This window comes from Denticeps clupeoides, chromosome 2 (genome assembly GCF_900700375.1).
Source record: "Denticeps clupeoides chromosome 2, fDenClu1.1, whole genome shotgun sequence".
In the NCBI taxonomy this organism is placed as follows: domain Eukaryota; kingdom Metazoa; phylum Chordata; class Actinopteri; order Clupeiformes; family Denticipitidae; genus Denticeps; species Denticeps clupeoides.
The window spans coordinates 32,029,418-32,101,506 of NC_041708.1; the positions used below are offsets into that span (position 1 = coordinate 32,029,418).

Below are 72,089 nucleotides of genomic sequence, written 5' to 3' on the forward strand. Positions count from 1 at the left end.
GAAGCAAACCCGCAGGCGTTTGGCAATTGCCAGGAACTGAAAAAAATACACAAGGTAAGTAACAGTGTCCACATAAAATGGCTGCTCCCCAACTGGCTGCTGCGAAGTTCCTTATAACCAGGCTCCAGCCATGTCCCTAATTCCTCACACCTGTTCCATGGCTGGAGCCCTGATGTCAATCAGATTGGTGCCAGGTGTGTCCCCAGCTGCACCCAATCGTGACATGATGGAGCATTCGCGGAAATCATCAACACCATTCACCAACCACAATGTTTGGAGCAGACAGGAAGTCACGTCAACGTTTTTCCAAAAAACAAAGCCCCTTATCATGACGTAATGGGCTAAATTACAGATACGGCTGTCTGAGCTTTCGCTCTCTGAACAGTGAAGCAGAATGACAAAAGCACTCTTTATACTTGTCGCCATTTCTAGCCACTGCAGGACCATAGGCAGGCTAGGGGAACTAGAACTAATATTAAATAATCTCACAAAGTGAAATTTTGTTAAAAGACCTTTAACCTTCAGTCAACAACTCATGCAGTCTTGAATGAGCACATTTTGCTTTCAAATACACTGAGAATGTTTTGGCTTATTTGCCTCATGCTTTTTCTCCAGGGGTATTTACCACTATAGAATCTTTACATGTATTATATGTAGTTAATTGAGACTTGATAGTATGAGGGCCTGCTTTTGTGATCCTCACACAATTTAAATTCAAATCATTTAAAGACAATATTGTCTCAGCTGAGGTAGTGAATGTTTTGACCTTGAAGTTCAACTTCTAGCCATATTCTTTCTCAAGTTTAGGTCTAGGTATGTGATAAAACATAGACTTTAGGCTTCTCCAATGGCCAAGTATAATATAAATATAAAGTGATTGTCATTGTGATACACAGCACAGCAAACGGTGCACACACAATGAAATGCTTTTAACCCATCACCCTTAGTGAGCAGTGGGCAGCCATGACAGGCGCCCAGGGAGCAGTGTGTGTGGGACGGTGCTTTGCTCAATGGTACCTTGGCAGCTCGGGATTCAAACCGGTAACCTTCTGATTACGGGGCCGCTTCCTTAACCGCTAGGCCACCACTGGCCCAAGTGACTGCCTTGTGTCACTTGGGCCAGTATCAGTTCTATTACTATACACTGGTATGGTTAAAGACTATGTTGTACATGATAATGCTGTAAAATGCTGATAAATGCTGTAAATATTGTACATAGACCAGGAAAGATATGTCTGTATGTGTGCTCTAAATTGTGTATTTACAGATTAAGAGTCAAACACAACTGCCTTAAACTTTCCTGGAGAGTTTTTCTGTGATCGCTCTGAGCGTCCTTAGCAATTCCTGGATTTTACCCCTGTCCCCCATAGTTCACTCTAGCCTCACAATGTGTCCCACAACCTGCTGTCAAATTTTTAATTGCCTACTGGTCATGAGGTAAGTGCTCGTCTATTACAAGACAAAAATGTCTACATTTACTGAATGTAGTCTTTAATAGGATTTATTTAAATCACTTGTATTTAACATCCAAGGTCAAGTCAAGTCAATTTTATTTAAAAGGCACATTTAAGACAACAATAGTTGACCAATGTACTGTACAATAACCAATTAACAGATCAGTCAGACTTAAAAGCCTATGAATAAAATATAGTTTTCAATTGTGTTTTAAATATGTCTAATATTGGAGCTGCTGATGTGCAAAGGCAGTTTATTCCACAGTCTAGGAGCAGCTCCTGCAAAAGTCTGGTACCACTATGTTTTAATCAGCACCTTGGAACAGCAAGGAGCATTTGTTCAGCAGACAAAGGGACTAAAAAAAAGTACCTATAACCACCCCTGCCACTAGCAAAGCCTAAAAAGGGCAGAAATGCTGCCAATCAATAAAGTAAGCAATTGGGCAGTGCAGTACAATCACGCCACCTTGTCCGCTCCAGTGTAAAAGAGCAGCTAAACATAACTGGCCACCATTTCTAATAATGAGCTAGTCCTGGCCCGGATTCATTCTAATCCTCTGTTAAGTAAAATGTCAAAATCAAACAAAAAAACAACAATATTTATCTCTTATGTTGCCCCAAATCATGTACAGTGTGTCTCAATGGGCTTTGACAGACCCTACAGTTGACACCTCCCACACTTGATGATTTGTCCAATAAGAGAAAAAGTCCTACAGTTGTATTGGTGGAAAAGTCCAAAGTGTAGTATAGAGCATCTGTCCATGTTTGAAGGTACTGGACAGTGCAGAGTACTTTTTTTAGTCCAGCGTCATGGTGTACATTACATGTCCATTTTGATGCTACTGGTCCATTTATCTGGTTCCTGACAACACACACACAAAAGAGCACAATAATCAAGGTGTGCACAATCAAATAATTAATGAAGTGATTTATTTTACCAGTGTGATACACAACATTTATACCATATTGCAACACTAGAATGAGAGACTGAAAACTCCAGAATGTTCAATAAAAAAAGTAACTGCACCCAAATGCAGAATACCAGAAGAAAAGAAAAAGAGGATCTCAGGGCAGTACGGGCTTGTTTATTGTTCCTCAGAGTGGGGGACATGAGGAGGATAAGGAAGGAAGACTTGGATAATTCTCATGGAAAGTCTAAATATTTTTTTTCCGCAGTATGTGTGGGCCCTCATGGACGGGTTCTATGGCACCTTAATCAGAGCGGCAGCCTCGCTGACTTCTTATTCTATTCCTTTAACCCCACACTGCCAACTGTATTCTCTTAACAGGACACACAGACACACAAAAAGAGAGACAAAAATGACCTCACAAATAAACAGATGCGGTTGTTGAATTTCGGACCTAAAGTGAAAAAGCAAAACTGGTGAAAGTTCAGTTTGTGGAACCCTGTTGATGGGCAGGTCTAAGGGTGTGACCACTGGCAGGGCTTGTGTGTGTGTGTGTTTGTGTGTGTGTGTTTTGCCGCTAGCCCTGCAGTCTGTCAAGGAGCTGAACGTGACTCTTCATCCTGCAGAAAGACAGAGGGCAGGCAGGTTCACATGGAAAGCCCCAAATACGCTGAACTTTCCTTAGACAAGCGTGAGAGCGGTCCTCCTGCTGCTCCGCATGCAACGAGGCCTTGAAGAAGTGCTAAGTACAAATCCTACAAGAGCCACGCTAGCATAAGCATGCAATTATCCCATTCAATGCTAGGGCCCATGCTATGGCCGGCAAAGACTTGGCCTGGATTCACGAAAGGCAGGAGGTGGACCTCCAGACGTTCTTCTGTGTCCCTTTTTCCTTCTCATCTTTCTCTGTTTCAAGCTGGATGGGCCTTGAGGAAACCAGCAGCCACCCCCAGGTTGCTAACTATAGGCTGTTATGGCGAGGTGGGCTAAATTTAGACTTAACTTGTGGGGCGGAGAGGGGTTAAGGGGCGGGTGGACATCGGTCATTTTTCAGGAATAGCCATCAGTCAGTCAGTCACATACAGTATGCAAACTTTAATTTCCATAAACCAAAATGATTGTGTGCATTTTTTTATTGCAACAACTGTGTCCCCACATTACAAGAGCAAAGCAGCCAACTGCAGACTTGTAAAAAAAAAAAAAAGCTTCTCCCTGGCTACTGTTTTGGGAAGGAAAAGACAGAATATGAACTCCCTGTGATCATTACCAATAAACAAAGCATGAACGCTGGAGCCACGGCTGCAGATGAAAGTCAGAACATGTAAATAAACCCGCCAGACAGTAAATAGCGTCATGAAGTGGAACATTTCCCAGTGTTACCAGTGCTGATTACAATGCTTCTCAATAGAATGACATTAAAATGCATATTTGGCTATATTAATTACATATAGCTTTTGTTGTATTTATACATTCTAATATTATATATATATATGTGTCCCTACATTTAGCTGGAGATGGACAGTGACGGAGATTTAGGAAGCATTTATTTTATTTTCATATGGAGCCATGAGGTGTGTGTGTGTGTACATATAATATATATTTATGGTAGGACAGTATCAGATGTCTTGGTTGTGACTGGTACTGACCAACCTATTTTACTTCAAATGAAAATTTGTAACATAGGGCTTTTTCTTTCTTTCTTTTTCTTTTTCTTTCTTTCTTTCCAAAGCTAATAACACCGTATACAGTGCGAGCACAAAGACCTCTTTAATGGATGCTATAGGAATATGATGTTACACTGCAAAGGCCTGTTTAACTTATTTCTCCCTCAGGCCTTTAGTTTCTCTTCAGTCATCTGGATGGTGTTGAGAAAGAGGTGAGATCACTAATGTCACTGGGTGTATTAGTCATATAAAACCTCAGGAAGCGTGTGTGTGTGTGTGTGTGTGTGTGTGTGTTCGACTATGGGTGTTCATGGTCTACTAGGACAGACTGTATGCAGTAACATCTCTGTATGCAGTGCCTGCTGGACCATGACTTCCTGCTGCTGTGCCCATCAACATAGGCGTGTCTGCAGCATGCCGTCTCTCTCAACACACACACACACACACACACACACACTCCTCATACCAACATCAACATCGTAAAGACCCTGCTTTGAGACTGGCTTCATAGCGAGCCACCCGACCAGACACAATAAACCCACTGTGGAAACAGAGACATGCCTTCTTTTGAATCAAAGACATTTTGAGGCATGGCAACAAGGCAACAAGCAATTTTTATTCTCCCAGTTGCTGTTTTTTTGTTGCCATTCAATCAATAAATGTCAGTCTGGGGCTTCTGATTGTTTTTCCAGAGTGTTGCCGTGTAATTTAGCTAAACGATTTACAGTAGGATGGTAAACAGTCTTATGGCTGGAAAATAAATGAGCCGATAGACCCTAGAAGCGTGCAATCAGCTGTAATTGCTGTTTGGAAAAATTGCATAGTAAGTACCTGAAAAAGGAGCCGTGACTTAGGGTGGGTGCCATCGTAGCTGATGCATATCTATTTTAAGAGCATGGGAGGCATTCGCTGCATTCGCCATACACTTTTACACCATGACTTTACACACTGGCGTCGGACCAGGCCAGAGAAGCACAGCAACCTTCAACTTCCCCCTTTCACAGCCAACCCCATCATTAAAATAGACGGTGTTTTATTAGGTGCTGGCTATATACTCATGGGTCCAAGGGCATCAACGGGCTACTGGTGCCAGACCCACAATCCTGATGCATTACCCAGACCTGCTTCAAGGAAATCTAACATTAGTAAGAGAAGTACAGTCGATCTGCTGGAATCCAGTCCAATAATGAACAAAGTGGGGGGACAGGGGTCGTGAAAATAAAGCTGAATCCATAAACTCTATTAGGGTTTATTAAAAAAACATATTTATTGTATTTTCATTATTTAGAATAGTGCAATATGCCTGTAATACAGTATTGGTGTGGAATGGGGCATGGGGCATGTTTGCTACTGCCAACTGTTGGGGTGGCTCACCAGTTGGCACAAACAAACATCCATGTCCTAATCCCCCACAGGTTCTTTGGGGTGTTTTGGACCCTTTATATGTTTGGACTAATGCTGCATGTGATGCTGCATGTTTTGCTTGTGCTATCTTTCCAGCCATTAAGCCATGTTCTGATAGATAGATTTACAGAAGTCAAAGGTTTCCTCAGGATATACAGTAATAAGTAGATTAAACAAGAAAAGAACAGTCTTTAAAGACATTGTGATGTATTCATGGCCTAAAATTGGCCAGAATGAGGAAGTAGCAGGAGTCAAATCTCAGTTAACCCTGTCTAGATATATTAACATTTACATGTACAGCATTTATCAGTCACCCTTATCCAGAGTGACTTACAATCAGTATTTACAGAGACGCCAGTATCAGTCCCCATGGAGCCACTCAGTGTTATGTGTGAAAATGAAAGTGAAGTGATGTGCAAAGTGTCATTGTGATACTCAGCACAGCACACAGTGCACACAACGAAATGTGTCCTCTGCTTTTAACCATCACCCTTGGTGAGCAGTGGGCAGCCATGACGGTGCTTTGCTCAGTAGTGGCACCTTGGTGGATTGGGATTCGAACGAGCCATCTTCTGATTTATGGAGACAATTTCCTTAACCGCTAGGCCACCACTGCCCCAACTCACAGACACAATGGTAGTAAGCAGGGTTTGATCCTGGGAATACTGGTTCATAGGTGAGTGTATTACCCACTAGGCTACTGCCACCCTGCATAAAGCATAAAGTAGATAAGTATTTGACAGAAATATGTGTAAATAAGTTTGCCCTCTAGGCAAATTTAACAAGCAAGTTAACATGGCAACCTGAAAGTAAAACTCCTTCACAGACATGCACATTAAGACACACTTTATCTTGCACAAAGCCACCCAGCGATGTGCACTAATTATATGTCAGCGTCTGATCCTGTGTCTGAAACGCCACAATTAAAACTCATCTTTCGAAATCCAGACTGACTGCGGCGTGAGCTCGATCACAAAGAGAACAGAAAAGAAAAAGTAAAGTGCAGTTTAACATGCTTAATTTAACATGCCGCTAACCGAGCAGAAAAAAAAATGTTTTTTAAGAAGGCTGCTTTGTTATCTGGAAAATATACAAGACACAAATCAAGACACAAAGAATTAAGATTCATACATTTTTTATGTCATTAAAACTTTGCTTTGTCATCAACGGTCTACAGTCCTTGTCCTGCTTCCTTCTCTCCAGTACTTTTCCATTAGCCAGAAAATGCTCTGACTCACCCTCTTCGGCCGCTTTTCCCAGAATGTGGAGCTGAAATCTACTTTTGGAGATTCATTCACATGCATCCAGTGCTGCAGTATTATAGCAACGTGTATAATTTGTTCCTTCCTGACTTTTCCCCCAATTGCTGTTTGCCAAATCTTTTTGGATTCAGAAGTCAATTCAGAAGTCTCATTACCAGAATATCTGCACCATTTTCTGCCGCAAGTTGACTTTGATGCATGTCTGCATTTCCAATGTAGAGAGCAATTACAGAGCATAACATTTCTGTTATGTGCGGAAAACCACCGAAATGGGGGAAAATATTACCAGGGAAAAAGGGAACATTACCATCTGGTATTAGCCGGCCAGTCAGCAGGAACAGCTTTGCCAATCGCAGCGTATTTTTGCATTGTCTGACTTCGGCAGTAGGCATATGTGCACCAGACACCCGGCGGATGGCAGGTCGGATGGCTGGCACAGCGTGATGGACTAGGCTCTTTCATCCGCCCTTTGCCGAGCAGGGGTGGCATTGCTGGCGTGCCACAGTAAACAGGCCGCATCCACCACCACTGGCCCACACCGTCTGAGTGTGTGCATATAGGATAGATGTTGTGTGGCCTGGACTACATGTAACCACTACATCTATCCCTGAATGGCCTGCATTTTAATGGGCTGTAAACACCAGATCTTGTTTCTCTCCAAACTTCTTTTTGGCAAAGAAATGCTCTGTCCCGGATGTGAAGCACACCAGACTAGGGCTGGGCGATTAATCTAACTTTCATAGTGATTATGGCTTCCAATTATTACAAAACTTATAAATAATGAGGATAAAGTCATTTAGTTGTCTGCTGTTGAGCATTGTAACATTTTCTGTAATTAATTAATTAATAATTAATATTTGTTATATATCTTTTTACAGTATCTAGGTCTTGTTCATATATGATAATATAATATGAAAACATATAAACATTATAATTATTTAAAAATACATTAAAAAAAAATCCTGTTAAATGCTAAAATGTAAAATTTGATCAATAAACACTGGATGTTTCAAAGATCAATTAAGAATGTATTTAAATTATTGGGATATCAGTTTTGCATAAAATGATCATTGTTATTGTCATCAAGCAATGATTATGCAGTGTATGATTTATTTCATTTAATTTTAAAGTTACATTAAGTTACAGGGACAGCAGGGACAGTCCCCCTGGAGACAATTATCCCCAACTCAGGGATAATTGTCTTGCTCAGGGACATAATGGTTGGAGGTGGTGTTTGAAATTGTGGTCTTCTGGTTCAAGGTTCCGGTTCAACCTATGATGATATAAAGTGCATATAATCTGCATAGACAGTGCAGAGATAATTGAATAGAATCTGAGCTGATCTGCTTTGTTAAGATAAATCAGACCTGGAAATATCGTGTATATATTTCTTTCAGCCTCTAACCCACTTTGGTCTTTTGATAAGTTGTTCCCTGACAACCTGCTAGCTTTTTAACTGGCCGTGCTTCCTGTGCTGCTGGCCGGGATCAATGTCATCTTTGAGAGCCGTGGACGGGGGGGACTTCTAGCCACAAAGAGGTCTTTCTGCGGACCGCTGACCTAGATCCCAGATCCCACTCCAGTGCACAGCCTCATGGGAAGAACTGGGACGTGTTAGCAGTCAGGGAGCTCCTCGGCAGCCCCACCAGGGAGCAAACACACCCGGCCTGATTCATTGAATCATTCAGGCATACTTCTCGAATACGAGAGGGAGCACCATCACCTTAGTAACTACAAGTCAACTACAAGTGGATATATTACAAGACAATATATTACTGTGTTATTATATTAAAAACACACACTTTGAATTTGCCTCCATTTCCTTCCTTTTAGATGTGCTACCAGACCTCCACCAAGCACAACATTCACTTTGTTTACAATATGCACATTTGCATAAGAACTACTACATGTGTGCATGCGTATTTCAAAAATGAGTGCCACTAGAAGACTGCTTTTATTATGAAATTGGCAGTGTAGGAAATAAGGAAATAATGTCACCAATTCTTGGTTAATAATGAAAACATAAGTAGATGTTGAGTTCACACGCACTGGAGGAGGATGAGGTCTGAATTAACAATGAATTTGGGACATTCGAACATTATGCTGAGGCTAGTTGGAGTGACCAGAATGAAAGCAGTTCACATGCGGCCATCACGAATCACACCCAGGCACCACATGCCTACCTAAGGAGGACAGGGCAGCCGCCCTGGGCAGCAGTCTGTTGCCAGTGAACAAAATAAATTACGCATGCACTAATCAGAGGTGATCTCATGCTCGTTTCAGACGAAAGTGCATGCATAATTTCATAGCGCAACACGCAACAAGTAAAACTCCAGATGTACAACACAGACATCGCTACAGCCCCCCGATGTCCACTCCCTCGCTCCTAAAGCCTCTACCTCATCCATCTTAGCTGTGCACACATGCTGTGTTTGCTTATAAGACTGACAGGGTAATAGTCTTGGCTCCAAATCTGGGTTCAGAACAGCCCATATACTTCAACCATGGGGCCTACATCTCACCAAAAAGAAAAGTTTTTTTTTTTTAATCGACCATCTTCCAGTGGATTCCTATAGATGTTACAAGACAGTATGGCTTGAGTGTGGCATAAATTGAATGTTAATGTGTGAGCACCAAGCTCATGGGATATGGAGGTGTAATTGGCTTATGCCACAATACCATACATTTCATTTCATAGCACAGAAAGGGAAGTATTTTGGAAATTTTTCAATACTTTCATTCCAGAGATTGTTGTTTAGTATGAATGATAATTTCAGTCAATAAATAATAATGAAAGGAGCAAGACACATATTTTTTTTTTTCAATTTTTTTATTTCAAAATAAGTTAAGAGATTCAGCTAATGTGAGGCTCAAATGTCATTCATAAACATTTTAGCTCAAGAACAAAAGTCTTCATAGGTCTTTTTTCTGGACTTTTTCTTCCTTTTGCAATGAAAAACATTTTTCAAGTAAAACACATTTGGCTTAACAGAATTTATACACTGTCATTTTGTCTTCAGCTGTGCAAACATACAAAAATATAGCATTTCTCTCTTCACAAACAACTATGCCAGTTTGACAAAAAAAGAAACACAAATGACATTAATGAGAAAAAAAAAAAAAAACACAGAGACACTAAACAGCAGTGGAGCTTTCAGTGGACTTGGACTTCCTCATGTCTGAAGGAGTAAAATAATTTAAACAGCTGCTGATTGAGGGGAAATGCGACAGGAAAATCCACTTTTTTCTCTTACCTCACGGCACTTGATGAAAAAAACGACAGTACTAAAAGATCCCTGCGTGTATGAGTGTAAGTGAGTGTTCAACAGTAAACTGCAGCAGTACAGTGGCTGTGAGGGGGACGATGTAACTCAACCACTGGGAAAAAACCTAGTCACAGAGCAGTTCAAGGGTCAATGAAAGATACAGCAATGTAGCGAATGCCGCCAGTCGTGGGCAGTCCTTCGTGGAGGTGGGTCAGTCGCCCTGGATGCATGAAGCTCCAGCCTTTTCTTGGTGACTCTATGGTGCAGTTATACCTGTGGAACCTGCAGCCTCCACCCTGGAGATGCAAAGTCAACAAAGTCAACACAGTCAGTGTGAACCGCAAAGCGAAAACCTCGCATCCCCTCTCACTCCCACATCAATTCAACTTAAATATTTACCCCCGCGTAGCTGTTCGAGTTGAGCCACATTTAACGCATGTTAAGCAGAGCAGGACTTACCTGGAAGTCCAGGCCTTTGTTGTTGAGTGCAATGTTGATAGTGAAGGTGGAGGAGTCATGGTGAGGCCTCAGGTACGACTGTCTGTGAGGGGTGTACTTCACCACAAAATTCATCACAGCGTAGCCCTGCCGTTGGACAAGATCAATGGGCTGTCATCAGACTGACATTATTTCACAATCCCAACTTTCTAACCCACAAAATCATGCATACCCCAGCACAGGAATGTGGACTGCATGTACAAGCACAGCCATATGGGAGGAAAGAAGCTATAGATGTCTTTTCAGCAGCAAATCCTTAGAGTCCTACTACTTTTTGCATGTTCAAGAGCACTTGCTGGGCTGTGTGTATTTAAAGCATGAACAGTTTTAGGATTTATAATAGAGCTTAACTCACAAACCGTAGCTGCTCCGTATGTTTATGTGACATTAAATAAAATTGAATTGCGGTGTTATTCTGACTGTACTTTTAAACTACATGTACATGTGTTTGTCTAGTTTGTACTAAATGTAACTTCTTAAAGTTGTGGTAAAAAATAAAAAATAATAATCTTGCAATTCTATATTCATTCATTTCTGTATTCAAAACTAGACTATGCATACGCCACAATTCCCTCTCGGCACTTTGAAAGCATCTCCCTTGCTGTCTACTGCAGTGGTCTGTGACATAATAGATAATCGAGGACAAAGCGCAATACTTCCAAGCAACTGTCATCAATCATAGCTTAGTCAGACACACGTGAGTAAATAAATCGATATCCCTGAATGAATGAAAGAATTATTTAATAGCCATGTTGACCTATAACCATAGAATGACTAAACTGCATGGAAATGAACTGACTCACACACATTTCGGAAGCCTGTTGCCTGTGGGTCAGCAATGGCCCAAATTCCTAAAATGAGAGGGTCTGGGGGACTAAACGTGCCCAGCAAGGCTTTTAAAGCCATCTGTGTGAGGACACAGACAGACATGATGTCATTACAACACCACTCTCTGCCTCGCCAGTGCACCGCAGCTCCAGACTGGCCCTGTCCTGTTTACCTTGGTGTAATAGCCCGAGAAGACCTTGAGAGTGACTGGCGAGATGAACTCTCGGATGAAGTGGAGCCACTCCTTTTCATAGTTGATCTGCCTCATGTGGATGTCGTCCGTGGGGACACTCTCGTACCCACCAGTGATGCGTTTGTCCTGCAGGGAGACAGAGGCGCGATGACATGGCAACTACGAAAAGGGCACATTAATGTGGCACTGGCTGCATACTCATATGCAGGACGATGAATGTGCCTGGCTGGTGATGAGTTGGCCTGAGTCTAACCCGAGTGAGTGTAATTAGCCCTGCCAAAAGTACAGGTTTCATGCCTTTAAAACTCATTCATGCAAGCAGGTTACAGTAAGCTCACTAACTGCGGCAATAAAGCTTCAACATGCAAAATAATGGCCCCTTAATGATTTCTTGGCCTTAAATGGCCCGTATCTGTGTTATTGTGGAAATTAGCAGGTCGTTTTGAACTTCGCCTGGCAGCTTTGCTCTGACCTCATGTTTGCCTCCAGACCATATGCCGAAATTTTCCATCTCCTCCACCAGCTCATCGCAGGCTTTCTCAGAGAACACCGGGAACCAAAACACATCTGGGCAAGGCTGAAAACCCACACAATCAGAACTCTGTGTCATCATGTGCATATGAGAATAGGACGTGCATTTAACAAGGGTAAAAAAACACTTTCACGAGTCACTATGCCTCTTGTTACACCCCTATCCCCTGTTGCGGGACCTTATACACACCTGCTCCAGGTAGTTCTCCTTAAAGATGCGTGTGTAGTTGGGGTGGATGTATTTTTCCTTCCAGTCCTGTGGAAAAAAACAAAAGACAATGCAATATTAAAGGCCAACAGGTTCATTCCCCGACCTGCATACCAAACAGGCTTTATACACATGCCTCATATAACTCAAGCTGGGAAATAAATAAAGCCGCTTATCGCCGTGTGCGGTTCGGCAAAACCTCCTGATTTGTTCTATGAAAAAGCACCCCAACGGGTGGCGGACTTGGATTTGTCTCTGGCAAGAATGATTAGAAAGAAAGAGGGGCCACAGTTGACTTACCACAGGATTTTCAAAAATTTGCCACAAGTCGTTATTGTAGTGCGACGTGTTGTAATTAGCTGTGGAAGTCAGTCTTCCGAACTCGTGGCGGTTTGTGACGTACATGAACAGTCCCTACAGTGGACAGAGAACAGCATTAGTCTCCACATGAATGAAATAATGAGAACAGCTGGGGGTAAAATTGGAAAACTGATGCAAATAAAGCCTTTTCCAGAGACGACTGTTGTTAACCCTGTAGTACACCTGCGTGTCAAAAAAGAATTGAAAGATAAATAATCTGTGATTATTTATGTAGTGGTGAATTTGGGTAAAGGGGAGGGGCAGGATCAAGAGGATGCTGGGAAGCAGGGTCTCAAAGCAACTCCGGGAATCACATTCCCTATGTGAGAAAGCCACGGAAGGGGGTGGTCGGCATCTGGGTGTGATTGAGTGGCCAGTAGGGATAGGTGGACTCACATTCAGCCTAGGCTTATAATGGAAGGATTCTTTTTAGGATTTTAGATTTTCATAAATGTTTTCTTTCATTCAAGTTCGATTTTGGAATTGTATTTATTTGATTATTGTATTTTATTCTCAGTCATGCAGCATGTGGCAGACTGCACCAGATGGGAGGATTTGTGAAAGCTTTCGCAGGTGGTGTTGTGAGGAGCCTAGGCTGAGATACGGTCAAAGCACTCTAGAGTGGGTGTGTGGTTGACAGATTAGATTACTTGTGCCCTGAGGTTTTGCTCTTTGGTGAAGCATTGGGGTTACTGCAAGGAGTTGTGGGATGCAAGCAGAATGTGGCCTGTATATGATTATCTATATGATCTATATGATCCTTCAATAAAATACTGGTGCTTTTGCTGTGTCTCTCAAACATTTCATCACAACCTTAAAGCAAAGAACATTTTTCCAAAAGAGTTCCTCCAGGAATGGAGACCACGGGTACTCTATAGAAAAAGCGATTTTTTTAAAGACCTTTTCCACAAAAAACCTGCTTGAAACATTCCATGGTATCAACGTAATCATGCGATCAGGAAAATTTTAACATGAAATGATATAAGAGTTATAACTATATATAACTATAATTATTTTATAATAAATAAACTGTCTGTGCCAAACATTTTGTTAACATTGGCTTCTGAAGACATCTTGGCATAATTAGCCTCTTGTATTCAATTTTATAATTTCTTGCTATATTCATCCACTAAAAAGACAATGCTGACCATCTTGTCAGACCTGAAATCATTTTTTAGCTGGTTCACATCAAAGAGTAATAACTATGATTATTTTATTTTAATATACTGCACCATAAGAATAGAAGAGGTCTGTTTGGATAACCCTTTGGAAACTTGTTCTTGCTTTTACTTGAATTTACTTAAACAGTGAAGAGAAGAACAATCAAAGTAGAACGGAACCTTTGGGGGCCTGAGCATATGGAACGATTCCGGGGAAGGAGAGTCTTTCTCTCTCTGTATTGTCTAAAATGAAGGAAAAGCACCATGTAAAATTAAGTAACATAACTTTTGTTTCTTTTCTTTTTTTATTCCGTTTGAAAAGACAGGAGAGTAATAGTTGAAGGGGTGTGTACATCAAAAAGACACCGATCCCCAGAATGAAAGCGAATGCTCCTGCAAAAAAAAAACAGAGCAAGATTCCCTCTGAAGCCAGTGATGTGTAGTCGGTAGGCCCAGTTAGGGTGCATGCTGGGGGACGAGTGCTGATATAAGGCTTGGCACCAGGCCCAGTGTTAGCATGTGCAACGTGAGAAGTCAGAAGCGGCGTGAGAAGGATTCGGAGCCAGAAACAATGAGGTGAGCGCACACACAACAGCCATCCAGGCATTCCCCGTGGTTACCAAGGCTTGAAGAACAGACAGTGAGAGGAAACAGGGTGATGGGATATAAGTGTAGCCTTGAATGCAGCACAGCTGCTACCATAAACATATATAGAGTCATGCCTTCAAGAGGACAAAACAGCCATTCATTTTCAAAATACTTGCCCATTAACGCTTGGGAAGAAAGGCTGTGGAACTTTAAAAATTAGGTGACAGTAAACTGACAAGCTACGATTCTCATATAACATTCTACAGTGATGCTGAGATTCAGAGCACTATTTCCTATTTCCTATTTTTTGCTAACATGTGGGTCCAACACTACCACAGTGATCTTACCAGCTCCCTGGCATTACGGCAAAGAGCCATGTCAGGATCCAGCTTCTCCAGGACAAAGAAGTTCCTCTCTTTCATCTCCGTCCTCAGAACTTCACCTTTTATGAGGTAAATGTGTGCCATAAACGGAACGTTCCACACACCACTGAAAGCAAGAGGGAGAGAAACTTTACATTATTGCAGGATGTTAGACCATGACATCATAAAGATGTGGACATTTTATCCAGTGCAGAGGCAGCTGATCTAGTGACTGCTGTCTGAGGTGCTGTCATGGGCTGTCACAGCGAGGCCTTGTGGAACACGTGTACTCCATTCAGTGGTGGCTTACACCGTTACAATCATATGCAATGCTGAGAATTTTCGCACACTGGTCTTTATCCCATCCAATGCTGACTACATAACGCTTCATAAAGTTCAAGATTGTGGGTAATATGCACTAAAGCATATAGACAGAAAAAAATATGAGCCTGCACATTTTGGTCGGCGTCTGGACAGTATCCAGGCAACTTACATTCGCTTTCCCTGCACGATGTCGATGTAGTCCTCCGAGCGAGCGTAATAACCATCCAAGCTCAGGGCTCCCCAGAAGTTGGACCACAACTTGCCATGACGAGTGACAAGGGGGCCAATTATTTTTCTGAGAACGAAGGAAAGGAGGCATATGTCAGCCTGGGTGAAGGAACAGTGACATTTTGCAGGGCCATTTGGTGACCATACAAAGTGAGAATCTTTCCTAGTGGTGTTCCCAACAGCTGTGCTCTACAAACATTCACACCACACCAACACCCTAGGAAGAGCAGAAAGACAGTAAATTATTGTTCCGATGTAACCAAGATGTTGGACTGGTCAAAGTAACGCAGGGTTCTGTTGCATGAATGAATCTTCCTGTGCATGAATGGAAAACTGATTTCTACCAGTAATATTTATTAAATTAATTAAAAGGCTGGATTATCTGGCATAATTTTCTACCAGCAAAATCAAAATGGACCAAAAATGAGAAATATTTAAGGACTGGACCTCTGAAGGCGTTGTAGTGGCCTAGTGGGTTAGACACTCACTTATGAACTAGAAGACCACACAACCCCTTGAAACCCCGAGTGTCTCCAATAGAACAATAACGGTAACTACTGATTGTAAGTCGCTCTGGATAAGGCTGTCTGATAAATGCAGCAAGATTAGTGATAGTAAGATGCAGTACGATGTATGATAAGTGTAAGTCAGCAGTCAGGACATGGCTTGACAAAGAAAGCAACCATGTCAATGATTACTGCAAACACAGTGAAAGAAGCCCACTTAGCTGACTTATTTTACTGTGCCTTTTCCCTCCCAAAGCAGAACACATTAAGTTTATTTAGGGGCCCTTTTAGATTTATACAATGGCAGGCCTGTCTAAGGACAGGAGAACACCCTAGTGAGCGGGGTCTGCGGGTGAAGGAGGTGATGAGAAACCACTTCTTTAACTTCCCAAGACTAAACATTTGAAAAAAAAGAAAGAAGTGGTGGGTCATGTTAAGACCAGCATAGGAATCTCCAGCCAGCATGTCAGATTTAGGATGTGGAATACAGGATGATGGAATGGTGGAAAACATTGCAAGAGAGATGAAGAGGGAGGATCTACAGTTGCTGTGTCACATCATAATCAGAAATGTAAGGAATGTGCATGTGGGAGTTGATAAAAATGAAAAGGATTTTTCTAGTGGGGATGCTGTGTGGGGAGTGTGGGGAATAAAAACACACATCTAAAATATTGCTAAGCATCTGGAGAAATATTCTGGAAAGCAAGATCAAGGCAACATTAATTTGGATTTACTAAGAAGAACAGAAGATGCATCAGGAGATTTAAGAGTACCAGCACATCACATTTACATTTTACAGCATTTATCAGACGCCCTTATCCAGAGCGACTTACAATCAGTAGTTACAGGGACAGTCCCCCCCTGGAGCAACTCAGGGTTAAGTGTCTTGCTCAGGGACACAACTGTAGTAAGTGGGATTTGAACCTGGTTCTTCTGGTTCATAGGCGAGTGTGTTACCCACTAGGCTACTACCACCTCACACGTGTATAGAAGTAGACAGAGTTCAACATTCTTTTAAAATATCGTTGAGAAGGGAGGTGGGAGTAAGATCAATCTAAGATACCTATATGGATGGATTTGAGAGAAAATCAGGAGTCAGGAGATGGGTTCAGAAAAAATGATAGAGGTGCTGGACGAGGTTGCATACCATCCCTAGCCATGTTTAATCTGTACAGTGAGATAAGGAAGGCACTGAAAGATGGAGTAAGAGTAGGAGGTAGCCTGACCTAAAAGCCTCCAGTATGCCAGTGATTCTTGTGAATCCAGTGAAACTCATGCAATAAATTTGGTGAAAAGCAAGGCAATGGAGAGTACACAGAAGATAAGAAACCGCCCGATGAAGGGTAGAAGGGTCTGTAAAAGACGTTACATTTAGTATAGAGGCACAGAGGGCAGAAATACTAGACTAGATGTGATTACTAGAACAGGCACAACAAAGGCATCATTCCTAAAAACATGGCACTTATCTCAAATAGGATAAACACAGTCTTGAAGGCTAGCAATAGTGCTATATCTGGAGTGCGGCAACAAAAGCGTGAATACAAAACATGAAAGGAATTGCAAAACTGTAATGCTCTGCTATGTAGAACACTACATGTGTTGCAAAAATGCATGCGACATACAACTTGAATGCCCAGCTGTTTTATTGGATAATCTCTTTTCGAAAAAAAAAAAAAAAAACCAAGACAAAAGATAGGGTGGAAAAATATGTTATTGGTATCATGCACATTAGCATTCCAGGCTGAAATGCTATAGCCTTACACTGTTTCCACACATTCAAGGAAAACAGGAAGCCACCCAAGCGTATTTTTAAACCTTGAGGGATTTTCAGTTGCCCCGGCTGTAATGTTCCTGTGGTCTCAGCGCTTGAGGGATTCCATTTGGTCTCGTGGGACAAAGACACTACTGTGGGAGATTCCAGAATAACAGCATGGGGCACGGAATCAGCGTACCTGTTCTGCTCAATGAGGAGTTTCAGTGTCTGTCTGTTGGTCAGCTGCACATCAGAGTCAATGCTGAAGTAGTAATCGCACGAAGAATCCTTACGACACAAATCCCTGGTTAGGAGGAGAAATAAAAAAAAATCACCTTTTATATATGATACAAACATGTGTCAAATAAACGGGAAATTGATGCTTGCAAAGAAGCAGACAGAACATGAACTAATTTGCATAATCCTGTCACGCTGGTTTCACATGGCGAGGCAGTAGATCTGTCTGGACATGGCAAGGAACGAGGACGCATACGCACATCGTCACGAAACAGGGGTTTGTTAGATGATGAAAAATAACACAGGACGAACATGAAACTCTGGTTCGGATCCTGGACCCAGAGTTGCCCCTTCTGGACCGGATCATGACAAATCCCTGAAAACAGCCATCCACTCTGCGCAATTAGCAAGTCTTAGACGCCACTGATGACAAAGCATGCATCTTAAAATTAGAGATCTGTGTAGACTTGGCTCCTGATACCTGGTCAATGGTCACATACCCAGCAGACACTGGGTAGACGTGAGATGAGGAGTCACACATAAACAAAACATGACCCTATGCTCATTTACTAACAGGTTGAGACTTTTTGGAGCATCCTTTGGTTTACTGACTGGTTAATGGAACAAGACCGGGCCTTAAATTACCTTAAAGACTAGAGAATCTTAAAAAGTTTTCACCCATACATAATGAGAGGCTGTGGTGTATCCAAGATACTTCTGGGTCTGGGAGATACCGAGATGCAATTGGACAAACAGGAAGTGGCTACTTTTTTATCATCAATCATAGCTCTTCATACCAGTGCTCATGCATACATCATAATTCACATTCATTGTACCATTCAGAAATGAAACATGAATTAACTGCATACATGCCCATGTTCCTCGCCTCCCCTTGGCTCAGGTTCTCCTCTGGTCCAACCACCTTGAAGCTCTTAAATACACTCTTGTTTTCATCCCAAAACATCTGGATATGTCTCTCATGATTAACTTCCTGCAGACACCAAGTCAGGACGACACCATGCAGTTCATAAGATGCATTACAAGCCACAGTCGGAGTCATGAACTCCAAATATCTTTACAGTGACTTACGTTGTTATGAACAAAGACATTCAGTTTATCTTTGGGATAATCCAGTTCAAAAAGCCTCTGGAAGAACTCGGGTACAAATGGTGTGGGCTGCTCAATAAATATTCCAACTGTTACCACAGGGAATTCCTGTTTGGATAACAAAAAGCAATGTTACTCAAGTGCTGTTTAACATGTTCCACAAATTTGTGACTGCTCTCATGCCCTTTTACATATTTGAAATCCAGACACTTTATTCCTTTACTTATACAGTAATAATTTCATTCATCATAAATATTGTGCCCTTTATGTGATATTTCACATTTGTGCACACACAAGTGGTATATCAATTATAATCTAATCAGTTTCATAACTACTTTTACTGGGATCACTTTAAAAGCTATACAACTTATTGTAACTGATGCTATCAAAAATGAATGGTACGGAAATAACTAATCAGTCAATCCTATTCTCTAACATAATAATTGTGGAGTACTTTTAATCAAATAAAAGTCTTGTGGGAATGAATCAACGGAATAAATGGAGCACTTTATAAGTCACCCCTTATAAAGGTGGCAAATGTTGTGGGTCCTCGGGATACGAGAAGAAACCACTGTTGTGTTCATATAGTACACTGCACTTTCCCATGATCACTGCCTCATATGCAGATCTTGACCAGTTTACATAGCGCACTGGTCGCGGATGACACAGAGCCCAAGGGAAAGCTTTAATTTGCAAGTTCCGCGACGACTCTGCGCTTCGAGATGAAGGGAGTGCCTTAGCAGAGTGAGCCAGCAGACTTTTTAAATTGGTGGAGAGGGAGCAACGGGATGCCAAGAGTCTAAAGGAAGAGAGGCCGATGCTCTGATGGCCACTGTCAACTCTTCACAACAACAACCGGGTATCCATCATGCATCCATTCATCCAGTGCCAGAAACCTCAAGGACATGGGTCTCAGTCCGGTTCTCAGGGTCCTCAGACCAGACAGCTCTGAAGGCATTTGCTGAGAAAATGCACTGTCTGATGCAACATATGAGCAATGAACGCAGCGCATGCATACAGCATAAATACAGAACATTGCAAAAATGTTGATTTCAGAGTTGAACTCAAACCATTTAAACCTTCATTATTCATCAAAAGTGAAGTTAAATATTTTTAAGTTCAATGAAAAGGGAATAATTCACAATACAGATGTGAAACTTTATACAGTCAATAATTGATTGAACATCTTTATGATATGCCATCTTTTAATGCACTGGGACACCTTACCAATTTTTGGTAAAAAGGTACTTCCAAGACTACAACAGCAGAGTGATAATTTCATAGACTTGTTACTGGCTGTAACCTATAATCTTTTTGCCTTATTGATGTTGCTTTTACAGAAAAAATTGTCACAGTTAATAGTACATTTCCATTGCTGCTGCTATAAATTGAATTTAATGATAATTAAGACAGTCATTGTGAGGAATATGTCCTTGGACACATTTATTGCAGCGTTTAGCACAAGCCATAAAGTTTTTTAATGTGACTGACCCATCTTTACTTCAATAGACTCGCTTTACCTTCGTCTATTAACCATGTGGTTGCAATTATTCCCACAGGAGTGAAGGATGGATGGCCGAGAGGAAAAGAGACGGCTGAGAAGACAGTACTAGGACGCACGTGCCAGAATGGGGCGCAGGTCGCTGCCTTGCCAGGCCTGGCTGAACCCTGTGACAAATTTTCAGGGCAACCACGCTAACTTAGCCCATGGCTAAAACACATACTGAGTAGCCCACTAAAAAGCAGTCTGGTTGACAGTGACACCCCTTTAAGTAAAACTTTCAAAAAACCATAGAAGCCATATCCTGTGCCATACTTTTGCAATGCTTCCTCCCTCCTTGTGCGGTTTGAGAAGCACTTATGTATTTTTAATGAGGGTATGCCAGGGCTTGAGGTCCCACCGGCTGTTATTGTTGGACTGGGCCACAGAGCGACCAGGGACAACTCTACCTCCTGAGTCCTCCTATTATGTCTGTCTGCATCATATATATATATATATATATATATTTATTTCATAACGTACAAACTCAAAAAAAAGTTTAGGCTTATGCTGTAACCGAAACATTCACTATAAAGTGTATTAGAGTACTGCAAAAAGTGGTTTATATATGGCAAAAATGGATGCCTCTGACAGCGTTAGTCTTTTGTTTGATTTTTTGTGTTTAGGGTTTGACTAAACTGAGACAAAATAGTCGGTTTGAGGAGGGAAAAGAAAAATAAACTCGGCTTGACTCACATTGACCTGAGACAAGTCCACCATGTTCTGGTCACAGTTGCCACAGCCATGCTCATAGTTCCATGCATTGGGGATGTAGTTTGCCAAGTGGTTTAGGTAAATCTGGGAAAAGGGGGAAAAAAGAAAGAGGACAGAAAAATGTTTGTAATACCACCTCGGCTCAGAGAACAGAGAAGCCAAAAGCAGCAAACATTAAGCTGAGCGACTGACTGTGTAAAATATGCTTCAATTATTTGGAATCTTAATCTTGGCTCTGGTAAAATATAATTTCAGGAAAGGAAGTGAAATGTCCACCCTGTTGAATTACTGAGGGCTACTTTTGGGTCAAGACTGAGAAATCTAAACCACAATTGGCTGCTTCTGTCATACATACATTGACAAAGTGAACTGTAATTATAGCATATAATGTAATATATACAATCCATTCCACTATCATCGAGCTTTAAATACTGAGAACAAAATCTTAGTTTTTATCGGCTAATTAGCAAGTGCAGGAGTTCAAGATGAGGCAAAGTGAGATAATCCCAATGGTATGATAATGACTGTATCGCATACTAGTGTCCAATTAACACACGGCAAGTGCCATAGTTAGTGTTTTACAAGTCTGGGAGACACTGTAAAGTCTACCCTTTCACACACAACACACACACACAAAAGTAAGTATATAGTTGTTATTTCTGGCTTTTGACTCAGTCCCTAAATAGAAGATGAGCATCAAGTACACAGGGTTTCTGCAGGTTCTGACTTTTTAAGGCCTTTTTTAAGGCCACTTTCATCAAATTTAAGACCCTTCACCGGCATCGTCAACTACATTTCGCCAGCTACCAGAGTTTTCCTCGGCAGACACTGTGAAAGCCAGAGACACTGCAGCACAGCACACGGTGACGTGTCCTCTGCTTTTAACCATCACCCTTGGTGAGCAGTGGCCATGACAGGCGCTCGGGGAGCAGTGTGTGGGGACGGTGCTTTGTTCAGTGGCACCTCAGTGTCACATTCGTGGATTGGGATTCGGCCTTCTGATTACTAGGCTATGTTGTATGTGCGATCAAATTATTAACAATGTGCAAAACAACAATACAAATTTAAAAGCAGCAGATCGTACAGAAAGGATAGATATAGACCAGAAGTTTGTGTTTGCTAACCGATCATTTACCGTGCAAGCTCGACCCAACTAAAATGATAGAAATTCTCCAGTCTGGAACACTGAAGTTAGACTGAGCAGACGGTCTCAAGTTTTGTTAGTTGGTTATCTTTGAGAAAATGTATATTGTCGTTTCAGTCCAAGACATTTACAGCATTTATCAGACTCCCTTATCCAGAGCGACTTACAATCCACTTACAAGACCATATGATATAAATAATTTTGTGTTCACTTAAGAACCCTGAAGTGTACAGCGCGTTGTGACCAGTGGATTTCTTTCTGGTTGAAAGCTTGTCTCATTTGATTTTGGAAAAAAAAAAAAATTCCAGTGAGTGCAGAATTCAGCCATCTGCCATCAGGCAGTTCTGCTAATTCCAATTTCTCATACAGAAAACGCTAAATTATTTAGAGGCTACCAGTAAAAAGAATTTACTGGGTCTGCAGTATTTTAAAACCTTTAACCCTGGATTTAAGGATTACTAGTAATTTTTCGAAAATCCAATTTAAGACTTCTTAAGGATCCACTGAAAACCTGAAAGGAGCAACCACGGACAGGCACACTCCTCCATGCTGAACTTGACTACTCGAGCCCAAAGCTATAAAGCTGTGGGGGGCATCTGAATGCAATGTGTACTCAGCCATGCTGCAGACTGCTTCCATCTGTGTGAGCAGGGCTCTTGTTCTGTAATAATTTCCAGTTAATGCTGATAAATGGACTACTTTTGATCTGCAGCAGCTCGACTGGTTTATAGCTAATGGAAACAGTGGGAATCTTTGTATCATGTCTTCCCTCTGGTGTGAAACGCTGAGCCGACAGCTGGCTAAAACACTTCCTAAAAGCCACGCAGTGCATATAAACGGCTTTATTCGAGTCCCTGTTTATGGGCTGATAGAAACCGGACTAGATGTATGTGCTTGCCGGCACAATCATGAGTACTGACATGAGCCGGCTGGCCATCTTTTCTGGGAGGGAAATGTTGTTGGAGTCAAGACTAGGAGTATGATAATTCATCACTGGTGATGTGGAGATGAGAGATTTTGGGAAAAACAACTCAACACTGTGGTGTTTTTTTTCCCATAAAAATAGAAGCGGGAAAAGGATGATTTGCCTATCTTCTAGACATCCTTGCCACTGAGACATCATCTGCCACTGAATCAATCATGCTGTACGTCTGAGCACCCGCCAGATCAACCTTCACTTATTTTTACCAAAGGATACGAAACCTCAGTCTCTACAGATTCTGTGGAATTTCAACTCCCACAAATGTCTGGGTAAAGATTACAAAATAGAGCTGTCACGATTGAAAGCTTTAAAAGGTTAGACAGCAAGCAGGAAATGACATAGACTTATTTCCAGCCCCTCCTTCACCCATTTCCTTGCAGATACTGGAATTTGAAAGGGAAGCCACTCACTTTGGTGTTTATGTTGCCATGGATGACCACTGGCAGCGTGTCATACATTGTGTTCCTCACACGTACTCTGTTGGTGCCGAACTTCAGCAGCACCTCATCTGAAAAGCAAGCCAATAGCAAAGCTTCACATTCATCTCAAATTTGAACAAACGATGAAACGATGTCTAAAATTATTCAGCGAGACTTCCATAGGCTTCCATAAGGAAAATACACCGCTTTTCAAAAACTTCCTATGAAATGTTGTGTTCACTAATGCAATGTGGAGAAAGAGCTGATACACTGAGATGAGAGCAACAATCACGATGTGACACTGCATTGTACTGTGGTATGATCAGTGTGAAAAAACTTACCAATTGCTCCATTTAAATTTTGGAAAATCTGACACTTGTGATCCAAAGTCATATTTAGACTTTCCTGCAAGCAAACAAGGAGACAAAACATTCAAAAGTGTCCTCACCACTGTGCGGTGTATTTTTAACCTGTTTGCTTTCTGAGGGTGTGATGTGTTTTCCATGCGTTTTATAAGTACATGTGGTCAAGCTGCAAGCTGGCGTGGCTTGGCCTAAATCCTATTTCAAACAATGGCAGTCCCCTGCTCCCTACCCTTTGCAGAGTGTCCAGGTAGACTTTAGTGTAGAAGAGCTGGTCGTCATCGTTGTCATGGAGGTCCCACTGCTTCACAATCTTGTTGATGTATGGAGCGTAGCCAATGAATCCTGTGAAAGGAGTCCAGCTGGGTGAGTGCTTATAGCTCTATAAAGGAAAGTATACGTTATAAAATGAGCGTGTAAAGAGTTGACATTACTAGGGTGCATGGGCGCAGCTGCCCTTCAACGCCAATTATGTCTGCTGTGAAAATGTCCTCACACTGCAGTCTCACAGTGGGCCTGTTCAAGAGAACCTCCACAAAGTGCAACTGTTGGCACAAAGCGACATGCACTAGGCCGCAAAATTCCCTGCTGAACAATCCTAGGAAGGAAGGAGCTGGGGAAAAGCCCTCAGGGCTGCTATCCCAGCAGTCCCAGAGATGAGTGTGTTGGCTGTGCATGTTTCTATAGCGACATGTGTCCCCTTTTTTACCATTCTCTAAAACGCAATGACCACAATTGAAAATTGCAGGGTTAGTGTATGTTGCTGGTCTTTGTGCCGTTTTAGGTACCGTCATTAAAATGCCCTCAGATTCTGTAAAGTGAAGCTGAGGGATGAGCATGAGAATCTTGGGGTACAGTACAGTTTTTTTTCTGATAACGTATCAAGCTCTTTAAAGTCTAAAATCTTATTTTGTAATTCTGCAACGTTCATTTCCTTCCATTTTCTCCTGTCATTGACTTTTCTGATTGCATTTGCCCAATGGCTTAGAATGCAACATTAGAAGTACTTATTTAGAAGTAATCATTTAATCAAATGAAAAAAGGTTCTGCAGTATTCAGCATTTTCCATCCATAGGAATTAGAAATTAATTAAGGGTTATTATATGGTTATTACAGGGTTTAGATAGTAATCCAATTATTACAAATGCATTCTGAAACAATGCTGCATCCTAAAACAACTGCCGTCATTACTCATAGTTCCCGGAACCCAGTTTCAAGTCACTGATGTCTAAAGATTATGGTTTCAATAAAATGTTCTCTAACCCTACACCATCACTGTTGTCTATAGTTCTGCTTCTCCTCAGCACTCAGCACTCCGTTTACTCCAGTGACTGAGGTCAACATTCCAAGTTCACCGCCCACTCCCTCTCGTTATTCACCTCCTCCATTTCCAAACTGTCCTCCCTGTGATGCATCACCATTTGCCCAAGAGAACCAGTCCAGGCTGCACAGCAACTTTAATGGCAACAACTAACCTTTAATTTGACTTGGACAGCACTGCATAAGAGTACGATAAACAAACATGGTGCCCTAATGACACCCAGCTTTCTCAGGACTGCAATGGTACGTTGACAGAGATGGGAGGCATAATAACTGTGGTATTAAAAAATGCCAATCGCCACACATTGACAAATGCAGCTCTCCTGATTGAAATTGGCTGCCCACCTTCTTGTTAAAATATATTTGGGAAAAAAACATAAGTGAACAGAAGGCAGGGCTAAGAACTAGTTCAAAGCAGCCCACACAAATGCACCATTCACCTAATGCCAGCACATAGGGCCAGTATTTCTAAATATCCTGCAGGAAATACCACAGAATCACCAGCCAATGGTCACTAGTTTAGACAGAAAACACATTCCTTATCTTCTGTTTTTCTTGGGACAGGCTGAGATAATGAAGTCTCACCATTTCTAGACACTGTATATAATCATGGAGCTCACATCATTCTAAATCTGCCCTGACCCAACAGTGACAGTGCAGAGAACAACAAACATGGCACGTTGACCGAGGTACAGCAGGAAAAAGGTCATGTCCTTCTGCACTGTCTGTGGTAAATTTCTTCTTTAGCTGAGAGCAGGAACTTAGTTTCCATTTGGAATGCCAAGTGCTGCAAAAATAAGTTATTTATTTACATAATGTCAAAGTACAAAAATCTTGACATTACACAAAATGTATCTGAATGTATCCCTTAATTTGCATATCTCACCCAGGTTTGTGTACTGTTGGGTAACTGCAAAGTACCAGTTAAAAGTCATCACTGACACAAAAACTGTGATGTCCTGTTGCTCCTGGACTCACCCAGCTGACACCAATTTCACATTAGTGTTGGGTCCTGATCACTCATAGGTTCTGGTCATTAGGGCATGAGTGATCATGACCTATTAAAAGTTTGCTCGTAGGTTGTCCCGCAGCTAGCTAGATGTGTGTGGTAAGCTACATGCGCTTTAGGTTTAAAGTCTGTTTGTTTTGGCCATCGGAATCTGGTGCAGAGACGCGAATCCCTCCGCAAGGCCAGGTTTTAGCCAGTGGGGCGAGGCAGAGCTGCAGAGGCTCAACTGAAGGAGTGATAATCTCCATAGGTCAAATTCTGTGAGGAAGAACCGGAGCTGGACTACAGTGATGAGAAGGCTTGACCTGTGCAAGGATGATGAAGAGCCCGCACTGAAAAGTCAAGAGCTCTGCATCATTCTCCTTGTTTCCCGGGTCCCGCCTGAATTGACAGCGAAGAGAGGAAATCCATGCAAATTGTGCTGTGTCTGACCACAGTGACCGTTCGCCCTTCCCAGGCTGACAGCGGACACCAAAGGCCATGCTCCTCACCCCGCCAGCAGCGAAGACCCCGTTCTGCTAAAGGGCCTTGTGAGCATCCAGGAGGCCCCGTTTTTCTGTTTGTCTTTGTGTATGTGAGTCACATAGAGCATAGCGGCTAAAGAATCAGATACATAATCAGAAGGTTGCGGGTTGCTCACTAAGGGAGATGGGTTAAATGAAGAGGACACATTTAATTGTGTGCACTTTGTGCTGTGCAGCAGTGTAGGGCTGAAAACATTGACAGATGTCACAATTGCGATTTAATTTGCATTTTTTTGCTAAGTCTGTTTGGTATTTACTAAACTGTGTATGAAATACTGTAGCATACCATACATTGTTTATATGGGCGTGGCTTTAACTTGGGATGCATCTGATTGGTGAGCACGATTGTCTATGACCCAGGGACATCAACAAATTGTGACTAACTGCTCCACACCACACAGTGGCTACAATCAGAAGCTCTTGCCATGCTCAATGCACCAGACGGCCTGCAATGAAGACCCGCAAGGAGGACAAAAGTTTATTGCATTTTACTGCATTGCTTTACTTCTCCTTCACCCCACTGAGGGATTACAAAAATGCCTCAGTAGTAGTAGCTACTATACATTTCCTACATAACTATAATCGCATGGGTGAAATTATCAATAAGCACTATATAATATATTTTTTTTTATTTTAAGTTTAATATCTGAGGCCTTGTGTTTTCAGATTTACTTTGCTAATTGCATTGAGTCTAAACGTGTTTATTTTATGGAGAAGTACCACTGTACATTGTGGAGAGGATAGGCAGAGGAAGGCCATCAGATTTTGTTACAAACTCAGGGCCACCCCTCTTGGCAAAGAGCGTGTTACACTTCCTCCATACAGAAAAAAAGTCAGCCCCATGTGAACCTCCCTTGGTCTTCAACAGACCAGCTCCTTCTTCCCCGACCCCTTCACCCCGTGCACACGCAGGACCTACCTCCCGAGTTCAGGAAACGCTTCCCGCTGCGCACAGATGGGTACTTCTCTGCCAGTCTCTTATCGGGCCAGATCAGGCCCTCGGCAGCAAACAGGACTTTGTGATTGGCCTGCTGGAATTTCCTCAGAATCTCGTCTGGGCTCCCAGCAAACACAAGATCATAGCTGGGGAGCAAGAGGCAGACAGAGAGAGCGCGAGATGAAACAGCAGTAGATTAACTAAAAATAATGTCATGTCAGTCCTGCCTCTCTCTTTAAGTCACCTTCATCAGTATTTCCATGCCTGGAAACTAACGTTTATTTCAGTAGCATCGAGCAGAAAACTGCGAATTAACAACCACAAGCAGGAAGACACATTTTCACAACAGATAACATCAACTCCTCCCTCCCAGGCCTGACTGGAATAATAGCACTGGGGCGAAAGAGTGGGGTACAATGCAGGTGCTTCAAGACTTATTAATCCCCCTCAGGAGATGCTGGAAAAATGAGCACCAGGTGAGGCTGCACATCTGCCTGACATATGTGGACACATTCGGGTCTCTGTCCCAAAACTCATAGCTGATCTTTTTTGGTTTAACAGCAGGAGCAGCAGCATCCTCATACACGAGTCAGGAAAAAAAGCCAATCTGAAAACATTTACATTTACAGCATTTATCAGACGCCCTTATCCAGAGCGACTTACTATCAGTAGTTACAGGGACAGTCCCCCTGGAGCAACTTAGGGTTAAGTGTCTTGCTCAGGGACACAATGGTAGTAAGTGGGATTTGAACCCGGGTCTTCTGGTTCATAGGTGAGTATGTTACCCACTAGGCTACTACCACCCTAAAAGATTATCAGCTTCCTCATGAGAAAATGTTAATCATCATGTCATAACACAAGTCTTTCTTATTACATGAAACTACAACAGAGCAATTTACATGTGTCTCAATGTGGCAACAACGAAACTGCTCTTTCAAAAAAGAAATAAGAAATAAAAACGTCACCTCCTTGGTCAGTATGCCTCTAATAATGGTTATTAGAACCTTGAGAAGACAGTTTTTGCGTTATATTTGCGTTAGTGTTTGCCAGGCATTCGGTATTTGCACATGCAGACAAACCTCACTATTCATTAAGTAATATACATATGAAGCCCTCACTATGAACTGTGCTCTGAACTCAATGCCTCCTGCCTCTGGCTTGTGTAATTATCTGTTTCAAAGCTTCTTCAGGTCCTATAATAAGGACTTTCTATGAGCATGAGAAGGTGCTTTATAATTATCGTTTTGAATAAATAAATGACAGTGTCTGTGACAGAAATTGGGAGCCCTGAGAATGCACTGGCTGTTATATGTAAGCACCCTGATGATCCTTTATGCCAGTTTCTGTCTGCGTGGCAAAAGGGTGCGATTTCATATCACACTTCTTGTCAGTAGATGTGTAATTTTACTAAAATTATATCTGCCTAAAGTATACAGACCTTTATTTTGTTCAAGTTAAGAAAATGGCCCAAATCAAACTGGGGTTGAAATAAAAAAAAGGTCATGACATGACATGGAATTTTCACTGTGAGATTATTTAACATTAATACTAGTTCCCCTTGCCTGTCTATGGTCCTGCAATGGCTAGAAAGGCAATAGGTCTAAAGAGTGCTTTGGTCATTCTGCTTTACTGTTCACAGAGCGGCAGTTTAGATGGTCGGATATGGAATTTGTCACCTTATGTCGTCATACGAGCAAAGGTTACCTCCCGTTTTTCACGTTTTGTCCGCCCACAGAATTTTTTACAGGGGCAGTGGTGGCCTTTTTAATACTACAGACATTAGCATCCTGCAGAAATCTCATTGTGGGACTCATTCACGGAACAAATAACACCTATATAAAAACATGGGACCTTTTAGTCATGCATCTGTGAAACAACACACCTTCCTCCCATTATGGTTTTTCACATTTTAGAAAAATCATTGATATGTGTGTAATATTACTGGAAAATAGATTGGTTTGGTCTGTGTGGGGTAATCCTGAGCTTCACATAGTCTCTTTTGAATGTTTTCTGATTAAATTTACCTGGATGTTCACCTATTTCTGGCCTTTCTAAAATGTGCCTTGACATTCAAGGTCTTGAAAATGGATGTTTATAACTGGCAAATGTTCTTTTTAACTATAACCAATCATTTAGTTCCTTCTCACCCACCATTGACGTAATGGCACTACTTTTTAGACTACATTTCTTTCTGATTACAAAATCAAAGGTTACACCTTTCACACAATAAATCTATGCATTCAGCCCATCTAAACCGCTTTTAATCTGGCAAGGCTGCTGGGAACTGGAACCAGTTTGGCTAAATTTCACATTACAAACTGCATGTTAATGGGAGTGGAGTTCAAATTACTATATTGTTTAAGAATGGAAGGGTTTTTCGCCTCAACGATCCATCTATTCTTAATGAATAGTGCTCAAAGGCAGATCTTGGCATTCTGCAGTACAGAGCAGTCATTGCGAACAATGCTGTGAGATTTGGCAGGCACTTTCGAGAAAACGAGCTTTGGAAAATCCACCTTTCCAGACCCCTCATCCCACTCTTGCCCCAAGGACATACCTGTCCAAAAACAAGATCACCATGCCCTCCTGATCTGCCAGTCCCTCCATGGCCTCCTTCAGTAGCCGGACTTTCTGACCGCCACCTATTGACCTGCCAACGTCTCCTCCTTTCCACTCCTCACCCATTCCGAGCACCTGTGGATGCAGAGGAGTGTTGGGTTAAAGCTGAATGTGCGCCGGCATCAACCAGAACTGATAAAGACCATTTACAAAAGAAAAACACAGGGCAGATGGCTTGAGTTATCATAGGCTTCTCACACCACGATAATTCTGACTGTGAACATTTCACAGCTTATGTTTTGACAGTGGAGAAGCCAGCCAGGGGAGCTTCATTTGTTTGTCTTACCTTCACAGTATAGTTAAAATAGTTCGCCGACTGCATAAACCGAAGAAAGCCATCTGTCTCTTTGGTGGCAACGGTGAGCACCAGCAGTGTATCTAAAAAAAAAAAAAAAAAAAAAGACAATAAAAAAAAAAAAGAACTAATTTAGAACACAACCCTACACACACATCTCAGATCTACAGGGTCTTCAAAGGGCAAGCAGTTCACCAAGGCAGCATGACTGTGTCACACATACTTGAATTCATGAATGCCGAAATGTCTCCTTGCCAAACTCCAGGCTGGCCTTTCAGGACCCACTCTGAGAAAATGTATATATGTTGTTTTTCTGCCTATGAAGTAGAGGCTATCCAGTTTCTCCTAGTCCAACCACAACCAAACCTCAAACCTAAGTCAACATTTTGACAAATGTCCCAGTTAAGAATGTAGGCAAATCTGAATATAGTGTTATGGATCCTCTGTAAAAAAAAAAATTAAAATAAAGCATTTGAACTATTACAATTTTTTTTTCTTTAGAAAGAACCACATGTTCTTTTCTGATTATTTGATTTCCAGGCCTCATGAGCATTTCCGCCAAATGTGGTCAAAATTACGAAGCCTGGAGACCAAAGAGAAGTCGGGACCAGGACCTCACGTGAAAACAAGCCCCAAGAGTGGGCCGCAGCCCAGGCAGCGCCGATCGTCAATCATCTACAGCGCTCGGAGAGCAGTCCCGCGGAAATCTTAAGAAAACAACAAAGAAGCACTAGAAAGTGGGAGGATTAGCTCATATGTTTAGCTGCACAGCTAATAAAAATTCCTATAAGACTGTCTGTAGGGGGGAGTATCTAATGCTGCTATCCTTGGAAATATTTTCTTACTCAAGCAAAAAAAAAAAAAAAAAAATCGTAATATGCGCTGTCCCAAATCACCTGGCATGGGGACATGCCAAAAAAAAAAAAACAATCATTAAATACTTTCCTATATCAAACAATTTCATTTATTGTTTGATTTTTTTCTGATATTGCCAGATTGTAACTTACAAAGACTAAAACACCAGCGGTTTCATTTGCGCCTTGTCACTATGGCCATAACCAAATGACCAAATTCACGTAACTGCAAGTCATCTCTATGACTTTTGCTGCCCTTCTTGGTTCCATTTTCAGCCATTTCACTCTTTACTAGCTTTACGCAGTGTACCACGTCATGTGGTACTGCATGCGTTGCTTCCATATTCCAGCACCTCCGCTGCTACATGACTCAAACACAAAAGATGCACATTTCTGCCATTTTTATTGTGATACTGAAAAATGCTGAATTATAATAATATATACATTAACACCAAAAATAAAAAATAAAAGTCCTGTTTAGTAGCAGATATTAAACAGCAGATATCCCTCTCCATGGCTGGCTCATATCCATCAGTATGGAAGACATTAAAACAAGAACAAGTGTATCCAGAATACAGGTGAGTATGCACGGGCCTATAAAATAGCATGTCTATTAGGACTTTATTGACTGCAACTTCCTTGGGGAAAGCCCTACAGTGCACATGGTATGATCCTTAACTGGTCGGCTAAGCATGATGTCTGAACGGCTTTTCAGGAAAGTGCTGCAGGCTCTGTAAAAACAGTCATGCAGCTGACAGTGAAGGGTTACGGGGGAGGGAAGGTCAAGGTTAGGTGAACAAGTTTGCTCTGAGGTCACACAAGCCTTCACCCATTAAAACCTTACTGATACCCTTTTTTCAGGCCAGTTTTAGCCAAGCTATATGACCAAAAATAGAGAACCAACAACAATCAACATCAAAACAAGGTATTTATCTAAATGACATATTTTGGTACAAAAATATGCTATGATTTTTGTTAGAATTAATTTTTTTTCTTCATCATTTACAAACATATGTGATATACAGTACATGTGATATAAAATATGTATTGCAGTCAAAAATGATATCATTATTATCACATGAGTCCCACAACTAGCACATAACTGGGTTGTAGTAGCCCTGTGGGTAACACATTCGCATATGATCCAAGGTCCAAATCCCACTTACTAACCCTGAGTGTCTCCAGTTGGACTGTCCCTGTAACTACTGATTGTAAGACAATTGGGAAATCCTATCTGGAGAATAGATCTCACCTCACAAACAGGTGTCCCTCAGGGTTCAGTACTTGGGACTCTAGTGTTCTCTCTCTACACCAAATCTCTTGGTGAGGTCATATCGTCCCATGGGTTATCCTATCACCACCATGCAGATGACACCCAACTGTTCTTTTCGTTTCCACCATCAGATGATGGTGAAAAAGGCTCCATAGAAGGTTGCCAGTTCAAATCCCATTCCGCCAAGGTGCCACTGAGCAAAGCATGACCATGATATAAATGATTCTGTTCATACTACACGTTCTGTTAGGGAGAAGTTTTAAAACCGAAGACACTGTCTGGAAAACATCAAGCAATATTCATTTTAAAACAGAGGCGCTGCCTTCAGTGGAACCAGACCAAAGCCATCATGACTCAGGATTCAGGGTAAGAGAGGGAACACCAGCATGAAAACCCATTGCCTTTTTATTTCCATTAATGGGCTGTTCCACATCTGCATTGCTTTGCCATTTGCTCACATTAGTCTGGCCTCGTTCAGACGGCTGCTGGCCTCTTACTGTAATACACAAAATATTACAGGCTGTCAATGAATCCCACTTTACCTATAAAAAGGAGTATGGGACACTGGATTTAATAAGTGCCAATATGATTATGATTATGATATTTTATCGGTCTATCTATTTACAAATGAATCTTTAAAGCAAGCCAGGACATTTCAAATATTAGTGATTTTGTACAGGGTGTTGCAAAGTGCTCATAACTAGTAAATTACATCAGTTTAGACTACTGCACTACTCCAAATACTAACTTTCAGTGTTGTGTGTGTCTTACAGAGGTAAAGGGAGACACTGCACCAATACTGACATCTGCACTCATTTCTCTTTACACTACGGGGCCGGACAAAAGAGAGGCAGACACGGATGGGGGTTTAACTAGCATCTGCAGAACTCATCAGCAAGTACTGCCGCGCAGCTGCTGCTTTCCCCGATAACCTTTCACTTCCTGTTCTTCAGCTTCATTACAGCACATAATGTCACCCAGTCACGCTACGTATTTTTATTTGCCTCATGTAAGGCTTGACAGCTCATTCGGCCATAACAAAGGTGTTACAGACAAATCTGTGCAGCAGCCTACCGCACAAATACTACCTCTGGCTCATAAGCTATTGTTTGTTGAATTAGCATTAACCATTTATAACCAGAGCACTTTTCTCAGAAGACAGCACTACTAGATGGAGGTATTTATGACCCCGATGTAACAGAGGCATTGCCTTTTAGCCATGGTGGCCTGGTGGCACTGTAACCTGCTGTTTCTCATTATCCTAAGGTGTTGTAATACAATACACGTTTCCTGATTCGGGAATTCCTAGAAAACGTGAATCAGTTCTTTCCTGTCTTGTTGCACAATGGTGTCATTGAAGTGAACAGGTGCAGTCTAGCCCCAGGCCGATAAAGCAAAAAAATGGATGAATTGCTTTGACCTCAGCGTGACCTTACAACTTTTGGACCCCCCCAACCCTCCCCCTTATCAGCTGTAAATAAAAAAAAAGGAGAAATCCCGAAGGGCCTGCAGCTGGCCGTGTACACGCCAAATACACACAACCCATTCAATGCGAGCTCAGCGGCGTACTTCCTACATCACAGGTATGTGTGACTTTTGGATGCATACTCGCCATTCTGGGAAGACCTACAGCAGGGTGAATGTGTTCAGCAAGGGGAAATGGGCATGGTGGGAAGAGCTGGGAGAGCGTGGAAAGCCCCAGAATGCACTTTCAGCAATGCAAGCTGCTGGCTAGTTTCACAGATGTGAGGTTGACGTCTTTTATTAAGAACCACTGTTGATTATGAGGGTGACAACTGTCAGTTCAGCTTGTCAGGAAAAAGTGCTTGAGCCGCACTGTTTCTGTTGCTGGAAGTGAACTTGACACGTAATGTTCTTTTATGAGCCCTGATTAATCCACTTGTCCCACGTCGCTCCAATAAAAATGATTCATGGAACACAAAGTCATTTGTATCACATTAAATAACGATGGCAAATTTATGACAACTAATAATAATAAAAAAATATGTTATCTGTTTGCCAATATGTTAGCCAATTGGAAATGGGGATGATGAATCATTTATTAAGTATCCCCACCAGTAAAATTTTAAGCATTTTTGTGCTGTATGATATATGACTATGGAGCATGTTTCTTATGCAAAGCTATTGTGGGAGTTCTGGCTGTTGGTGCGCTGGGCCAACATGTTGAGAGTCTGCAGACAGTCTGTAACCTGCTTTTCCTGAGGATGTAAAATGCATTACATGGACACTGAGAGATGTGCAGGAAACGCTCTTCCCCCATCAAGGCAGAGAAAAATCCATAATCACATTGTGCAACACAGTTGGTAATTATGGGAGGAGAAAGTTTTAGACAGCCGCAATTTCAGAACGTGAGTGTCTGTCTAGTCTGAGCAAAAAGCAGAAGGCGCTTCGCAGTGAGACGACAACAGCGTAAGCATCCAGGAGTCCTACAGTGCAGAATCTTGACAGACGAAGGCTTCTGGACTGCTTGCCCACCACACACACAGCTTGGGTCTCACATACGCAGTTTCACACTGCAGTGTGGGATGGCTGTGGCTTAACGACTGGTCTGCTGATCTGTCCAGCACGTCTCGACCAGAGGAATGGAAAACCGTGGCCCTGGTCCAGGTACATAGAGACAGAATGTATCTGAGACAAGAGTGAGAACAAATACAGCCAAGAATGACAAGGCACGTTCTCCATTAAAGCTTTGTTTCTGGTGGGCTCAAGGTCAATAGCTGTCAGATATCCTTGTCTGATTTTAAACATAATAATGAATATAATGAGTAGCAAAAAAGGGTGCAATGGGCCAACAACCTAAAAATACCACTTTGTCCAAAATGCACCAATGCAAAATTATCTGATAAGCAGCTATAAGACGATTCCCTATGTGATACATTCGATACATTTGAATTTGATAACATTTACATTTACCACATTTATCAGACGCCCTTATCCAGAGCGACTTACAATCAATAGTTACAGGGACAGCAACTTAGGGTTACATGTCTCTGGGACACCATGGTAGTAAGTGGGGTTTGAACCTGGATCTTCTGGTTCAGAGGGGAGTGTGTTACCCACTAGGCTACTACCACCCTTACACAAGTTACTTTATATAACACAAGTAACTTTATTCCCATAACTCGGGTGGTGGTAGCCTAGTGGGTAACAGACTAGGTAAAAGTGCAAATATAACAGAATTTTTTTAGCACTTTGGTTTTATTTTCCATGGATATGCTTTTTTTTTTTTTTAATTACTACTTCAAAACCACCTAATCTGGCAACACAGAATCATACAATACATATAAATTCAAGCTATATAAATTGCTTACACATGTGTAGACACTGTGATTGGTGTGTCAATACTGGTCTGTTTGTATTGTGCAGTATATTGTTTGTTTTTATTTTTTTATTTGTCATGCGAATTCAGATTCAGTGGTAAATGGCTTCTGGATTTCCTTCTCGTAACAGGAAAGATTAGTTGAGTGTAGCAGCTAGTCTTTGCCAAGTACTGACATTCACACACCCTGACACCCACTACAGGAACAGTGTTTGGGTGCATATTTCATCCGAGTTGCCTCGCAGAAGGCAAATTTAATCATTCAGCCCAACTGGGTCACAGTCTGACTGCGCTGGCAACCCCCCTCTGCAAGGTACCCTGTTCTCCTTCCACTTAATATGGGCATTCAAGCTCTGCCAAGCAGAGGGCCACCCCACCAACCCCTCCTCTCAGCAGACTGCTGACATTCAGTGTGCCTTTACACGCAGAGGCCAACAGCCCTTCAACTGGAAGAATTTTAATTTTTACCACAAGCAGCTCTGGCACACAACCTTGATACCTGGCAACCAGAAACGTCTGCACGTCCCGTTCCCTTTCCTCCAGCAGCCCCCCCACGGTTATTCTAATTTGAGGGCTGGGTGCGGAACAGAGCCGGAGGTGATGAAATGGTTTGCCGGGAGATTGTTACTCAGACATTGGTTCAGCTCCCCCGTGACAGAAATAGAACGCGTTTCTTGTGGGACCAAGAACTTCCATGATCTGTAAAACACAGCCCCCCGTGGATCCGGTCGAGGCCCGCGGCGCGTTTCGGGTTACAAGTCTGCGACCCCGCCAGACAGGCCTCGGCCTCGGAACACGGCATGACGTCACCGGCATCTGCGCCGACTATAACTTCTGTGCCTCTCGGAGGGCCGGTCGGCTGTGGGGCTCGTCTATTTACGTTTCCCATGGTGGAAAAACAATCAGCGGGTAAAGAGAGGTGGGCCGTTAAGTGATGTCACCCCCACATTCGCTCGGCTGCAGGATAATGACAGCAATTATGGAGGTGGCTTCCCGCCCTGGAGTGCCACATGGTAAGTGCCACGCGGGAAATGCCGAGGTGGAGGAGGTAAATCCGAGGTCCAGCAAAGTGGTTCCATAATGGCAAGAAACCTTTTTCTTAAATGAAAGGAGCACGAATAGATGCAACCAAATTGACCTGATTCCCATGTTTGCATTTCGGAATTTCCATTCTAAATGTTCAAAATATCGCAACTTTATTATTGCAGCACATATACCGTCACCCCATGGGAGCGTGTCTGCAATAAAATGAATTACTAAGTTACTCGTCTAATCTTTGGAGACTCCACCCATGCTTTGCATACTTTTCATCACAAACAGCTTGACAAAATGACCTTTAACATGAGTGAAGGGAAAGCACAGCGACACAGGAACTGTTTCGGGCCCGCGGGAAACCAAGTCTGTGGAACGCTGTCATCTCATCAAACAAGCCCAAAACATGAACCATGTGCATCACATATATATACAGCATTATCCAGAGCGACTTACAGTCAGTAGTTACAGGGACAGTCCCCCCCTGGAGCAACTAAGAGTTAAGTGTCTTGCTCAGGGACACAACGGTAGTAAGTGGGGTTTGAACCCGGGTCGTCTGGTTCATAGGCGAGTGTGTCACACGCTAGGCTACCACCACCCGCATAACCTCTCAGTAGGCGGCTAGGTGTGTGACACTGGACACGCTGCTGCTTTTGTCACCCAACATGAGCAGACAGATGCTATCAAAAGAAATGCTGGTATTCTTGTAACTTGAGCCGTTTTTATGCGTAAATCAGTGTTGAGTGCAAAGGTGCCGCATTTAACACCAATGCAGGCAATACGGTTACTGGTTTTATGCCGCGCTCAACCTCTGCCAACCACCGGCCTTTTTTTTGGCCTCAGGCAACGCGAGAGTGGCGAGCTTATTATCGTGCCTTTCGCAAACGACTTGCCGGTTGGCATAAAAGCCCACAGGAGCCGCAAGCCAGCGCGTAGCCCGTCACCGGTGTTTACAGGAAACCTGGCGCGTCTCCTCGGCCCCTTTAATCGCCGGGCCCGTGCAGCGCGTTGAACAGCGGCGGGGCTGGGCCCAGGCCAACCGGTGGCCCGTGGTGGGGGGGGGGGCAACGCGACTCTCTGGGCGACGCCTCCCAACCCGGCCGCCCACAGACATTCGCACAGAGACGAATTCCAAAGGCTGGAACCCCAACGTGGTATTTAAGCAAAATCCAACCCTGTAGCACAGCGGCCATGATGTAATCTTCCGGCGGGGCCGCTTGACCGGCTCCTGCCTCACAGGGGCCCCCGGCGACCGTTCACAAGGACGCACTCGCGCCCGCACGTCCCCACAAGCTGCCGTTTAATAGCCAGGTGTGTTTTCATTCGAACGCGCAGTTTAACAGGCTTAACACAGTCCTCCGTTCTCACACACACACACACACACACACACACACACACACTGCCACCTTGTCTGGGAGACAACACGCGGCGTTTGTGTAATATCCGAATGGACCGTGTGAAACCGGCCACACAGTAATACCACGGTAATGAGCTGCCATTTCACCCACGGGCCACGAGGCTGGGGTGCTCAGGGGCAAAAAAAAAAATGCCCTTTCGGATTTGAACGAGGGCTGCCATTTTCTCCCACTTTCATTTTTTTTTAATTTTTTTTATTTCGAGTCAATAAAGTAAATCTTCCTCTAACAGTTTTTGCCGCTTTCTCCGAAGTTGACTGCGTGGTCGGAAATCGGGGGTATAGTATGGGTCCCCTTTTCAGCAGCTTCTACAGAGCTCAGTTATGGCCAGTTGGTTACGGCTTCGTTACGTATATTAGATTTTTTTTTTAGGGTTCAGCACCTAGTAAACACTTTAAAAGTGCCTCTGATTAAAAATAATAATAATAATAATTTAAGTGGAGGCTCGGATAGTGAATTAAGCACGAGGGCAGATTTCAACGTGGAGCTCGTTTATAGATCTGGAACGACTTTCGGACGTCTTTAAACAGAAGATTAAAATGTGATTTTTACACGTTTAATACAGCGAGAGAGAGAGAGAGAGACAGGGAGAGAGACATAGAGAGAGAAAGGGGTGTAATTTTGACATCAAACACACACACAGAAGTCACTTTCTCCCACAGCGAGGGGGAGACGTTGAACCTGCTGCAGTGAGGGTGCATTTACACCCCCACTTTTTTTTTTTAGAAAGTATCCGTCCATTCGGAAGTCTCGACATTCGGAGTGACAAGTTATTGCGCCGTGACAGGACTCTTACCTGCGGGAGCCGCTCTCCGGTCCACGTCGGAGCCGCGGGAGCGCCACGCCAGACCCAGCAGCGCCGAGAAGGAGAGGAGTAGGTGGCCGCGCATGGCTGCCGCGGTCCCGGCTTTTAATAATAATAAAAAAAAAGAAGACCGAGGTAGAGACGCCGTCCTCCCCAGCCACGGGCTTCGGTCTCGCGATAATTAAATAACGGGAATTAAAAAAATAAAGATAAAAATAAAGTAGACGGTGGGGGGGGGCAGCTCTGCGTGACGAGAACGCGCCCGAAGGAGCAGTGAGAGTCCGGCATGGAATAAGTACTGTAATTTCGGGGAGCAGGGCCGGTGGAAGGCGTGGTCACCCCTAATTGTCACCGCAGCCACTTGCCTCCTCCTGCCTCCCTCTCGCACACACACACACACACACACACACACACACACACACACACACCGGCGTGTTTGCGTGATCGAACAAGTACAGCTGTGTTTGGCCAAAGAACCTCCACCCACTACCGATCCCTCCCGCCAGCCTCCTCCGCCCTCCCGCGATTCTCCCCCCCAAACACCCGACTCCTGTGTGGTCAGCGGGGACGCGACCCTTCCACGCCGCGCGTCCCTCTTTCTGTTGAGGGTTTTGGTGCCCTCGCTGCCCATGAACACAGCAGTAATAGCGAATGAAGCTTCTAAATGGACAGACTGGCCTTCAGTGAACAAAAGTTGTCACCAAAAAGTTCAGGGTCATTTAGGGCGGAGTTTATTGGTTTGCCAATAAACTCCGCCCTAAATGACCCTGAACTTTTTGGTGATCTTACTTGACCTATGATCCTAAAATTTTGAACAGTTGTGTAATTGTCCCATGGCGTCTGTAGTGGGTGGTAGTAGCCTAGTGGGTAACACACTCGCCTATGACACAGAAGACCCAAAAAAGTGAAGTGATTGTCACATGTGATACACAGCAGCACAGCACACGGTGCACACAGTGAAATTTGTCCTCTGCATTTAACCCATCACCCTGAGTGAGCAGTGGGCAGCCATGACAGGCAGTGTGTGGGGACGGTGCTTTGCTCCGTGGCACCTCAGTGGCACCTTGGCGGATCGGGATTCGAACCGGCAACCTTCTGATTATGGAGCCGCTTCCTTAACCGCTAGGCCACCACTGCCCCTGCAGTGGTTGACCCAGGTTCAAACCCCACTTACTACCATTGTGTCTAGGGTTGGGAAAGGTACTCAATATTGCAATATATTGTTGTGCTCTCTGTTGCAATAAATAATCGATACACTAATGGCAAATATCGATATTTTATTACAACACAAAATGATTAATTTACCCGTTGTCAGTGTCACTGTCACTACCCAATATCTACCACTCTGTTTGCGGGGGGTAAAGTGGCGCAAACAGCGGCCGGTGAAGAACACAAGTTAACTTACAAGAACAGAGAAGAAGCGCAGAGAATGGCGGAAAATAGTAAAAAACAAAAGACCCACTCGCCAGTTTCCACTGTAAAGTGTGGAGACAGTCGACAGAAAGGCACTGGATAAAGACTCTGCAATCTATGCAACACCACGAATCTGCAAGTGCACGGCGTTCGCCATCACGGTGAACTATTCTCAGGTGATAATGAGGGCAAGCCGAGTAAGTTACAGTAACTTACTACTGACGTTTCAGTATCATGGTTTACACATGTTCATTAATGTTCATGTTGGTTTTTAATGTTCATGCACTTTTATCTGTCTAGCTGTACAGAGTTTACATTTAAGACCAGGAGGCAGTGAGTTATTATGAAAATGCATATTTTCTTTGCACAATGTTGGAAATAGCGGCAATAATAAATGCATAAGATTTCCTTATTATTTACTTATTCCTTATTTTTCTTTTTCAGTCACATATATCGTGATATATTGTTGATGAAATTCTTCTAATATATTGAATATCGTAGATATCGCAAATTGTGATATTATCATTATTGTGGGCCACATATCGCCACAGAACTGAATCGTGACTTACATGTATCGTCCCACCTCTAATTGTGTCCCTGAGCAAGACACTTTACACTAAGTTGCTCCGGGATGGGGGGTCTGTCCCTGTCCCTGATTGTAAGTCGCCCCCACCCCCCAACATCAGGAAGAGCAGCCTCATAAAATTCACCAGGGTTGTTAGTGGTGTCAAACTCAGTGGCAGAGGCACTAAAGATCTGCTGATGATCTTCATGACAAAAGTGAAGAAGCAGGGACAGTTGCATCTGAAAAAAAAATCAATATCTTTTTTAAAGGGGTCTTAAAGCGGTTAAAGTTGAGGCTGAAAAAACAAGTGCTTTGCAATTTCACACAGGCCCTTTGTGCAAAATATTTAAACAAGTTTTATCCCAACGCTGCTCATGTCTGAGTGAATGAGCAGACATGTGAATGTGTCAGCTTTAAATGACCATGCAATGACGTCACTGTCATGGGGGCATATTTCAAATGCCTTTCCAGAAGATGATTTATGAGGCGAGAGGCCAAGGACTTATATCCTGTGGGAAGCAGGGATGTGTGTATGTGTGTGTGTGTTTGTGTGTGTGTGTGTGTGTGTGTTGGGGGGGCGTTCCTGGTGACCTTGGGGAAACATCGCATCGTCACCCTTATTGTACAGATTTTTTTTTCTTTATACATTTGGGAAAAATGGCTGCTGAAAACAAAGCTGATGAACTGTGTGTGTGTGTGTGTGTGTGTGTGTGTGTGTGTGTTTGAGAGAGAGAGGGTGTTTAGTTTGTTCGACATCTGACTCATTTGTCGCACACCGTGGACCTCTGGGAGCCGAACAGTCAGTCAAGATGTTTCGTGGTTCTGGATGAAGACAAGTCAGCTTGGCACAATAGTGTTGAATGAAATCATTTTGCAGAGAATTGACAACAGGTCGAAACGATCATTGCACCGGAAAATGAGCTCAGTTCAAGATGAATCTTTTTCTCACCAACTGAAAAGTCGTGTAATTTATTAAAACCATATTGTCACAGTTGCATTTTGTACAGAATTTCACAAACATTTCTTGACGCTCTGGTGCGCTTGCTTCACTTTTCTTATGTTTCTCATTCTTAATACAGTCCCTGCTGGAACCTTCCCGTCCAAACCCAAGTCAGACGTATATTTTATGACATTTCTATATGATGCAACGTTAGCCAGTTTTCCAGTAGATGCAGTACGCATTTAAATGTCAAGAACGCTCACAAATGATTATTTAAATGAATTCCACATGCTTCCAGGTTCCAGGGTGGGCATTCTAAGCCTCCAAAGACTGTCTTGGTAAATGGCATTCCAAATGTGTTAAGTAATGCCAATGCTGTTCACTTTCACAGCGTGTGAATTGTGATGAGTCGGTTTAACGTTTCCACACTTTGTTCTTTGCATGCTGAACGTACCACAGAAGACCCACCAAATGTCATTGTTCGACTGTACAATGGCAACAAACACTTTCCGTTTTCTTTCTATTCTTCAGCACCTACACGTCACACAGACAAAGGGGAATTACGGAATGCATCCGTCCACAGCATCAAAGTAGAGGGAATCCCACAAGCGTGCAGACAATATTTTATATTTTCTTGGGACCTTTGCTGTTATTGATATGACTGTCGATGGCTGCAGTGATATACAGTATACAACATGCTTCCGCACAAGCTCAGGGGGGGGTTTCGGTGCACTGTGGCTTGGCCGGGCGAACCGGGAGCGTATATAAACCGCCACAAACCACTGAGGCCGTTTCTGGCAATACGAAGTGGCATCGCACGACCGACGGCGAGCGAGGGACATGTGCTGCCGATTAAACTGGCAAGGGGAGCTTCGTACAGTGCGCGCATCATTGTCTGCGGCTTGCCGATTGAACCCATATCCCACCCTCCCCTCATAAATTTTCATCCGAGGCGGTTTTTGTCGCTCGACGTGAAGAGTTTTAGCGGCCCTGCTTTGCCTTGAAGTTGGAAAGCTGTGCGAGAAGTTATGGAGGACTTGGGGTTTTAGCGTTTCTGTGAAGACGAGAGGGGACAATTTGCTCTGGGTGTTCTCTGCGAGCGTGTTTATGAGATTCATTTGAAGCACCGTACAAAGGACGCTGAGGATCACGGGATCAACAGATCAAGTTAATTAAACCGAAGGGAAAGTTTTATTTGGTTAAGGCAGTTATAATATAAGGGTGTGCAGTGGCACACTCCTTCAGTTTAAATGGTAAACAGAAACAACCATTTGATTTAAATAGCTATAAATTTATTAAAAAGCTATAATTTTTTTTATTATTAGACATTGGTCTTAGAAGTTTTACGGTTTAAAATATGCAATTTCATGTTTTCATGAAGTCCTGTGCCATCTCCACGTTCCCAAAAACTATCCTAAACTTCATCAAAACCACAGCGGCATGATGCACTTTCGATTGCACTCGTTCATCTCCGGCCTTGGCCTGAATGCAGCGTCTCATTAGGGTACATTTTGAATGTGTTCTCTGGGGCCCATCAAGAAGTTCTCCCAAAACCTTTGCGATACCTCAAACCTGCTGAACTGTTTACAGCAGCAGCATGCAATTTGGTTTCTCCATCAGCCGTGTGAAAAAAACCAAAGGCACTTATGCTTAATGGAGACTTGGCCATAATTGCCTCCAAGAATAGGTTTTATATTTATTTTAAGCAGGTGCCTTTTCATCGTCTCACTTTTTTAGGTCAGTGGTCATCTGTCATCAGTCTAGCTCCTTCTTGCCTGATAATCCATCTTTAGGTGTGTCTTCGCCCATTCTGTGGCTACTTTTAGGAAGAGGGTGGAGTGTCAAGAGGACGAGGGACACAAAAAAAGGGCCTAATCTAAAGAAAAGAGGGCAAGTCTACAGTTAAGGGCATGATGACAGGCCACATGCCCACCACTAGAAACATGTTTTTCAACTGTCCTTGTGCCGAGGAGGGATTTAAATATCAGACCGGGATGGGTGGTGAAGGTATGGACCACTGGTTTACAATGGTTTGCATTTTTGGAACGGCCCGATAGTCTGGCCTTATTGCCTCGCGGCAAAAAAAAAAAAAAAAAGAACAAACTTTTGCTGGACATCTTGGTGTCCTTGGGGAGTCTCCTTGGCTCTCCTAAAATGACACAGGATGAGTTTTACCAGTGGCCTTTCATTAACATAATACCGAATGTGATCATTAGTGTGGCCAGCCTGAAATCATAAACTCTTGTCCATTTATAAAGCACATCTCCATTTTCCCCTCCCATGTCTCAGCCGTGATTCTTCCTTCTTTTCATGGAATTTGCATTGCGAGCTAAATTAAAACGGGCCTTTGGATAGTTTGTGGGTTTGAGGGCCAACACTGAGAAATAAAGATGTCAGCAGAGGGAATAAAGACTATAACTTATGCCTAGAGCCTTGTCTGATGTTGGATACGGATTTGGTTGCTGAGGTCACCCTTTTTTTCTTAAGTACCCATCCTCCAAACTTCCCATTCCCACAACCTGTTGTCTTGCAGTACAGTTGGTTTACACAGATGTCCATTTGTTGACTTTGCTTTGTAATGCATAGGCCATTTCACACAGTTCCACAGTGAACAAAAGATTGAATCGTAATTCTTTTTATTTGCCCGATTCTTTAGAAGTGCCAGGGTGTGGAATTCCTCACTTTAACTCTTTGATACCAAGAGGGAAAAACCTCCCCACCAGTGGATATAAATAGGCTGTCTGTGGCATAAAAAGAAACCCAGTCAGAAAAACTGTCTGCATGGAGAAAACATAGCATTTCTGGAGAAGAAAGCATGCAGCTGCCGCTCACGTCGACTTGCAGCTGTATATTTTCTGCGAGCGTTCCGCCAGGCAGATTGTATACACAATGTTCACTCCTCTGCATGCTCGTCGAGGCATGGCGGGGTCACACAAAGGCCAGACTGATGTGGATTTTTCTGAAGGTGGAGTTATGGATAAACAATCCGCTGCAGTTCATCCCCCCACCTTAATATGGTCCTGAAGGCAATGGCTGGGTTATTCACACGATGGCTTAAAAAGTAAATGCATGAGTGCATATATGACAATTAACAAAGGTCATTATGAATAACCCCTGATTTTCATTATTGGTGTTAATTTTACTATGCTAAATCTAACAGTGTTAACAAAAAAAACACCAATTTGTACTAATGCTTAAAAAGTGTGCTTCTAAAATATCAAAGTGTTGTATTAATGCAGTAGTTAATTGTGTACTTTAAAAGTATAAGTACAATTTCAGTGGATTTTTACATATTACTATCAAGTGTTTTTCTATTTTAAATGTACTAAGCATATTTCAATCTCAGTTGTACTTACATCTATTAATATATTTAAATATATAGCAATAGCAAGTATACTTTTGTACTTTAATTGTATTTTAGCATACTTTCATCTTTACTTTGACTCTGTATTAGTCCTTGAGTTTATCTGTGCACTGTCTATTTTATCATTAATCAGTAAAAGTAAAAAAAAGTGCATTGCAGCTCTTCCCTTCAATCTAAGGCCAACAAGAACAGCAGGCCTTTGCACTTATTTATTTGCCACAAACCTGTCACCATGCCCACCACATCCAGCTTCTACAGTAAACAGCAGTGGGCTCAGTAGTTACACTGCCCTATCCTAGACAAGGACTGTGTAGACATGAAAGCTCCACTGTCGTCTGATCTGGGCTGCTGGATTTTAACTTTGTTAAATTTCGATTTATGCCAACGATTGATATAACAGATTATCATGTAGAGCCTCCCTCAGACAGAACACTGATACAGTTGATTATTGGGCTGGACATGGCCCAAGTCGGAGGTGACAGATGGCCCAAAGTTACTATCAAGTGAAGAAAAAAACGGAAAGGAATGATGCATTTTTCTTGGACCTCCTCCTAAGTTTTTTTTTTTTTTTTGGCTTTTACTTCCTCTGACAAACAACGCCTGTCCTCCGCTAAACAAGAACGCCTGTGAGAAACAAACAATTACAGTTGACCAAATTGGACGCAGCCACTCGGAAAATAACTCCTTACATGTCAAGGAAAGAAAGTGAGAGCAGCTGAGCCACATCTTGGTCCAGAGAAGACCCTTGCAGGTTTGGTACTTTCTCACCGAACATAATCAAATTTAAAAAGTCTGTTTTGGATTTCTGAACACTGTTCCCTGAATCCCAGTGTACATTACAGAATTACACAGAATTTCACGGGAAGTTTGAAGAACAGCAGCGTATGTGGATGAGGCCGAGCAGCCCACATTCTGCTCTTTCGCCAAGCGTTAACCATCGTCGGAATAATGGTGAACCAGCGGTATCGTTGAATCAGTGGTAAACCACGACAGTGGCAAGCGCACTGCCACATTTTTAATGGGAATCAGACGGGTGGTTTGGCAATTCTTTAGTTAGATTGCTATTATTGCATTAGGTTCATTTTAGAGTACGACAAGTGACCATGATGTCATAGGACACGGCTGTATGCCATAATATAGTTATTAAGCTATAACATTGAATATTAACTTCTTTCCCATGTGTCTAAGCAAAGGCATTAAATAGTAGAAATGACGGCCTTTACCCAGTTGACTGCAGAAAATAAATGGACTGCAGGCAGCTCAGACTTTGACCAGTTTTGACCAAGAGAAGCCAAAAGTTACTGAGTTGGCCGAAGAGCTGCTGCGGTCCTTCCTGCGATCTGCGGTGCAGACGGCCTGTCTTTATCATTCTGCTCGGAAACGGCATGAATAAAACACACGCAATCAAACCCTGCCGCAAGAGACAGAGGCCTACTCGGCTACTCATGACACCACGTTCTCCGGAGAACTCTGCAGCAGAAACGACAACTTCAGCGCATGCTAGATCCCTCCAGGCTTCCCCAAACTGCAGCGAACGCAGTTTATAGCCGTCCCCACTTATGCCCCAGTGGATAATGGACCCAAGCCTATTCACGCTGAAAACACAGCTCTTTCAGACCAACCCCCTACCCAAGATAATGCAGTAAACCAAAGGACTATCTCTAAATAGCAATATTCATGCTGTCCTCTTAAACAACCTGACCCTGATTAAGTCATTAATAATGGGTGTATTACAGATGCATGTGCCCTTAATGCAAAACGCATTTTTGTTGCCACACTTCTTATGCAGGCCAGAGATGTAAGCGGTCTGTAGGGAAACGCGCCGCACATCGCAGCTCCAAATTCAAGTCAGATGTTTTCTTAATGTAAAAACTACTAAATGACCCAGAGAACACTGTTCTTGTGTGGCTATGTGCCAGTTTATTTGACCCGAAAGTTTCCATTACGCCTTAATTGCAACACAGAGTGGTTTGCGTCACCGAGAGGGAGGAAGGGTCAACCCCGTTTATCAAGCAGCAACAGGCTGCTTTGTTCTCCAAAATTACAAGGACTGATTCATTCCCTTGTAAATGCATTTATGCTCCCATCCAGCTGCAGCATGGACTTCAGTGCACAATTACAACATAATTAAGTATTTACTGCCACTTTAAAGCTCTGTACACAGAAGGGTGATAACTGAAATCCTAAATGTGAACGTGTGGGAAATGCCTCAACGTCACCAACATGAAACAGTCAAGTGCCCAAACTAAGTCCATGTGATTGCCGGCGCTCACGGAGGTGCTCCAGACTCTTCAGTAACTGGATGGGAGACCTCTTTGGAAGGCATGCTGAATTTGTTCTGGCTTCCAGAGATTTGTGGCCCCAGTTCGCAGGCTTGTCCTACTTAGAACCTTTCGACTGTGGCCTCCTAATAATCCCTTTTATTGAACAGACTATATGGCCCCATAGCTGGTGGGTGCAGAACATTAAAATGGCTTCAGTCACACCATCCAACCAGGTGGAAGCTTATATAAATGGAAGAAATTATTATTATTATTATTATTATTATTATGTAGAGCTTTTTTTCCAGCATCTCAATCTTCCCCATGATGTGAAATGAAGCAAAGAAGCAAGCAATTAGGTCTTGGAAAGTTAGCAACTAACTAGCAAGGCAACTCGTCACATGTTATATTTCAGATAGAGCTGGAAAATGCACTCCATCCTCAATAAAAAAATTGAAACACATTGAAACAAAAAAACCTTTTAAATCATAGCAATGAAATGACTTCTTGAGCACATGAAAATATATGGCTATTTTATTACAAACCACCAAGGACAGTGCATGTTCGGACTACATTCAGCATAATATCAATCTGCATTTTTGTCAACAGGCATTGCTGATTTTGGATTTCAAAAGTTCCATAGTGTTAGTTGCATGCATACCTGAGTCATTTTGCAAATAAATAGCTTAAAAAAATAACAACACAACAACTGAACATAGATATAGTTTGGGATAAATGAACAGTGATAATAGTAGGAAGAGTTTTCATGCCCTCTACTGTTAATCTGAAAAAATTACATACAACTATGCCAGTGGTGTTTGTTTTTCCCTACGTAGTTCATTACCTAACATGGTGTTATTACATCTGGATAATAAAAAAAACATGTGCTCAATATGAAGTTACTTTTGTGAAATTATACAGCAATGTGAAATACTGTATCCCTTATGTAAACTGATATAACAAGGCAAATGCAAAGTGATCCTTTGCAACATGGCCAACATCTATATGGCTAGTCCATCTGCATGCCAAGGACTGTTGAAATAAATGCACATAATTCAAATGTAAACAAATATGCAAAAACCAAAGAGGTACTGACATTAAAAAATATATGTCTACATAAATATAGAGCTGTGATTTGGTAACACGTTTGGTCACTGTAAGTGCAAAGCATTTAGATATTTTATTGTATTTTTTTGTTAACTGGATTTCTTTTAATAACCCGGAAGGGTGGATATTGGCCAAAGTACCACACGTTACACACTATGCACTACCACAAATAAATCTTAATTCTGCGGCCAACGTTCAAAGTGGCATCGTCATTACCAGCTTCTCCAGCATCACAGCAACGTCCCGTGATGAAGATCTACATCTACAGCAGTACAGATACTGGTTCACAGTCAATCGAGCTCCCGCTTGTCCTTGATGTACCTGTTGTAAGAGTGCAATTGAGACCTTGAGACCGCGGTCTGAGGGGTTGGCTTCAGGATATTTGCTGCTCATGACAAATCCACAGCACCTTCTTCAAAACTGTATTAGTTATTTGTTTCAAAGAACATGAAGTCCTGAAAGGAGAGATCAATTATGAGGTTGCATGTTCATACCCATCAACAAAAACACTCAATGCAGCATAAAAGATTGATACTTACAATCAGAAAGCAGGCTCCGATCATAACAGCCTTCATCCTAACATCCAGGTCCAAAGGAAACTGGATTCCAAAGTTGTCAGTATCTGTGAAGGCCTCCCGGAGAAGCCCAGACCACTGCTTGCTGATTTTGCCAATTTTGTTGACTTCATCCATGGTGAGAATCTGCCATTCCGAAAGAATACGTAGTTACGCAAAATATGAAATGGTGTCGCCAACAAACTAATACGCAAAGGCTGCCTGTGAATGCAGACGATCAGCTCTGTTTTAACGCCCTCTGATGGAGACGATGGGTTGTGCCCACGTCTTTAGACTGCGGTGGGCTTGCGGCCCATTCTGTGTGAGTCCCCACCCTGAGGCCAGTGTTCCACGATGGCACTGGCAGCGACGACCCGGCTTACGAGTCAGCGGTTCTGGATAGTGAGTGTGACTGAGAGCGGTTGGCACCCGCACAACTACAATCTGTTCAGACGCGAAGATCCAATTTAACTAACACGATCACAAGCCGAGAGCCCTTAGAAAGTGTCTCCATATGTGTATTGTGGGATTGGATAATCTTACATACAAATAAACTTGTTTCCATTTCCGAACACAGAGCTGTTTTCCTTCAGCAAGAGGCAACATTTCTCAGATGCTTTTTGATGGTTCTTCAGTATGGTCCAGAATTGCATAAATGCATTTGGATCTCTCACCCAAATCAGACATACTGCAAGGTCTGAAAAGAATGTATGCACTTTTAAACAGTGATGACACGGGTCTGGTACATGGTAATAAGCCTTCTACTAATAATAGTCATAGTTTTGTCACAGAAACAGAAGTCTTCATGAGATAAGACCTAAGACACGTCTTTAAGTATAGACAAACATAATTCCCACTATCCCACTCACTCACTGTCCATCACAGTTTATTCCCTTACCATGCCGGGACATTAGGCTGGCTACCACAAAACGATATGCAGCGTGATTAATCCTAGACTGATCATGTATTTTTTAGAATAACACCACCAACAACACAAACCAAAAAACCTTGCAAAGCCTTTCCCTGCACCAGAGAAAGGTAAATCTAGTTTTTAACCCTACAGCAATAGTGAAAAGAGGCGTCATTTTTATAAGCAGGCCATGTTTCAGGGGTGACATCTAATAAGAATTTTTGGTCTTTAGTTTCATATATACATAGATATAGACCAATACTCGAAATTAGAGCAAATGGTCCACCAAATGGTAAAGCTTTACAGCCATTATTAGTACCAAACGTCTGACTGTTTTCATTAATTAATCAAATTAATTTTCCAAAAACGTATGTGCAGCTTCTCTTTGCAATACAGAATGTCCAGGAAAGTTGTTCTTTTGGTTATCTCTGTTTTTGCTAATAAATCACAACTATTAAATATCAGTTGCGCAGCATAGAAAATACTCTTAATCCTCTCAGTCATCTAACGCTTCAATCACAGCCAATAACTGTTATGCACTGATTCCAGGTTTGAGTAAGGCATTCGCTTTGCTAGTATTAAGATGAGATAAAGCAAAATAGCACTGCAGGAAACTATGTTTTCACAGTTTCGACAGCAGGCTCTTACACCTCTAATTTTTCATGATTACAAAGCCATCAGAGATATCAGAGCAGAGCAAACCTCCATGTTGCTACATGCATGTTGCATCTTTACTTCCTGCGGAGGCTGAGGAAAGCCATCCTCACCACCTTCTATAGAGGGACCATTGATAGCATTCACTGTCGGGTTTGGGAAGTGTACCACATCGGACCAAAATTCCCTACTGCAGATAGTGAGGACAGCTGAGAAGATCATCGGAGTCCCTCTTCCCTCCATAACAGACATTTACCGCTGCATCCGGAAAGCCACCAGCATTGTGATGGACTCTACACACCCCTCACATGCACTCTTCACCATCCTACCATCCGGAAAAAGGTACCGAAGCGTTTGGGCCCTCACTGCCAGACTCTGCAACAGCTTCATCCCACAGGCCATCAGACGCCTGAACCCTCAGGGACATTACACGCTGGACTGACACACACACACACACACACACACACACTACCTCTTATATTGGATCATATGATTTATTATTGCCCTGTTGCAATATTTTTACTTTGCAGTTATAATTCATTTCACTAGTTTAGTGCTGTCTGTGTGTAACTTTGTTTAATTGTTCAATATGCTACATGTAGCACCAGCTTCTTCGCTGACATGTATGTAGCTGAAATGACAATCTTCAATTTCAACTTCATTATGCATGTTATTAGATCCACAGTCTTTTTATGCACGGGCCAGAGTGAAACCTGAGACGTTAGAGGGGTCACACCTCAAAGTCCACGTCGGGCAGGCAGCTCCAGCCACAGAAGGGCCCGTGCAGTTTCAGGACTGGCTCACGGTGCTCATTTTTGATGACGAACTTGGGGATGAACGGGTGCCACTGCTGGACGACATACCCCACCGTGTTTCCCGGGGGGGCCTGGATCTCCAGCTGCACACAAGGGAACAAGCGAAACGGGTTCCACAACGTGACCAAAGGCCAAAGCTGTTGGGTGACAGGGCGGGGGGGGGTGGTCTTACCTCTTGCAAGCAGCAGGGAAAGAAGCACGACATGCATTTTAGCGGTCGAGTGACGGTGATGACTTCCTGCCCAAAGTTGTCAAGGACACGGATGACAAATGAGCGAAGTGGCCCGCAGCACTGGCGGCTGAGGCAATCGTTTTCCTCCACAGCGTAGAACACGTTCTGGCCCATCGAGTTGCGGATCTCATACTTGTTGTTACTCTCGAACCCTACCAGGGCTGCATCACAACACTAATAGCTGTCACAATACGGCCATACATGCTTCGTGACAATTTTTTTGATTTTTAAATATCACCAGAAATTACAAAGTGTTACCAACCTTCTATAATTTCAACCTTTTGCTTTATCAGCAACTGGTCGATCTGGAAGGACGCAGAAGCACATCAGTAGGGGGGGGGGGGGGAGGCCTACAATGAACTTTTGTGATGTTGCTTACCTGGGTGAGGTACTCCAGACCAGGTGGGCACCCTGGAATTCCGGGATTGGGCACCATGTACATGTTCATCCTTTCCTGGAGACAGGCGGACAGATGCGCGTGACCAAAGGAAATCGCATCCCTGTCCCCACCGCCCTGTCCCCCCCTCAACTTTAGTCTGCTCGAGAAAAGTCAAATTGGACCGCGGTGTTTCAAGACCTGTAATGTGTAATTCCGACCAGATTCTAGAAGCGGATCACCACAACAAATCGGATTTAGCCTGTTTAAGGCGGCGCGCAACCAACTGAACGGTATGGCGGAGGGGAAAGAGGTTCGCAAAACAAGACACCAAAAAAAATATATATATATACACACAGCGCGAATAAAACATGGATAAAAAATCATTTAAAAAAAAAAAAGAAAATCTCACCCAGACGTCTCCCCGCGAGGCAGATAGCGGGCCGTCAAGTGTTCTATGGGCCTGTATTAAATGAAATATCCGATTGGCCCGCGTCATCCCTGACTCCGCCTTTAAGAAGGTGTGGCGTGACAAAGATCGTTTTCGGTTCAAGACGTTCAACTCTCCACTGGCCGTAGTTCCGAGTGCGGTCCCATACATTGGTGCGCTCTGTGATTGACGCTCCAGGTTTAAGCAACTAAACATATTTGACAGGAGCACAATTGTACTATTTAGTCATTGCATAGTTTTGTTAAATAACGTGTTAAGTTTCGAACAAGCCTGCAAGGCAGAATTAAACTGTGGTAATCAAATCCGCGGATTCATTATTCAGCACCACGAGTCCTATTCTTTACTATAATTACTTATAATCCCACTAAATATTCGGACATAATCATATTTGCCTAAGTTTTCTAGAAGTTTACGAACACTTTACACGAGCTCTGGGCAGACCATGTGACTGAACACGGACGGAAACGGCAGATGCAGGTTCTTCCTTTCACAGAAGTTCTTTGGCGTCAGCCGTCTCTGAGAATAGCTCCAGGCCTCACAGTCAGAACCAGTTATGCTCCAAATTAGGCGCCTCTTTCCATTTCGAACTCCTTCATTTAGTACGTCGAGGAAAAACTAAAGCCATGTGACCAGATAAACTATATAACTTACTGCTATCTGAAATCTAATAATTCTAATTAGGGTGGTAGTAGCCTAGTGGGTAACACACTCGCCTATGAACCAGAAGACCCGGGTTCGAATCCCACTAACCACCACTGTGTCCCTGAGCAAGACACTTAACCCTAAATTGCTCCAGGGAGACTGTCCCTGTAACTACTGATTGTAAGTCGCTCTGGATAAGGGCGTCTGGTAAATGTAATTGTAATTATTGTTTTAAAAATATGTGGAGTGCAGTAGAATGTGATAGCATGAGCTGAGACCACACAAGCCATAGATTACCATTTAGATTATGTTTTGATCGGGTCATATTTGTGTGGTAAAAGGGGAATAAACAAATGTAAAGAGAAAGAAAATTATTAATGCCCTGTTTACATTTTTTATTAATCCATAGGTTGACCTAGAGGGTCAGTAGCTTCCAATAATGGCCTCCAAATAATTGAAGTCACGTGTTCCACCCACTTCCATGGCCACAGGTGTGCAAAACCAATCTCCGAGGTGTGCCGACCACATTAACAAACATTAGTTAAAGAATGACTTCCTTTGTTCTCTTTCAGTGACGATCCTGTGTGGCACGGTGATAGGATGTTGTCTCTGCAGTGTGTGAAATTTCCTCACTTCTAAATTTTCCACAGTGAACCGTTGGTGGTAAAGTGGAAGTTATTAGGAATGTATAACAGTGGTTTGCTGTCGCCTCACAATAACTAAACACACAGCCATTAATGTTTAAAAAAAAAAGTGAAGTGATTGTCACACGTGATACACAGCAGCACAGCACACAGTGCACACAGTGAAATTTGTCCTCTGCATTTAAAAAATGAGTACACCCCTAAGTGAAAAGATCTTCAACCTTCCCAAATTCCCACACCACGCCTCTGCTGCGTTCCCTCCACTAGATCCCAGTAGCTGCACGCATCAGATTCAAAATACTGACGCTGGCCTACAAAGCCAAACATGGAGTAGCACCATCCTACCTCACAGCCCTTATTATACCTTATTAAACAGTGGTTCAGGATGCATTTCACTACATGCACTGCTATAACTATGCATGTGATGAATCAAACTCTGAAGGAAGGAATTTGATTTCTGGTCGATGGTGTCTCTCAAATACAAAAGTATAAAATATAAAATACTATCTTACATACAGAAAAATTTAAATATGACAGAAATAATACCACATAAAGTGCAGTTGCAATGCTGTAGGTGTTGCAGTGTGTAGCAGTGTGACAGTTCAGCTGTTTAGGAGGGTAATGGCGTGGCGAAAGAACCTTCACACACCACTCAACTGCTGCTTTCCCTCCACTGGCTTCCTATAGCTGCCCGCATCAGATTCAAAATACTGATGCTTGCATCACCAAGGAAGGGTCAGCACCCTTCTACTTCAGATCCCTCATCATTCTCACCACTCAGTAGTACCTTGGTTGCTCAGGATTGGAACCCGTCGGTTATGAGTCTGCTTCCTTACACACGAGGGCACCATTTAGGAGTCTGCTCACTTTTGTTGCCAGAAGTTTAGACATTACTGGCAGTGTCTTCAGTTATTAAGTGTCATATCATCATTGTTGTGCCAAGGAAAGATACAGTAAAATATGTACAAAAATATGAGTGCTGCACTCACTTTTGTGAGATACTATATATATATAGTTAGTGGATGTCATATATACAGTGTTTGTTTCACTTCAGTCATTTTGGGGATAGAGATGCAATTGTATTTGGGTGATAGACACACCCCATTTTGTGTTTTCCATGTAATGGTCTCATTGTGTACAGGTGTGCCTTATATTGGGACAAATACCAAGAAACCACCTTTCACAATGTGGCATCAATTTCAATGTTCTGTGGGTATAAAAAGCTGGTATTGTGGCCTAGCGCTGGCCTAGTGGTGGCCTAGCGGTTAAGGACGTGGCCCCGTAATCAGAATCCCGATCCGCCAAGGTACCACTGAGGTGCCACTGAGCAAAGCACTGTCCCCTCACACTGCTCCCCGGGTGCCTGTCATGGCTGCCCACTGCTCACCAAGAGTGATGGGTTAAATGCAGAGGACAAATTTCACTGTGTGCACTGTGTGCTGTGCTGCTGTGTATCACAATGACAATCACTTCACTTTCACTTGTCAGTAAGTCATTCCAAGTTCATCAGTCAAACAGCAATGAACATGCAACTTAACGGACACTTAATGGACGAGCAGCGTCACATGGCTATGCCGCGCCTTCAGGGTGATGGCATGAAGTCAGATGTGGCTCATGAACTTGGTGTGTCTCAAAGTGTCTTCAGCAGACTTGCATCATGACACAGAACTACTGGTAGAGATTATGACAGACCCAGGAGATTCACGAGTGATATGCAGCAGTGGTCTACCATCCTGTGTCATGTCAGCGTTGCTGGAGAAGGCGAGGTGAGCGATACGCTGAGGTCAACATGGTCCCCAGGGTTTGCTTTGGTGGAGGAAGTGCAACAGTTTGGGCATCACCAGACAGCACGAAACAGATCTGTACATTGCTCATTCACTGCACATTCTTACCTCAGAGACATAGAACCCACCATCATCCCCCAGTTCCACCAGCACACCCCCAACTTTCTGTTCATGGATGATAATGCTCCACCACATCGTGACAGAATTGACTTCAGGAAGTTGGAGTGCCTCTTGTGGTATGGCCATCAATGTCCCCTGACCTGAACCCCATAGAGCACGTCTGGGACCAGTTGAAGCAGAGACTGAATGATTGTACCCTACCCCCACGTGACCTGGCAGAACTGCATGTAGCACTTGTGGAAGAGTGGAGCGTATTGCCTCAGAACAACATCATGAGGGTAGTGAGGAGCATGAGACGTCGCTGTCAAGCTGTCATTGACCCGCTACTGACATTGTCAATTTTTGTTAATTGGGGATATTCCTAATATAGTCAAAATTTGGGGGTAATAAATGTTAAACTAATGAAAATGGTGTTTCGTCTCATACATTATTAGTAATATCAAAGGGAACTTTTATTTATTTCATTAAAACTCAGAGCAAATAGGAAAATAACTCATATAACCATCTACAGGGAGCGCAGAATTATTAGGCAAATGAGTATTTTGTCCACATCATCCTCTTCATGCATGTTGTCTTACTCCAAGCTGTATAGGCTCGAAAGCCTACTACCAATTAAGCATATTAGGTGATGTGCATCTCTGTAATGAGAAGGGGTGGGGTCTAATGACTTCAACACCTGTCACAGGGGGAATTCCATGACATACTTGCAGACATACTTTGGGCGTGGGGATAAGCCGTCGTACCGGTAGAGGACACTGGGCGAGCGGGGCAGGAGGACCGGAGGCGCCTGGCCGGCGAGGATTGAGGACGCAATGGACGCGCTGCGACGCAGCAGGGAGTCAGTTCGGGATCTTTGAGAAGGACCGGGGCAGAGGAGAACCGGAAGACGGCGGGTTTCAGGATGATCCGGGATTTTGGACTGGACGGGAGTAGGTCTTGGGCGGCAGGAAGGTGGGGGAGCATGGAATCCCGTCTTAACCGATGGGTCAGGTAGGTTCAAGGTCAGGGGCAGGTAGCCAGGAATTTCCGGTCGGGGTTCTTTTCGTGGTTTCCAGGGGATCAGGCAGTTCTCGAAGTCGTGGGCAGGCGAAGGTCGTATTTCAGGAATCACAATTATCTTAGGTCGGGGGTGAGAGAGCTAGCGTCTCTGGTGAGTAAACTCATACAAAGAGCGGGCGTGTCTCCTTGGGGTTACCTCACTTTTAAACTTGCCACCGCCCGCTTCCATTTCCTCTTCCGGCAACTTCCTTTCCTTTGGCAAAATGGGTCAAAAGAAGGACTTGACAGGCTCAGAAAAGTAAAAAATAGTGAGATATCTTGCAGAGGGATGCAGCACTCTTAAAATTGCAAAGCTTCTGAAGCGTGATCATCGAACAATCAAGCGTTTCATTCAAAATAGTCAACAGGGTCGCAAGAAGCGTGTGGAAAAACCAAGGCGCAAAATAACTGCCCATGAACTGAGAAAAGTCAAGCGTGCAGCTGCCAAGATGCCACTTGCCACCAGTTTGGCCATATTTCAGAGCTGCAACATCACTGGAGTGCCCGAAAGCACAAGGTGTGCAATACTCAGAGACATGGCCAAGGTAAGAAAGGCTGAAAGACGACCACCACTGAACAAGACACACAAGCTGAAACATCAAGACTGGGCCAAGAAATATCTCAAGACTGATTTTTCTAAGGTTTTATGGACTGATGAAATGAGAGTGAGTCTTGATGGGCCAGATGGATGGGCCCGTGGCTGGATTGGTAAAGGGCAGAGAGCTCCAGTCCGACTCAGACGCCAGCAAGGTGGAGGTGGAGTACTGGTTTGGGCTGGTATCATCAAAGATGAGCTTGTGGGGCCTTTTCGGGTTGAGGATAGAGTCAAGCTCAACTCCCAGTCCTACTGCCAGTTTCTGGAAGACACCTTCTTCAAGCAGTGGTACAGGAAGAAGTCTGCATCCTTCAAGAAAAACATGATTTTCATGCAGGACAATGCTCCATCACACGCGCCCAAGTACTCCACAGCGTGGCTGGCAAGAAAGGGTATAAAAGAAGAAAATCTAATGACATGGCCTCCTTGTTCACCTGATCTGAACCCCATTGAGAACCTGTGGTCTATCATCAAATGTGAGATTTACAAGGAGGGAAAACAGTACACCTCTCTGAACAGTGTCTACTTCCAAAAACATTCAGCTTTGATATTAATGCGTTTTTTGGGTTCATTGAGAACATGGTTGTTGTTCAATAATAAAATTATTCCTCAAAAATACAACTTGCCTAATAATTCTGCACTCCCTGTATAGTGAAATGGTCTGTATGCCTGCAATGTTTGCAACACTGCTGCAGGTTTTTATATCTGAAAAATTGAAGCATTAAAATTGGATCACAAATATGATGACAAGTAAGTTTATATGAAAACTGAAAATATGCAGGCAGTAGGGTCACAACCTGTCTATTCTTGTATCCATGGTGGAGCTGCTAATGGCAACTCTGTGCCACTTTCTAAGAGAGCATCCAGTGTGAGTTTTTCAGCAGGATGTATTGCTGTATGAATATGCGGACGGTGGAGTTAAACGTCCTGAAAGGTGCTTTTGAGTCAGTTTCCCTGGAAGATACTTCCAGCACACTGACAGAATTGTAGCATTCATGGATCCTCTAAGTACTATGCAGGAGTCATTGCCAATAAAAATATTGTTAGTTAAAAAGTTCTTTAAGAAATTCAACTTGGTTACACATTGTTATTGTATGTTCATGCTCAAGGTGTAGAGTGTTAAAGGGTTAATTTACTTCACTTTGATGTGAAGGTTCTTAGGTGATGCTTGGTGTTTAGGACACTTCTGTGTTGCCTGCATCAGCTCCACAACAGCTGAGCTTTGTGTCAAGGCCACCTGCACTTACACCGGGGGTCACGACACACCGGGGGCGGGCACCCGATTCACCTCATTAGGCCAAGGACAGCATGCTGTCTGGTCTGCAGGCTTCAGACTGGATAGGGTTCAGCAGCACCACATCTGCGCCAGGCCATTTATTCCAGGTAGACTTTATCTCTTACTTCATTTTAAAAAAGCAGGTGATGTTACGTGTGGTGGTAGAAAAAATCTCATTCTTCTTTTGAACAAAGTTTTCTCTTAAGAGCACTAAAGTCATAGTTGTAGATGCATAGATTTGCCATACCATTATGACAGGCCAAAATATCCTAATTATAATGACACATGGAAGTGGGTGGAATGTATTAGGCAGCAAGTGAATGTTTTGGACCAATATAAGGATTTGAGCAACTTTGAGCTATTTGTGTTTCCAAGCATTTGATGAATGCTTCTGTGAAATGGTCTGTGTGCCTGCATGGTTTTCTACACTGCTGCAGGTATTATATTATAAAGTAGAAGCATTAAAATTGGATCACCACAACCAATTAATAACACATTAACTTATATTATAGTGATTCATGTTTTTATTTTGACAGCTCTTTTTATTTCTACATAAATACATGTAGAAATTTGGTCCAAAGAGGTCCACTGCCGGAACCCATCCTGGGACTCATACACTCACAGCTTTCCCCTAACAAGGGCAGAGCATGCAAAGTCCATGGAAGGTCCTAGGCAGGGTTCGAACTGAGTTCCACCGTGCAGCTTGTTTGGATGAATTATTTTCTTCACATTTACATGCATCAGCAAAATCTCATGCTGAAGTAACCCACTCTCTTTGGCACTGTAGCTAGAAAGGTTCCATTCAATATACTCAACCAGAATTCTCAACACAGGAAACCAGCAACCATCAAAAACATCATGAACATTGTGACTGAACAGGGGTAACAATGAAAATGTGGTGTTTGCAATGGCAAAAACACAAATGCAGAAGGGAGTGGAAAACCCTTCAGAACAGGTGCAGATGCCAATGAGGAGACATGTACAGGTGTCACGGGTGGGCTGGACAAGGCATGAAGGAGGACGCATTCGCACGATCACAGGACAGGGGTTTAATACAAACTTCACAGGACAAGGGAACATTAACACGCACAATGACCCGACGGCGAACAGACACGAACAGGATAGCTTTATACAATTATAGAAATAGACAGCAGGTGAACACGATCAGGGAACATTACACAGGACTAACAGGAAACTCTGGTCCGGAACCCCTGCGGTCGGAGGACAGGACGCCGGTCCCCCACGGACGAGCCGTGCTTTGGCCCGGGCCTGACGCCGCAGGTGCAGGACAACCGCCACTCGTCCTTATGGACTTCTCCCCCCGTTCATGGACCGTTTTGTGGGCACTCCCAGGTGGTAGTGCCTTTGAGGGAGGGGGTACTGTCATGATCCGGACCGGGGTCACTCCGGATCCGGAGTCCGGACCGGAGTTTCATGTTCGTCCTGTGCAATGTTCCCTGATCGTGTTCACCTGCATACAATGTTACTTGTGCATACAAGTAACATTAAATATAACAATAACATTAAATACAAGGGTATAAAAATAGGCATAATATATAAAAACACAATATAAAAATAAGGGCACATGGTGGAGAGTGCAAACCACGTAAACAATGTGAACAATGTAGTGCAACAGAGCTTGTAAGGTGTGAAAAGTGTAAAAAGTGTCAGAGCAGTCTTGAAACAGACTGAGTAGTGTGAGGTAGAAAAGTTTGTGGGGCAGAAGAGGGGAGTGAGGGGAGTGGGGGGAGTGGGGGCAGAGCCGGGAGAGAGTTGAGCTTCCTGACAGCCTGATGGGTGAAGCTGTCCTTCAGTCTGCTGGTCCTGGCCTGGAGACTCCGCAGTCTCCTCCCTGATGGCAGCAGGCTGAAGAAGGTTTGCGTTGGGTGGGTGGGATCGGCTGCTCTGCCGAGGGCTTTTTTGGTGAGACGTGTGCTGTAGATGTCTTGGAGGGAGGGGAGAGGGACACCGATGATTCTCTCAGCTGCTCTGACTATGCGTTGGAGAGTTTTATGGCAGGACATTGCAGGCTCCAAACCACACAGTGAAGCAGCTAGACAGGATGTTCTCGATGGTTCCTCGGTAGAACATGTACATGATGGGGGCTGGTGCTCTTGCTCTTCTAAGTTTGCGGAGGAAGTAGAGGCGCTGCTGTGCTTTCTTGGCCAGTGCAGTGGTGTTTTTTGTCCAGGAGAGATCCTCAGTAATGTGCACACCCAGGAACTTGGTGCTGCTCACTCTCTCCACAGATGCACCGTTGATGGTCAGAGGAGCATGCTGAGTATTTCCTCTCCTGAAGTCAACAACAATCTCTTTCGTCTTCTCCACATTCAGAGAGAGATTGTTGTCTCCGCACCACGTGGCCAGGCGGCTCACCTTGCTTCTGTAGTTGGACTCATCCCTGTTATTAATGAGACCCACCACAGTCGTGTCATCCGCAAACTTGATGAAGAGGTTGGAGCAGTGTGACGGAGTGCAGTCGTGGGTCAGCAGAGTGAAGAGAAGGGGGCTCAGCACACACCCCTGAGGAGCCCCCGTGTTTAGAATGATAAATGTAAAAGACAATGTTTGAAAAAAAAAAAGAATGTGTATCAAATCAGCATTCGTTGAGAATATAATGTTATTTAATTATGTACTGCATTGTCTACTCCAGTCACCTCTATACTCTGCCTGTTTCTGAGAAGGAGGGAATTTATTTTTCGTTATCAGTGGTTAGGGTTGGTACCCTAACCACTTTTATATCACCAGCTAAGCAAATATTACACATCACATTGAAGTTTCATCTTTGCTTTTGAGGCAAGATGCTGTCCTAATCTCAAGTTTGTCATGCTCACGATCTCCTTGTTCGAAGATGTTGTTTCCCATGGTGGGATGACAAGGTAACCAGTGCATCTAAATGCAATGGCACCTTCCTGCCGCATGAGGGCAGTATTGAATCAGGTTTCAGACTACGAGGTGGCTGGGCAGGAGTGGGAAAAAAAAAAAAAAAAAAAGCTCATCTGCAAACAAGCTCTGTTAAATTTACATGAAAGCTGAACCTCTCATTTGCACCCTTTTTTTTACATGGCCAGCTGGGTCACAAAACATTCAAACCCGCTCCGTGTCATGCCGAGGGCAGGTGATGTGTGTGTGTCTGGGAGCATGTAGCTCCTCGAGTACAACGGATACCGCGTGCGGATTAAAAACATTTGTTCTTACAAATAGCTTGAAATGACACTTGTGGGCTTGCTAAGGTTATTTTAAATAATAAATGGTTCCCTTGAATGCAATTATTGATTTCTCTGGGTAACACTAATGAGAACAAATGACAATGTCATCTCATATGAGCTGACTCTTCAAACAGCCGAACGAAGCAGGAATATGTAATTAATAAATGAATAATAAAATTATGCAGGCAGCCTCTGCATAATTTAGGCTAGATTCATCAGCGTGGCGCTCGCTTCGTACTACCTTTTCAAATGAGTGGGTTGGAGTGGTTTTTAAGGCAGAGAGGCTTCTGCTGCCGACGCTGAGGCTTGTTAGGCCAAGTCAACAGCTGAAGCTACATCGCTTGCCCAGTGTGTGGGAAACCTGATTGGTGTTTGCCCATTTTTTTTAAGACCATTTTCTTGTTTTAGCAGACAATATTAAACTAATAATGTGACAAATTCATACGCGCCCAGGCTCGTAGAGCCTGTGTGGAACTGTTAAGCAACCCGGCTCTGCACTTGAAGCAACTTCATACATATTTTTGTCTGGCTAAGATCAAACAAAATGATGCAAGAACTTTGCAACAGGGGCTCCACCAAAACACCAACTGAACAAACACAGAGTCATGAGAGGCCTTTGAAAAGCACGGCAGGCCGTCTGAGCCCCGGTCCAGCTTTATCCCATTGTGTGTGTATATGAGTGTGTGCGTGTGTGCGTGTGTGCATGCGTGCGTGTGTGCAAGAGACTAAAGAGAGAGATCAGAGGAGAACGAATGAGAGGAGATAGGGGGAAAAGGCAGAGGGACCATGAAGGTTGTGCTCTTTATTCATTTCAGTAATCTGGTGTCCGGTTTTAACGAGGTTGTCACATTCACACGTAATGAGCCCCAGAAAGATGAATGTTAAAGCACGCTCATTACCGCGCTTTATTCTTGCCGTTCATTAGCTTAGCATAAGGTTACAATACATTACTCCACTCCATAACATCTCATATTCTGCCCTAGAAAAGGGTAAAATTTGTATCACCTTGCAGTAGTACACTTAATATAAAGGTAGGCATGCAGAGACAAAAAAAAAATTTAAATACCTTATATAATGAATATAAATTAAAATATATAATGAACTAAAAATGAATATATAATAACCAAAAATCCCATATTGCTAGTCTGTGTATTTGTATTATTCATTTCATTTTTGCCTCCTGTTTCTCCATCATTGTGTGTTGTTTTCTCACACTGGCACAATGCCTCAGTTTCCAAGGCAACTTTATAATTGCTCTGGAAGCGTTCCAGACGCTCCTGGATACCAAGGAATTATTGATGTCAAAAGAAACATGTATTAAATGGGGAGCAGTGTGGCCAGCCATATGCTCTCATACAAATTTGCTCACAAAATTTTGTTCAGTTTTCCCTCTTTGTGAGAAATTAAAAAATGGAATTCAAACTATAATTATTATTATTCATATTGTGTATTTAGATATTTCTATCTTTTACAATATCTGTATAAAGATATTCTGTTTTATGATTCCATTTTAATATTCTGTGAACCATTACCTATCCATATCTAATCAAACTTTATAAAAATATGATTAGGGGGTTATTATATTAGTTGATGTTACAAAATTAAAACTAGTCACTTTGCTGTTAATTTGTAATTATCTCTAAAAACTTTCTGTTTTGTTGTCATTCTCTTTTATGAGTAGAAAGTGTTAATGGGGCATAAGAACGTGTTCCTGACTGATCTTTTTCTCTCTCTGTCTAATTTATGACCTGTGAGGAGGCAGGCGCTCAGGGTGTGAAGTGAGTGAGGACAGTGTGAAGGCCCCAAATGCAGTCGGGCCAGCAGGGCCAAACCAAAATAACAAACAACAAACGCTGCGCTGCAGCTGTCAGGAGCCGAGATGAGACGCACTGACACAGGATTTTAGCTCATGAGACCGCTGGTGGGGGCTTCAGCAGATTATTTCAATATTGCCGGGCCAATATGATGTGCCTATTGTTAGTGGTTATGCATTTAATGAAACCCTTCCAATGGGATGGGACAAAAAGGTTGGAAGCCGAGCATGGGAGAAATATGGGCGATTTTATAAATGAAGTGGAAAGGGGGACTGGATATGCATTCCTCTTTGCTTGCTTAAAAAAAGATGGAAAGAAAAACATGCCAAAAGCAGATCACCTTTGCGGAGCCCTGGATCACTGGCGAGTGCCCGCAGGGGCACAGGAAAGTATCACCCTGCATCAGGAGCGCGCTGTCAAGCGGCGGTTACCAACTGTCAACTGCGGCTAAAAATGATTTCAGAATACGGGGTTAGAAGTTCAGCTCACTGTTGTCCTCCCCGAGTCGAAGGGAGAAACGCTGTCACCATCGCCGGGTCCACGATGATTTATACCCCTCTGCTCCCACCCCAGAATCTGTTTCTTGAAGTTCCCATTCACAGGCGTTCACCATACATGGTACACATGTTAACTTTACAGTGGTGAACCTAGGAAGAGGAATTTTTTCAATATTTACAATAAAGAATAATAGTTCCAATAGAATAATCTTTGTTTCAACTAATTAATTGCAATTAATCGCAATTATTTCTTAAGACTAAAGATTGGAATAATGCACAATTAAACTGTGGGAATTGACAACAAATAAAATGGGAAAAAATTAATTGGTGGTCGTTTATCCAGGCATTTTTTTTTAATCTGATTTACATGCATCTAAAAATTATGTGAATATTTTCATCTGGTCGCGTCTGATTTCTACTCCCTGCATGCCTGAAAAAAAAGCTTTTTTTTTTGCATTGCAGACACACACACTTCAAGTGCATTGCTCCCGTGTTTGAGTGCCTCGGCAGCAATGTGTCTGCAATTTGAAGGAAAAAAGAAATGTGCATGCAAAAATAAAACACTGAATCTGGCCTAAAATGAATTTTGCATCCGTGCCATAGATCAGACCCACACCGGATGTAAAAAGCATTAATTGCCTTAGATTTTATTAACACGTTAAATATTAATAAATGAGCTTTGACAGCCCTTTACAAATCATATAAGGTTTGAAAATTGACAAATTATATTTAAAATAGACAAGTAATATATTTAAATATTTATGACTGAAGGTGCTGTGTTGTTCTCTTTTGTGAAGATAAAAAAATTGAGGGTAAGTGCATTTGTTGGTTGCTGTATTGCAGAGCATTTTCCATACATGAATAGTGCGCAGGTTGCGTAGAGCCATCTGCAGACCATCCTCCTTCCCCAAATACAGAGGATCACAAAGGTGTTATTTTTCAAAGCCAGCCCTGTCCACCTCCTGCCGGGCCACTGCTGCCGCGCTTCAAGGGAAGGTGGGAAAGTTCTGAGGGCACGTCGCCTGCCTCCTCGGGAGCGGCCCTTTGAGGGGGGTCATAACTGTGCCCTGTAGAACATGGCTTACCGCTGACGGTGGTTGGTCACAGTTGATGAAGTCTTTAAAGAAGCCTCTGCTTTCATGATTTCTGTTAAAATGTTCGGTCTGAGTATGGACAAGGCCTGGCTACCAGACCTTACCAGGGAGCACCGTGGGTTAATGTTGCATACACAAGGAGCTAAGCCTAGAGGGCACTGCAGGTCCACGTTTAACAGAGCACAGCACTTTTCTGACCCAACCCCCTTCACCAAACCTCATGGAAAAAAAAAAAAGGTAGAAAAATGAAAAATCCTCACTCCATTTTAGTGTTGCAGTATTAGGACTTTGCAAAGACTTCACAAAATGAATGCTTCATGTGAACACAGGTGGTGTTTCTCGGTGTTGGGCATGTTAGTATTTCCCTGCAGTGTGTTCCAGCCATTGCCTGGATAGTAACATGCATTACATGGTGCTGGTGGTATGATATGGTGTACACTCTGCCTGCATGGGCAGACTCTGATGTCAACCCAAAATGGATCTGCACGCCTCTTGGCCACCTTAAAATAAAGATAAAAAAGGAACTCAATTGTGCAAAAAAATTATAATGTTACATTAATAATAAACAACATTTAAAAACTGGGCTTTTCTTCTGTAGCATTATGTGCTAAATGAACACATCCCTGCTCTTTCCAAAATAAAAAAGTTTCCATATTCAGATTTTTTCTTTTGATTAAATGTATACAATATAAACTTATTAAATTACTGCAGTGAACATTTTTATCTGTGTATTAAACAACTTATATATAATGTATAAGAGCTGTTTTACGCACAAAAAGAATGTTTGTAGGGTTATGGAAATAGTAACTGAGACAAACTGCTAGTTTTACAGATTAATTTGATATATTGTTTTTTTTTTTATATATATATATATATATACTAATTTTTATCCTGCAAAACTAATATGAACTTTTATTAAACATGAATATAATTTATACATTTTCTTTCAATATTCAAACAATCTGCAAAATGTACAGTATTGTGGATTAACAATAATTATAACAATGTGTGTTAATAATTGTTAATGTAATCAATAATATTTTATTCTCTTTGAATTAAAATAGATACATTTCTAAATACTGTAAAAATTGCAAGTATATAGAAATATGAGAAAAATGACGGATTGGCAATGACAATATTATATCAAGTACAGTGTCTATTATTGTTATGATTATGATTTAGTTTATTTTGTTCAGTTGTAAATCGGTATTCTAATTAGTGTAAAACAGAAGAGGCCCTTCTCAGAGATTAGTTCCGTGGAGCTGGAGCAGCAGATTAGCCAGGTCACAGCTTGCGAGTTGTCCGCTTTTCTGCAGGGACCTGGACAGGAGTGTGTTGTTGTGAGAGGGAAAGGGCTCAGACATCCCTCTGTCAGCGGTCACGACCACTCTCCTGTTCCAGAGAGAAAGAGAGAGAGTAAGAGAGAGAGAGTTTGAATGTGTTTGCCATACACAATGCTCCACTGTCCTCATGAGTTTTGCCACTTTCACACAGCTCGCAGCAGGACAGGCAGAGGTCACTGACTGAACGCTCCCCGCTGGTCCCTCCTGAGACTCCTGCCTGCAGCACACCGAAAAACACTTGCATGTGGCGGTAATGTTCTGTGACATCATGAAAGGCTCGTTTATGTGTCACAAGAGTCGAGAAAGAGGAGAAGGAGCGAGAGAGGGGGGGGAAATCATTTTTAATGTGTTCCGTTTTTCATCAACTGGTCAGAAGGACAATTTAAATGCACTCACGTGTGTTCTTTAATACCAGGAACAGGAAAAGGGCATATCAAAAAGTGGCACAAATTCACGCCTTTCACTTGTCACCTTCATACACTTCCCAACTTTCTTCTGCCTCGACACGGGGACTGTGGGCCTGTGTCACCTCAGCATATAAAAATATTTTATCTCGCCTCTCATGCAATTTTACTAAAAAAATCTCCAGATGGATTAAAAAGTTTTTTCCATTCTAAAGAAATATTTTTCATAGTTAAAAAAAGTATTAGGAATTATTAACAATAGCTGAATTAAGACACAATTGGTACCAAAAGGAGTAGAAAAAAAAATATTTGTTCATCACGACTGCTTGACATGGTATCGAGCCAGAACCACAGCTTCCAGTCAAACAGCGTTTTTGTTGTCTGTGTCAAAAATAAGAATTATGGGCCCTTGGAAGCGTGCACATGGGATGCAGTAGGTTTACCCGTCTACCGCTTGACGTCAGGCATCCATCTACTCATGTTATTCCTTAATCCGATTCATTTGGCCTCTGAGCGGACTGTCGGTGCCCATTGGAAGGGTTTCATACGCTTGATGGATGCTATTGTCAGAAATGCCAAGGTCAATACGTGATGCTCACGCAACAGAAAAAAAATAATAAAAAAAGAAGAAGAAGAAAAAGAAAGAACTTCTTTCCGAAGCACCTCCCATGTATCATCTTTGCAATCTGACCTTGCCTCTCTCTGTAATAACATTCGGAGGGAGGACAACTGCTGGGCCAGCTCTCCGGTGCTGGCGTCGAACTGTAAAACTGCTCCGAAACTCGCCTGAATGGGGCTATAGTGTGTCACGCCGAGCCATATTTAGAGATATTGGTTTCTGAGACAGACCAGGGATCTTGGTCCCTGAGAGACACCAGTTTGGAGAGGCTGAGACCAGTGCGGTGGGTGAAGTTTATAGTTTTTGGTTCCATTTAAACTATGTGGGTCCAGCTGGGTGCTTGACAAGGTCAATTGTCTGGGAGACATACATACGCGCACACATGTTTCTGCCTGTACAAAAAAATAGTACAAAGTACTATATAATTTACTTATTATTTTCACCTTTTTATTTTTCTGTTAAAATGCCATCGTATCATATGATTCCAGACACCCCAAATTTTCTTCTAATCTCTTATCCTGATTCTTTCTGGGGTTTTTTTTTAAGTTCACATTAGCATGATTTTAATATACAGACATGGAGATTTAGAGTGGCAATCAAGGAAGGAATTGACTAAATGAAATCTCTACTGTTTTTTTTCTCTCCTCTCATAACTTGAGTTTGACTTGGACGGGTCTGAGCTCCGTCCGCCTACTGGGTCATCAGGCCTGCCTGAGTCTCCCTGCGGCTCAGGCTGAAGAGACTGGCCTCTGAAATCTTTGGGGGAAACACTCAAACAGACAATTAAATTAGGTTGCGTGTCGCGAAAAAGGAACTCTTTTATTAAAATTCTTCAGGGCCCTTTAGGGCATCCAGTCTCCCTCCAGGACAGAGGGAAAAAAGAAATACCCCAAGTCTTCGAAAATGACTTCAATTAACCATAATGTTAATCACTGAAACTCAGAACAAAAAGTCAAGCTGGGAAGTCCCTTGATGGAAATTGTTATAATTGCCACCTAACTACAGGGATGAATATTTCTCCCTGCTTAATTACATGTGACTTAATATTTAAATATACCATTTGTGGGTTTTAAAGGTATCTTAATCATGCCCATTAATTTTTTAGATCTAACATTTGGAGTGGCGGGAGCACAGATAAACACCTTTTACAGTTTGACTGGTTACATGCTGCAGGTAAGAGTAACAGAATGTCAGGTATTCATTATGCATGAGGAGCGCTGACAGCACCTGTATGCTCTGACGGCACAAAGGTAATTGTGCTTTCCGGCAAGGAGGAGGAGGAGAACAGTTTGAATCTGAGACGGACCAAGCGGCGATCCATTTAAAAAACCCTTCACCAATTTTTCCTGGGATGCAAGCTTTGAAAAGCTTTTTTTGGTCGCTCCTTTTGTTTTGTTTAGTTTAGTTTTTTTCCATTTAATTTTCTATGTCAAAAATTTGGTCCAATTAATACAGACCTGGCAACGTGGAAAGGTTAACACTCGCACACCAAACAAATGGTTGGAGGCCTTGACAATCCGCAGTGCATCTGATTAAAAAGCTGAGGTATGGCAAGTGAGTTGCCATCTGAAGTTCGGCCATTCTTCATTATCCGCTTCTGTTCTCTGGGGCCATTAGGGCTGCAGTGTCTCGTGGTCGTTAGTGGATCCCTTCGGTTCCTCGGGCAGAGGAGCAGGGGTGCTAACCCCAGTGTCCTGGACTCTGTCCAAGAGTGGCTCTCTCAATCTGGCCACCTTAATCATGCCCTTGTCTAATTGGCTAAATTAGCCGTAGCCTCTGCACCCCAGCTGATGCAGAAGCGAGCGTGCTGGCACCTAATCTGAGCAGCGGCCTGCGGACGGGGGAGGGTTACTCGCTGCGCCTCAGATATCTGAGGTGATAGTGCTAAAAAAAAAAAATATATATATATATATATATATATATATATATATATATGCTAATTAAACAGAGGCGACATTAAAAAAAAAAAAAAAAAAAAAGACCCGTTCAGCAACGGGTAAAGGTCAAAGTTCGTAATTGTTTGCACACACTAATGCACTAATCCGCGCCCTGAGGTGGAGCGGCGTGCCGCATGCTTCCCTGGCTCGGCTCGCGAGCGCGCACATCGACGAGCAGCGCTAGTCAGTGGGGTGGCCGGCTCATGTTGTGAAGGGGCTAGAGGGACTGCTGTCTGCAGGCCATACTTTTAATTGGATCTCATTTACTCAACGGAGGGGTAGGAGACACCTCAGAGGATGGCCGGTTTATTGGTTTTCCCCTTCCCTTGGTTTTCTCTACTCTTCTCCGGGGTGTTGCTGGTCTTTGTGCAAACCTCCAGCCGAGGAGCGCATGGCCCTCGGTACCGGGCCTGTAATAGGGCGGTGGCACGCTTCTTTTCTGTGCTGTAAAGTCCCATAAGGTCAAGTGGTATTCAGTATTCAATATCAATATTCTTATCATCGGTGTCGCACAGTTGATATCTTGCCTGGCTGTGTATTTACGAGGATGACAATGGATAAACATTGAAATAAAATGACTTATTGTAATTGTTTGAGACAAATGTTTAATTGTCAAAAGTTTGACAACCATTGCTCTAAAATGCTGCGGGATTTATTTTTCTTCTCAACTACACCATCCGAATGTAATTTTTTTTTGTTTTCTTTCATTTTTATTCTAAAACATCTGGCATTCTGGGCTGTAATCAGAAGTCCCTCAGCTTGCTCTTCCTCTCACAGTTGCTGCATTAACGGTGCAGGCAGGGGCACCAGCCCGCCGTCCCAAAAAAACAGCACTAAAGGAGAAGCCGGGAGCTTTTTCCCGTAATCCTCCCGATCACCACACTGCCAAGGCCAGGTTAGGAGACATGGCGGGAGGGGGGTAGGAGGCGCGTCGTGGCGTAATCAAACTCGCTTCAGTGCTTGTGTTCAATCAGACACCTGCTATTAAGTTGATAAATACACTTTTCCCAGTCAGGGGTCTCGACGCGTTCGAGTCCCCCTGGGTACCGTTCTCCTTTTTAAAATTCCACTCTGGCCCGGCTTCTGCACTCCGAAGGAGCCATTGTCATCATCTCACATTTCGCAGAGCATGGCTGAAGGTGTCCTAGCATCTGGCCAGCCCTTCCCTACCGACCCCCGCACCTCCAGCGCCCCGGACGGCGTACCGGCGCGACACAACAGCGATGGCTGAGTGCGTCTGTGAGCCAGGCGGGGAGGAGCTGGCGTGTAAAAAGCCCCGGCGCCCCGTGTAACGCGGGCCTCTATTAGCCAGGACTTTGTCTACTCTTTCCTCCCCTTTTCTTCCCTTCGCATTCACCCCCCCCCCTCCTCCTTCACCGCCTCCTATCCCGTGGTAATAATGAAAAATTGGAGAGCGGCTCTTTATTTTCGGCGAGATGCGGCTCCCCTCCTTAATCTCTCGTCTCGCCTTTTCAGCTCCTGCCCACCACACGCTGCTGTCAGGGGGGTCGAGAGGATGCCCCCCGCTGGGAATCTTACTCAGCGCGCCGTCACACCCGTTGTCTGGCCTGATAAACACTAAATAGGCACTGTCATAAGACGGGCTTTTCTCTGTGATTTTCCCCACTTTTTAAAGCGGTCGACGCCCCGCTCCCTAAAGAGCCGTGGATTTCGGAAATGCGGCTAAATGCCATTGTGGGGAGTTGGTGTAATGGGGATGGGGACGTCAGGTGTAGCACGGTGTTCCACCTTTGTGTTGCTTGTTCTTTCTCTCACTTTTACCTCCCTCCACTGACCCGGCCCCCTCTTTTCCTTCCTGTCCCCCATGGAGAAAGTGGCCGTCAGGGGTGTTGTCTCCCTCTTAGGGGCTCTTATCTGTTCAGCCACACCATTGCCCACAACAGACATCAAGACCGGCGCAGTCCACTGATAGGGTCTTGGAGTTCCTAATGCCCATAACTCCAGTTTGTAGCAGATCGGGGGGGCTGGGGGATGGGTTGGGGGTA

At 43.1% G+C, this 72,089-nt stretch overlaps 2 protein-coding genes across 4 annotated transcripts; both read right to left on the minus strand.

Annotated features, from left to right (window-relative positions):
• Window positions 1-9,520: 9,520 nt before the first annotated feature.
• plod2 (procollagen-lysine, 2-oxoglutarate 5-dioxygenase 2) lies at window positions 9,521-39,809 on the minus strand. Of its 2 annotated transcripts, XM_028967859.1 has the most exons (20): window positions 39,417-39,809; window positions 30,698-30,789; window positions 30,350-30,486; window positions 27,775-27,938; window positions 24,235-24,347; window positions 23,982-24,045; window positions 23,632-23,729; window positions 21,078-21,179; window positions 18,824-18,949; window positions 18,604-18,725; window positions 17,697-17,801; window positions 15,180-15,305; window positions 14,672-14,813; window positions 13,917-13,979; window positions 12,517-12,630; window positions 12,199-12,264; window positions 11,950-12,054; window positions 11,457-11,603; window positions 10,418-10,543; window positions 9,521-10,254 (listed from the first exon to the last, which is right to left on the minus strand). In XM_028967859.1, the coding sequence occupies exons 1-20, from the start codon at window positions 39,508-39,510 to the stop codon at window positions 10,099-10,101; spliced, it is 2,262 nt and encodes a 753-aa protein (XP_028823692.1). In that variant the 5' UTR covers window positions 39,511-39,809; the 3' UTR covers window positions 9,521-10,098. The 2 variants fall into 2 exon arrangements, with proteins under 2 accessions (XP_028823692.1, XP_028823702.1); XM_028967869.1 differs by lacking the exon at window positions 13,917-13,979 and having other exon boundaries at window positions 39,417-39,808.
• An 8,677-nt stretch (window positions 39,810-48,486) lies between these two features.
• LOC114780027 (phospholipid scramblase 1) lies at window positions 48,487-53,110 on the minus strand. Of its 2 annotated transcripts, none has more exons than XM_028967551.1 (7): window positions 53,029-53,110; window positions 52,620-52,694; window positions 52,503-52,545; window positions 52,181-52,401; window positions 51,930-52,091; window positions 49,615-49,776; window positions 48,487-49,530 (listed from the first exon to the last, which is right to left on the minus strand). In XM_028967551.1, exons 2-7 carry the CDS (start codon window positions 52,686-52,688, stop codon window positions 49,501-49,503), a joined length of 687 nt encoding a protein of 228 aa, XP_028823384.1. In that variant the 5' UTR covers window positions 52,689-52,694; window positions 53,029-53,110; the 3' UTR covers window positions 48,487-49,500. The 2 variants fall into 2 exon arrangements, with proteins under 2 accessions (XP_028823384.1, XP_028823385.1); XM_028967552.1 differs by having other exon boundaries at window positions 52,181-52,414; window positions 53,029-53,040.
• Window positions 53,111-72,089: the final 18,979 nt, after the last annotated feature.

Excerpts from the sequence above, each read along its gene's own strand:
- plod2 (XM_028967859.1), bottom strand. The coding sequence starts at position 39,510 with ATGCGCGGCCACCTACTCCTCTCCTTCTCGGCGCTGCTGGGTCTGGCG. Across the intron at positions 12,265-12,516 it reads AAATTTTTGAAAATCCTGTG|GACTGGAAGGAAAAATACAT; the intron begins GTAAGTCAACTG and ends TTTTTTCCACAG. Across the intron at positions 10,255-10,417 it reads ACAAAGGCCTGGACTTCCAG|GGTGGAGGCTGCAGGTTCCA; the intron begins GTAAGTCCTGCT and ends TTGCATCTCCAG.
- LOC114780027 (XM_028967551.1), bottom strand. The coding sequence starts at position 52,688 with ATGAACATGTACATGGTGCCCAATCCCGGAATTCCAGGGTGCCCACCT. Across the intron at positions 52,546-52,619 it reads GTCTGGAGTACCTCACCCAG|ATCGACCAGTTGCTGATAAA; the intron begins GTAAGCAACATC and ends GCGTCCTTCCAG. Across the intron at positions 49,531-49,614 it reads TCGGAGCCTGCTTTCTGATT|GACTTCATGTTCTTTGAAAC; the intron begins GTAAGTATCAAT and ends CTCTCCTTTCAG.